The following is a 72,089-nucleotide window of genomic DNA, read 5'->3' on the forward strand; positions in this document are numbered from 1 at the left end:
CCCACCTCCTGGAGCAATGGAAATAAAAACAAAAATAAACAAATGGGACCTAATGAAACTTAAAAGCTTTTGCACAGCAAAGGAAACCTTAAACAAGACCAAAAGACAACCCTCAGAATGGGAGAAAGTATTTGCAAATGAACCAACCGACGAAGGATTAATCTCCAAAATTTACAAGCAGCTCAATACCAAAAAGCAAACATCCCAATCCAAAAATGTGCAGAAGACCTAAATAGACATTTCTCCAAAGAAGATATACAGATTGCCAACAAACACATGAAAGAATGCTCAACATCATTAATCATTAGATAAATGCAAATCAAAACTACAATGAGATGTTATCTCACACCAGTCAGAATGGCCATCATCAAAAAATCTACAAACAATAAATGCTGGAGAGGGTGTGGAGCAAAGGGAACACTCTTGCACTGCTGGTGGGAATGTGAATTTGTACAGCCACTATGGAGACCAGTATGGAGGTTCCTTAAAGAACTACAAATAGAACTACAATATGACCCAGCAATCCTGCTCCTGGGCATATACCCTGAGAAAACCATAATTCAAAAGAGTCATGTACCAAAATGTTCATTGCAGCTCTATTTACAATAGCCCAGAGATGGAAACAACCTAAGTGCCCATCATCGGATGAATGGATAAAGATGATGTGGCACATATATACAATGGAATATTACTCAGCCATAAAAAGAAACGAAAATGAGTTATTTGTAGTGAGGTGGATGGACCTAGAGTCTGTCATACAGAGTGAAGTAAGTCAGAAAGAGAAAGACAAATACCGTATGCTAACACATATATATGGAATCTAAGAAAAAAAATGTCATGAAGAACCTAGGGGTAAGATGGGAATAAAGACACAGACCTACTAGAGAATGGACTTGAAGATATGGGGAGGGGGAATGGTAAGCTGTGACAAAGTGGTAGTGTGGCATGGACATATATACACTACCAAACGTTAAATAGATAGCTAGTGGGAAGCAGCCGCCTAGCACAGGGAGATCAGCTCGGTGCTCTGTGACCACCTAGAAGGGTGGGATAGGGAGGGTGGGAGGGAGGGAGACGCAAGAGGGAAGAGATATGGGAACATATGTATATGTATAACTGATTCAGTTTGTTATAAAGCAGAAAGTAACACACCATTGTAAAGCAATTATACTCCAATAAAGGTGTTAAAAATAAATAAATAAATGTAATTTCTACCTGTGCTCTCAGGAATTGCAATAAAAAGACACAAAGTATGTATCTTTTCCACACTGTTCATCCTGTAAATTCAATATGTAGAGCATTAGTTTTCATAAGTTAGATTTGTATTTGAAAATAGTTGTTTCTATTTGAAGCACAATTTCTGTTAGACATGTTTGTCATTTCTAAAGGGTTTTGATGCCAAGATTTTTTTTTCACTTAATAGTAGATAAGATCTTGGCTCACTCAATCTCCATCCCGTCCTCTTTCTAGTGTATATTGCTACAGATTCTGTTGCAGCCAGTTTTCTGAATACAAATTGTTTTTTTCCAATTAAATGCATTCACACTATATTTAGAAGGCAGAAGTTGGGTGGAGGCCATTTTATTGTAGCTTTTTGTTGTCATCTGCTCAAAAGTAATGTTGTGAATATTTTAGTGTCCAATCTCTAGCTTTGTGGGGTCAAGAAGTTAGTTTCACTGCCAGGGGACAGATTCTGGATGTAGTTTCTAGAGATTCATACAAGAGTACATTCCTCCAGCTTTTCCAATAATTTTGATGACTTCTAATTGCCATGGTAAATTCCCTTCTGCACAACTGGCTGGAAAAACAAAATTTTGATGTCAGCTGGCTGCTTCTTGCTGCCTTTGGCAAAGTCCTGAAAGAAAGATGAACTCATAAAAAGTGGCTATTGTTATAAAGAGGCAGCCTTAGCAAGAGACAAGTCTGTGGCCCTAAACTTTTCTTGAGTACCACCTATAAGGTCTTCCCTGTAAAAAAGTGGGCATCAACCCATTGGCAAAATTCAGACAGTCTTCCCAGACAAGTCTATCATTTTCAAATAGCCTCAAGTTATCCTCCAACAAGAGGAGGGAGTAAAAATGGGTAAAGCACAAAAATGATGAAATAAAAATTAGAATTTTTCAGCACTAAAATACATGACTAGAAGAAGCACTTACAGAAGGGTGGAGTGTGGATCTCCAAAAACCTGCTCCTCTATAAAAGCAATGAGATTGTGCCAAACCTTGTCACAATCAACTTTCCCATAATTCTGGAAATTAGCCAAAGGCATGCAAAAATCTGAGGAGTGACCATGCAAGTAACACAGTCAAATCTCATTAAGAGCAGATTAGAATATGAATTTGATAAAAGTCTTCTGGAAGAACCATCAGCAAACATCAAACTTAATTGTAAAAGAGTGAATTCTTTTCCCTTAAAGTCAGGAACAAGACAAGCATGCTCATTCTTGCCACTTCTACTCAAAACTGTAATAGAGGTTCTAGCCAGGGCAAGCAAGCAAGAAAATAAAGTAAAATGTATCCAGATTGGAAAGGAAGAGGCAGAACTCTTCACAGATGACATGGTCTTGTATATAGAAAATGTTAAGGAATCCACATACAAAAAAAAATAATAAACTGTTCCGATTAATAAAAGGATTCCGAAAGGCTGTAGGACAAGACAAGAACTAGTTGTGTTTCTATACAGTAACAATGAACAATCCCAAAATGAAATGAATTGCAAAACACCATTTAAAGCAGCATAAAAATAATATAATGCTTTGGATTAAATTTAACAAAATAAATGCAAGGTATACACTTAAAACTACAAATGGGGCTGACTGTGAAAGAGATTGCTTGCTGTCCTTCTATCAATTTTCTTCATTTTCTGTAAGAGTAGAAATTTTAGCTGGGCACATGGTCATATGATGAAAATTCATCTTTCTCATCTTTATTTACAGCTAGATGTGGCCATGTGACTAAGTTCTGTCCAATGGGTCATGAATAATAGTGTTGTAAACAACCTCTAGATCATGCCATTAGAGCAAATGGTTTAGCCTCCCCTTTTTCTCCCTTCCTTCTTTTCTGCTAGCTGAAATAAGCATCTTATTATTTTGAAGATGCAAAGGCATCTTCAACCATACAGAGGAGGGCAACACCCTAAGTATGGTTCTTTTTTCATTATTATTTCTATCTATTCTTAATCTCTGTTTGGTAAGCCATAGTTGTCATACTTTACTTCTTTAGACATGGTTTCTTTTAGCTTTTTGAACAAATTTTAAATATCTGACTTAAAGTCTTTGGCTACTAAGGACATTATCTGGACCACCTCAGGGACAGTTTCTTTTAGGGCTGCTTCTTTTGGGGTATATGAGCCATGCTTTCTTGCTCTTTGCATGTCTCATAATGTTTGGTTGAAAACTGGACATTGTATACAGTATGTTATAGTAACTCTGGAATTAGAAAACTCCTGCACCTCTAGTTTGTTGTTATTGTTGTTGCTGCTGCTCCTTATTTGTTTAGCAACATTCCTAGGTTGACTATATGGATTCTGTATTCCCTACAGCATTGAGCATTGAGCTCTCTCCTCATATTTTTTAAAAATTGTATTGCTTTTATTTATAAGCTTGGCTTCCTTGGAGCCATCTCTAGTCAGTATAGTTAGTTGTCAGCCAGTAATAACCAGTCAGAATATTTTTTTAAATGTCCTGAACTAGCAGGTCTTCCATGCATTTATCAAAGAGATCTGTGTGTGAAAGTACACCTTGAAAGTTCAGGCAGTTTACAAGTCAGCATTAGCTTTCACTTCCTGCTTGTGCAGAGCCTCCAGGTCAGCCAGAGTTGAGTTGGTGGGTCTGTCTCAGCCCTTTCTTGGGCATGCACAAAACTGCACATATGAGCAGCTTCCTAGATTCCAAAAATACATTGGCTCTTCACCAAGTACCCTGCAGATGTGTAATTCTTTGGGTCTAAATTTTAAATTTTGAGCCGCAGCTGGATTATAAATTTTCAGACCCCAAAATTTGTTTGCCCCAACTGAAATCACAGGCTTATGCATCTGTGGTATTACCAATTCCATGTATTTGCTCTTGCTTTCAGCATGAGTATAGGTTTCTTTCTGCAAAACTGGGCTCTGAATATGATCAAATAGAAACAACACCATGGGTATGAAAGTTTTCCAGGGAACTAACAATCTGCTCAAAATACTGACTGTGCTCTGAGGAAGGGGCTTTTCACGGACCTCTAAAAGAGGTCATTCCTTCTTATTCCCTGCAAGGCTGCCGAATTTTCATGGCTACCACACCACTTAGTTGGGGATGGGGGTGTGTGAAGCCTCGAGTTAAAGTGCCACAGGCAGGCACTGATGTTGTTATAGCTTTTCAGTACTTTTTCTTGATTAATTGCTTTTCAGCTTATTCTATGCCTTTGGTTAATTTGCAGAGTTCTGAAATTGTCAGTTTTAACAGTTTTGTCAGTTACTTGTATTACTTTTGTGGTGGAGTGGGTTCACTGAGGTCCTCATTCCACCATTTCAGAAGCCAATTCTCAACACACTGAGGATGGAAGAGCCACCAGATGGAAGGAGCTTAGGTCCCCAACATCGTCAAGCTACTATACCGGCCCTTGACTTAAAAGATTATTTGAAAGAGAAATGTCTTTTTTTAAGCTAATGTATTTTAACTCCCTTATTAAATAGACTAGCCTGTGTCCTAACTAAACTATGTCCTATAAATAGTGCATGCACTGCAGCATCACTGACAAGCAAACTCTATAGAAATTTTGGTCTTTGTTTTCAGTTTAATGAATTTTCCATCAAACATCTTTTCCAAACAGCAAATCATATTTTTTCCTATATTTGTTTCCTAATAGCATATTAGGTTGTATTATTTTGGCACAGACATCCTTTGCATTGTAAGGATGTAGGGAAATTCTTTACTGGCCCTAAAATTATGATTCTAGAGCTTGTGCTCTTATCTGTTATAAAATCTTGTGGCTAAGATTTATTGAGTATATACTTTGTGTCAGGCACTATGCTAAGTCCTTTATATGTACTGTAGTCTCATTCATGACAGAAACCTTATCAGGTTGGTTACTCTAATTATCTCCATTTAACAGATGAGAAAGAAAACTGCTGCTTAGAGAGATCACTGCTAGGGATGTCTCTATAATATGAACCCTATGATGACTCTAGGGACAGATTTTCTTTGAATCTCATTTCCAGGAACACTGGTACTTGCCTTGAGAAAATGGTTTGTTTTTATCCAATAGTAACTGTAGTTTATGCAAGTGATCCTGTAGAACTCTTTTCATGGGCTGCTAAACTTGTGGAGAAAAATATATAAAGTGATTCAAATAGAGGTTAAAGCCTTTTTCCAGCTGATGTGCATCACCTTAAGACCAGATAACTCTGAACTGAAACAGAACTAGAAGGTTTATAGGGAAAGGAGGAGAGAGATACATTACTAGTATTTCCCAGGTTTCAGTTTTTAACTGCTACAAATGTGTAGTTGAAATGGTTGGGAATTTGTTCTACTTTTTCACAGCTCTTGCTCATATCTTTAGTGCAATCTCATTCCAATAGGTGTCAGAACAGTTTTTCAAGGGTTATTTTTGTATTTGTTGTTGTCATTTGTTGTTATTTTAGTAGTGGGGAGATGTAACAAAAAAGGTGAGGTAGGTTAAAAAAAAAGAGAAAAAAAGGTAAAGAAAGCAAAGGTTGAAGCAAGGAAAACTGGAGTCTATTGTACAGTTGTCCCTTGGTATCTGCTGGGGATTGGTTTCAGGACCTGCCTTGAATACCAAAATTCAAAGATGCTCAAGTCCCAGAGTCAGTCCGTATCCACGGTTCCATGTGCACGGATTCAACCAACTGCAGATCATGTAGTACCGTTGTATTTATTGAAAATAATACTGAGTATAAGTGGACCCACGCAATTCAAACCCACATTGTTCAAGGGTCAACTGTAATTATTTTTCAGTTTCTCCTCTTAGACAATATGAACTTCTTTCATCACTAGCCAAATCTTTTCAGAGATAAAATTACAAGGATGTACAAGGTTCAGGAATTGAGTCAAGAAGGCCCTCATCGTGGGTTAGAGGAGCAGTTTGTTCTTTCATCTTCTGTTCCTTAATTATAGCTTGGATCATCTATTTGGACAGTGATGCTGGTTCTGACAAGGCGTGTGCTATAGATTGAATGTCTGTGTACATCCCTCCCAAATCCATATGCTGAATCCTAACCCCTAATATGATGGTATTTGGAGTTGAGGCTTTTGGGGGTGACTAGGTCATGAAGGTAGAGCCCTCCTGAATGGGATTAGGGCCCTTATAAAAGAGACTCCAGGGACCTCTCTAACCTCTTCCATCAGGTAAAGATACAACAAGAAGACCATCTATGAATGAGGAAGCGAGGCTTCAACAGACACAGAATCTGCTGGCACTTTGATCTTAGACTTCCCAGCCTCAACAATTGTGAGAAATAAATGTTGTTGTTTAAGCCACCTGGTCTATCATATTTCATTATAGCAGCCCAAACAACTAAGACACCATGATTGAATGCATTTTCACTGAAGATATTTGTGTCTATATTAATGTGTTATTAGTATTTGCTTTGCTTTTCCTGAAAGGTCTTTGTCTGGTTTTGGTATCAGGGGAATAATACTGGCCCCATACAAAGAGTTTGAAAGTATTACCTCTTCTTCTATTTTTTGGAAAAATTTGTAAAGTTTGTTATTAATATTTGTTCTTTCAATATTTGGTAGGTTTACCAGTAAAGTCATTTCAGCACCATTCACTGTGGAAAGTTTTTAAATTATTAATTCAATCTCTTATTATAGGTATATTCTTATTTTCTATTTCCTCTTGAATTATTTTCAGTATTTTGACTTTTTCTAAAATGTTTCTATTTTATCTAAGTTGTCTTTCTAATTTGTTTTCATACATTGTTCATTATATTCACATATAATACTTTTTAATTTCTGTAAGGTCGGGAGTAATGTCCCATCTTTCACTGATTTCATAATTTGAGTTGTCTCTCTCTGTTTGGTCAGACTAGCTAAAAGCTTGTCAATTTTGTTGATTTCTTTCAAAGAACAAGCTTGATTTCACTGATTTTCTCTATTGCTTTTTCTATTCTCTATTCCATCTATTTCCATTAGAGTCATTATTATTTCATTCCAGCAGCTTGCTTCAGATTTAGTTTGCTCTTCTTTTTCTAGGTCCTTAAGGTGAAAATTAGGTTAATTATTTGACACATTTTTTCTTTCTTAATATATGTATTTATATGTCAATAGACACGTAGTTTGCTTCCATGACCTGGCTATTGTAAATAGAGCTGCAACGAACACTGGAGTACATGTCTCTTTTTGAATTATAGTTTTCTTTGGAAATATGCCTAGTAGTGGAATTGCTGGGTCATATGGTAGATCTATTTTTACTTTTTTAAGGAGTCTCCCTACTGTTCTCTATAGTGGCTATATCAATTTACATTCCCACCAACAGTGCAAGAGGGTTCCCTTTTCTCCACACCCTCTTCAGCATTTATTTTTTGTAGATTTTCTGATAATGGCCATTCTGACTGGTGTGAGGAGATACCTCATTGTAGTTTTGATTTGCATTTCTCTAATAATTGGTGATGTTGAGCATCTTTTCATGTGTTTGTTGGCCATCTATATGTCTTATTTGGAGAACTTTCCATTTAGGTCTTCCGTCCATTTTCTGAATGGGTTGTTTGCTTTTTGATATTGAGCTGCATGAGCTGCTTGTGTATTTTGGAGATTAATTCTTTGTCAGTTACTTCATTTGCAACTATTTTCTCCCATTCTGAGGGTTGTCTTTTCGTCTTGTTTATGGTTTCCTTTGTTGTGCAGAAGCTTTAAAGTTTAATTAAGTCCCATTTGTTGACTTTTGTTTTTATTCTCATTATTCTAGGAGTTGGGTCAAAAAAGATCTTGCTGCAATTTATGTCAAAGGGTGTTCTACCTATATTTTCCTCTAAGAGTTTTATAGTGTCTGGCCTTACATTTATGTCTTTAATCCATTTTGAGTTTATTTTTGTGTATGGTGTGAGGGAGTGTTCTAATTTCTTTTCGTTCTTTTACATCTGGCTGTCCAGTTTTCCCAGCACCACTTATTGAAGAGACTGACTTTGCTCCATTGTATATTCTGGCCTCCTTTGTCATAGATTAGTTGACCATATGTGCGTGGGTTTATCTCTGGGCCTTCTAACCTGTCGCATTTGTCTATGTTTCTGTTTTTGTGCCAGTACCATATTGTCTTGATTTCTGTAGCTTTGTAGTAGAGTCTGAAGTCAGGTAGCCTGATTCCTCCAGCTCTGTTTTTCCTTCTCGAGATTGCTTTCACTCTTCAGGGTCTTTTGTGTTTCCATACAAATTGTAAAATTTTTTGTTCTACTTCTGTGAAAAATTCCATTGGTAATTTGATAGGGATTGCACTGAATCTGTAGATTGCTTTGGGTAGTACAGTCATTTTCACAATATTGATTCTTCCAATCCAAGAACATTGTATATCTCACCATCTGTTTGTGTCATCTTTGATTTCTTTCTTCACTATCTTATAGTTTACTGTGTGCAGGTTTTTTGCCTCCTTAGGTAGGTTTATTCCTACGTATTTTATTCTTTTTGTTACAGTTGTAAATGGGATTGTTTCCTTAATTTCTCCTTCTCATCTTTTGTTGTTAATGTATAGGAATGCAAGAGATTTTTGTGTATTAATTTTGTATGCTGACACTTTACTAAATTCATTGATTAGCTCTAGTAGTTTTCTTGTGGCATCTTTAGGACTTTCTATGTATCATGGCATCTGCAAAGTGACAGTTTTCCTTTTTTTCTAATTTGGATTCTTTTTATTTCTTTTTCTTCTCTGATTGTCATGGGTAGGACTTCCAAAACTATGTTGAATAATAGTGGCAAGAGTAGACAATCTTGTCTTGTTCCTGATCTTAGAGGAAATGCTTTCAGTTTTTCACCATTGAGCATAATGTTTGCTGTGGGTTTGTCATATATGGCCTTTATTATGCTGAGGTAGGTTCCCTCTATGCCCACTTTCTGGAGAGTATTTACCATAAATGGGTGTTGAACTTTGTCAAAAGCTTTTCTGCATCTATTGAGATGATCATATGGTTTTTATTCTTCAGTTTGTTAACATGGTGTATCACACTGATTGATTTGTGTATACTGAAGAATCCTTACATCCCTGGATAAATCCCAGTTGGTCATGGTGTATGATCCTTTTAACGTGTTGTTGGATTTGATTTGCTAGTATCTTGTTGAGGATTTTTGCATCTATGTTCATCACTGATATTGGCCTGTAACTTTCTTTTTTTGCCATATCTTTGTCTGGTTTTGGTATCAGCGTGATGGCGGCCTCATAGAATGAGTTTGGGAGTGTTCTTCCCTCTGTTATATTTTGGAAGAGTTTGAGAAGGATAGATGTTAGCTCTTCTCTAAATGTTTGATAGAATTCGCCTGTGAAGCCATCTGGTCCTGGGCTTTCCTCTGTTGGAAGATTTTTAATCACAGTCTCAATTTCAGTGCTTGTGAATGGTCTGTTTATATTTTCTATTTCTTCCTGGTTCAGTCTCAGAAGGTTGTGCTTTTCTAAGAATTGGCCATTTCTTCTAGGTTGTCCATTTTATTGACATATAGTTGCTTGTAGTAGTTTCTTATGATGCTTTGTATTTCTCCAGTGCCAGTTGTCACTTCTCCTTTTTCATTTCTAATTTTATTGATTTGAGTCCTCTCCCTTTTTTCTTGATGATTCTTGCTAAAGGTTTGTGAATTTTATTTATCCTCTCAGAGAAACAGCTTTTAGTTGTATTGATCTTTGCTGTTATTTTTGTTTGTTTGTTTCTATTTCATTCATTTCTGCTCTGGTCATCATTATTTCCTTCCTTCTACTAGCTTAGGGTTTTGTTTGTTCTTATTTCTCTAGTTGCTTTAAGCATAGGGTTAGGTTGTTTATTTGAGATGCTTCTTGTTGCTTGCGTAGGATTGTATTGCTATAAACTTCCCTGTTTGAACTGCTTTTGCTGCATCCCACAGGTTTGGGGTCATCGTGGCTTTTTTGTAATTTGTTTCTAGGTATTTTATTTCCTCTTTGATTTCTTCAGTGATCTCTTGGTTATTTAGTAGCATATTGCTTAGCCTCCATGTGTTTGTATTTTTTCTTTTTTTTCTTTTTCCTGTAATTGATTTCTAATCTCATAGTGTTGTGGTTGGAAAAGATGCTTGATATGATTTCAATTTTCTTAAATTTACTGAGACTTGATTTGTGACCCAAGGTGTGATCTATCCTGAAGAATATTTTATGTGCACTTGAGAAGAAAGTGTATTCTGCTGCTTTCAGATGGAATGTCCTATAAATGTCAAAAAAAGTCTATCTGGTCTAATGTGTCATTTACGGTTTGTGTTTCCTTATTAATTTTCTCTCTGGATGATCTAGCCATTGGTGTAAGTGGGGTGTTAAGTCCCCCACTATTATTGTGTTACTGTCGAGTTCCCCTTTTATGGCTGTTAGCATTTGCCTTATGTATTGATGTGCTCCTATTTTGGGTGCATAAATATTTACAATTGCTATACCTTCTTCTTTGAGTGATCCCTTGATCATTATGTAGCATCCTTCCTTGTCTCTTGTCATTACTTTAAAGTCTATTTTGTCTGATATGAGTATTGCTACTCCAGCTTTCTTTTGATTTCTGTTTACATGGAATATCTTTTTCTATCCCCTCACTTTCAGTCTGTATGTGTCCTTATCTCTCAAGTGGGCCTCTTGTAGACAGCATATATATGGGTCTTATTTTTGTATCCATTCAGTCAGTCTATGTCTTTGGTTGGAGCATTTAATCCATTTACATTTAAGGTAGTTATCGATACATATGTTCCTGTTACCATTTTCTTAATTGTTTTGGGTTTGTTATTGTAAGTCTTTTCCTTCTCTTGTGTTTCCCACCTAGAGAAGTTCCTCTTGCATTTCTTGTAAAGCTGGTTTGGTGGTGCTGAATTCTCTTAGCTTTTGCTTGTCTGTAAAGCTTTTTATTTCTCCATCGAATCTGAATGAGATTCTGCTGGGTAGAGTAATCTTTGTTGTAGGTTTTTCCCTTTCATCACTTTAAATATGTCCTGCCACTCCCTTCTGGCCTGCAGAGTTTCTGCTGAAAAATCACCTGATAACTTTATGGGGATTCCCTTGTATGCTACTTGTTGCTTTTCCCTTGTTGCTTTTAATATTTTTTCTTTGTATTTAGTTTTTGTTATTTTGATTAATGCGTGTCTCAGCATGTTTCTCCTGGGTTTTTCCTGTATGGGACTCTCTGCACTTCCTGGACTTGATTATTTCCTTTCCCATGTTAGGGAAGCTTTCGACTATAATCTTTTCAAATATTTTCTCAGAACTTTTCGTTTCTCTTCTTCTTCTAGGACCCCTATAATTTGAATTTTGGTGCATTTAATGTTGTCCCATAGGTCTCTGAGACTGTCCTCATTTCTTTTCATTGTTTTTTCTTTATTCTGCTCCTTGGCAGTTATTTCCGCCATTCTGTCTTCCAGCTCACTTATCCGTTCTTCTGTCTTAGTTATTCTGCCATTGATTCCTTCTAGTATATTTCTCATTTTAGTTGTTGTGCAAAAATTTTTGCTATGTATGGGTTACATTTTCCTGTTTCATTACATGAATCATTTATTTTTTCTGTTATTGAAAACTGGAAATTTTAGATAAAATTATATATTTATCTAAAATATTTATCTAATTAGGTATTGTTTCAATTACAGATATGGACCTCCCCCTACTCTGGAATTGTTGTTGTTGATTTGCCATTTATTTATTTTTAGTGATTTTGCTGAACTAATTTTGTGAAGTCTATTTCCTCTAGTGTTCAGCCTCTGGTGTCCCTGCTCATGTTTTTTCCTTGGTTTTGTGTCTTTTAGCATGACTACATAAGGGTCAACCATGGGTCAGCATAAGCCACTTATTGGTCAAAGATTGTGTTTAAACCCCTTTGCCAATTAGATTTTTACCTTTTACCATTGGATGTGTGTTTGGCTGCTATTACTGTTCAAAGAGTTTACATTTTTGCCTCACATTCAGTCAAGGATTATTAGCTTGAATTTTCTCTTTCAAATTGCTCCTAAGAGAACAAAGCTTTGAGCATGCACACAATCTTCTAATTGCCATGGGTACCTGTGATTTTACTCTTAAGCCTGGCTTCCTAGGAATTGCCCCTATCAGAATAGATTATACAGCTGGTGTTTGGTCAGTGAGACTTGTACTCTTGGTTCATGGGTTTGTGTGAGGTCTGGGAAATGTTTTCAAGGCTTCTTTGTGTCATTTCTAATTGCTCTTGAGTGGGTGCAGCATAGTGTTTATGTACAGCCTTCCTGACCCCAGGCTTGGCTATGATCCCAGACAGGTCTTCTTGGCTTTCCTTTCCCTAATTCTCTCTGTAAACTGCTAATTGCTCTGCACGTCCTTGTTGCTACCAATATGATGGGGCTGTGAACGCTGTTTTAATTGCTTTGCAATGAGATCTTTATTTTTTTTGACAACACTGCTAGGCATGGAATTATCCATATTCTGTTCCAAATAAAGTTAGTCCCCTTAGGCAGAGCTAAAGAGCTTTTATCCTTATAACCTGCCTTTCTCCTTGCACAGCACCTCTGCACAGGAACTGGAGTGACAGACTGTCCCAGAGTGACACTCCTGTTCTATAAGTGGGCACTGAGGCAAAAGTAGCCTCTGTTCTTCTTGGCTTGCCCCTGCTGGCGTCAAGCCTCCACCCTATACACAGTTGTGAGTGAGACTGATCACACCTGTGTTCTCAGCCTTCTCCAACTGGAATAGATTTTCTACCCTATGACTAGGTGGAGGAACAGAACTCAGTCCTCTTGGCAAATCCTATCAGGAATAGACCTTCGGCAGAACAGGGCTGGAGGTGATAAAAAATGCAAGGGGCCTGCCCATCCTTGGGTGAAACCATAGCCCTAGGCTGGGAGCTGGAGGCAGAGGAAGCCTCGTCTTCTTGGGTACATCTGTCAGGAGTAGCTCCCCAGATTTGTTTCCATAAAATATAGCTGGGAGGAAAATAAGAAACAGGCTGTGGCTCAAGTTTAGCCACAGATTATCACTGTTATTACCTCAATTTAGTGTATTTTCTTTTTTTATCATCTTTATTGGAGTAAAATTGCTTTACAATGGTGTGTTAGTTTCTGCTTTATAACAAAGTGAATCAGCTATACATATACATATATCCCCATAGCTCTTCCCTCTTGCATCTCCCTCCCTCCCACCCTCCCTATCCCATCCCGCTAGGTGGCCACAAAGCACCGAGCTGATCTCCCTGTGCTATGCGGCTGCTTCCTACTAGCCAGAGACTTTAAATGATTGGGTTTTTAAAATAGTTTTCTCCAGTTAAATGGCTATTTTGTGGGGAAAGTCTGCCATGTAATAGGACAAGAGAAATATAGAATGGCTATAACTCTGCCTGGTGAGAGGAACTTACCATCTTGGGATAGACAGATTGATAATTTGGACCCGACAAAATAGTGATTGATCTTTAGAAACTTCATGTCCTTTTATAACCAAATTTTCCAATAAATAAAGTGAGTCCTCTTAATAAGAGGTTAGACCAGGTGAACATAAGATCAAGTTATCTACATATTGATTGATCGAGTTAAAAGAATGAGGAAATTACAAAGCTTTGAAAATATGGTTGAGAACCTTACAGAAATATGAGAGGGCTTCAGTGAAGACTTGAGACATCACAGTCCAAGTGTATTGTTGTTTATTCCATGTGAAAGCAAAAAGACAGTATGAATCAGAATAAGGGAATACTAAGGAAGGCTAAATAGAGCTCTACTACTGTGTTGAACTTGGACGTAGAGAAGCCAGTGTAGTATTTGGGTTAAGGACCACATAGAAACATATGCACATGATGTGATTTATATCCCTTAAGTCTTAAACATAGAATTATGCACATCCATTTGGACTTTTTACCTGGAGAATAGAGGTACTACATTGATCAGTACAAGGAATAAGTAAGCCCTTAGCTATGAAATCTGCAACAATCTGTTGTAGTTTCTTTAATGCTTAGGGTTTTAGGGGGTACTGAAGCAATTTAGGCAGAGGAATAATGGTGTCAATCTTGACATGTAAAACTTCTGTATTACTAATTTATCACATGTCTGTAGATGATGTGGAGAATATGGGGTACCGAAAAAAATAATCAGAAAGTTACAGTAATTCTAAGGGTAAGAGACTTGGGGACATCAGAGTGCAGGGTAATCAAAGGAAGCCACCATAAGATGGTTTACTGGGTCATCCAACTCCATAAAACCAAGAAAAAGTCTGTCTGGTATGCATCTAATAGTGGCTCCTCATTGAGCCAAAGGGCTCCATCCTAATAGGATGGTAGAGTTGGAAAGACCACAGAGAAAGACATGTTGAGAAGTTAAGGGACCCAAAGAGATGGGTAGAGAATGTACACAACTGGCAAGTCCTACCACTGAAATCTCTTTATTACTTCAAGGAAAGTTCAAAAGAAATTGGGAAGAATTATTGGTGGAGACTGTGGTTCCAATATCTATAAAAAAAATTAGGTCAGTGGCTGTGATGGTTGATTTTATGTGCCAACTTGTCTATTCCACTGAAACACTAGTTTAAATATTGTGGTGAAGTTTTTTTTTCAGATGAGATTAAGATTTAAATCAGTAGATTTTGAGAAAAGCAGATTAGCCCCCATAATGTAGATGGGCCTCATTCAATCACAAGAAGGCCTTAAGGGGAAAAAAGACTTACATCTCCCAAATAAGAGGGAATTGTACCATCAGACTACCTTCAGACTCAAATTTCAGGATCAACTCTTCTGTGGGTCTCCAGCCTGCTAACCTCCTTGCCAGCCTTCACAACTGCATGAGCTAATTTCTTTAACACACACACACACACACACACACACACACACACACACACACACACACACACACTATTGGTTCTGTGTCTCTGGAGGACTCTGACTAATACAGTGATCATTTACTAATAGGGTTGTTTCTCTTTGCTGAACCAAAGGCACTTAGAGACACTGAAAGATGCCTTCCTTGGAAGGGAGTCATTTTGTTCTGATTGAGCAGTTTGTTTGGCTGCCTGGGTCTTGGCCAAAGCAATACAATTTAGGTCCAGTGACATTTTTCCACCAATATGTGCAAGTGTCTTCATCTATCTATGTTGTATTTGAGGAAGGCCTTTGTTTCCCTCCAGTTGTTTGTAGTATCATAAGTTTGTGTATGTAGTATTCTCTTTGCTTATCAGATTATCCACAAAATGCTGGGGTAATTGTTATAATTAATGGATGGGCAAGGTCTGCCAGTCTTTCTTCTGTTTCTGAACAGCAGCTGATATTTCAGGCTTCGTACCATTAACAACAACAAAAATAACAAAAGGTAGAGATCTCTGTGGTGGTGTTAGGATTAATGCCCAGCCCGCAGCATTCCTGAAAGTGGGTGCTACTCGATCTCTATAGTTAGAGATGGATTCATCTCGCCCCTGTCAACAAGATTGGATTATTCCCCAGGAAATGCTGGGGGGTGGCAAACTTCAAGGATGCCATTTACAAGCTGTTCTCCTTTCACTAGGGCTACAGCATGTGCAGAGGGGGTGTTATTTCTATCAGAGTTAGATAAATTCTCATTTATAGTTATCCATATGGCCTTGTCAAAGCAGGCTCTGGCAACTCCTGGTCCTACTAAAAGGTGTGCTGAGATGTATAAGAGAGCCATTTCAGTCAACCTTTTAGTTGGTGGGAAATCCCAGATTTTGCCAAATAGTTGGGGATAAATCCTAACTACCTGTGGTTACTGTGAATTTTCATTTGTTTTGTGTCTTTAAGGCATTTTAGTGGGGGGTTTAGTCAGGGGACTAGAAGCACAGAGAAGAATAGGGATGAAAATAAGTAACAGAACAGATGGATTAGGAAGGACTTTACCAGCATTGTACCAAAGAGTGAAGCTATGCATGAAACATTGATGGAATTCGTTACATAAAAATAAGATTATCTATGCATCTATGCATGTGTAAACCACAAATAATTAAAAATCAAAATCCAAGAAAAGTATTTGAAATGTATATGCCTGAATGTGGGTAAAAGTCTTCACACCTAACTGTTAAAATCACTGAGCTAATTATTTTAAAAACATGAATACATGCTGATGAGAGTACAAAAACCAAAAATTCTCATAGAAAGTCAGTGACAATACAAATGGGTATTATGTTTCTTGCAATATGCATCAAGTGTGTCAAGTGTTCACATATTCCAATTCAGTAAATCTACCCCTGGAAATCAATTATAAACAGAGATGGTGAAAAAATATGTACATATAAAAATATTCTTTTCATTGTATGGAGGAATAATCTTTGAGGAATATATCAATGTGCTTTCCTCCTACACATCTCCTTGACTGAATTTCCCTACAAATTACTACAAATTCCCTGCAAATTATGTTTTCCACCAGAAAGCAGAAATGGGTAGTATAAGAACAGATATCAGCTGAAAGGAAGTTTAAAGAGAACTTTTTTACCACACTGAGTCTTGTGGCTTGAAAATCTTTACCTACTACACATTATAGTGAATACTGATGATAACACCAACAATAATATGATAGCTACAAGTGCCAAGCTAAGAACCTGTTGGTAATTGATGCTGGACACCACCCATGAAGCAGATGCTATTACCACCCTCATATAATGCCTGTGGAAATTGTGGCACACAGAGAAAGAGCTGTCAAGGATCTCGGGGTTCCTCAGAGGGTTCCTACATTCAGGTCCCAGATCTGTCAGACTCTAGGTTGCACACTGGTTTGCAGGATGCTTTCCAGCCCCCAATACAAGAATGAAATAAAATACTCACTGGGGAAGAGGGTAAAACAACACGCAAAACTTTTTTTAAAGTGTAATGTAGTTATTGCCCCCAATAAAGTGCTAAATGGAAGGAATTTAAAGCAATGTAGGAAACTGTTCATAGAGTATCATTCCAGTATTACAAAAAGATGTCATAATTACAAAGAAAAGCATAGGGAAGAAATCAGGCAGTTGTTCATTTAATCAACAAATACATATATTGAGAATACACTGCTAAGCACTGTTTTGTTAAAGTGCTGCAAATACTACGGTGAGCAAAAACAAAGCAAAAAATACAGCTCCTGTCCGTAGAAAGGTTACATCATGATACTTTGATACAGAGGTCACAAAGTATTTCTGCTTTCCATCTCACGCATTAAATTTTTCACTCTTTTAGACACAGGATTATTTTCAGAAGAAAAATGAATAAAAATGTTGTCTTTCTCAAATGATTTTTATGACTTGGGGAACATGCTAAAATTCTGAGTTTAAAAAGCGAGATATTAGGGGACCATCAAGATGGCAGAGGAGTGAGACGTGAAGATCACCTTCCTCCCCCACAAATACATCAGAAATACATCTACATGTGGAACAACTCCTACAGAACACCTACTGAATGCTGGCACAAGATCTCAGACTTGCCAAAAGGCAAGAAACTCCCCTCGTACCTGGGTAGGGAAAAAGAAAAAAGAAAAAAAAGAGACAAAAGAATAGGGATGGGACTTGCACCTCTAGGAGGGAGCTATGAAGGAGGAAAAGTTTCCACACACTAGGAAGCCCCTTCACTGGTGGAGATGGGGGCGGTGTCGGGGGGGAAACTTTGGAGCCATGGAGGAGAGCGCAGCAACAGGGGTGCAGAGGGCAAAGCAGAGAGATTCCCACACAGAGGATCGGTGCCGACCAGCACTCACCAGCCTGAGGGGCTTGTGGGTTCACCCGCCAGGATGGGCGGGGGCTGGGAGCTGAGGCTCGGGCTTCAGTCAGAGAGCAGGGAAAGGACTGGGGTTAGCTGCATGAAAACAGCCTGAAGGGGCTAGTGTGCCACAGCTAGCCAGGAGGGTATCTGGGAAAAACACTGGACCTGCCTAAGGGGCAAGAGACCATTGTTTCAGGGTGTTCAATGAGAGGGGATTGCTTCCCTGTCTGCCCACAGAAGCAGAGCACCACCTAAATGAGCTCCAGAGAGGGGCACAAGCCACTGCTATCAGCTTGGACACCAGAGATGGGCATGAAATGATAACGCTGCTACAGCAGCCACCAAGAATCCTGTGCTCAAGCACAGGTCATTAACCACACACCCCAGGAGCCTGTGCATCATGCCACGGCCAGGGTCCCAAGATCCAGGGACCACTTCCCTGGAAGAACTCACAGTGACCTCATGCTATTGCAACATCACACCAGCCTCTGCCACCACAGGCTCAACCCCAATTACAGTTATAAGACCATAACCCTCGCTCCCTCAGGCATGAGTGAGCCAGAGACCCTAATTAGCCACTGCTTTAACCCCATCCTGTCTGGGCGGGAACATAAGCTTGAGGGCAACCTACACGCAGAGGTGGGGTCAAAAACAAAGCTGAACCCCAGGACCTGGGCAAACAAAGAACAGAAAGGGAAATCTATCTGTGCAGCTTCAGGAACAGCAGATTAAATCCCCACAATCATCTTCAGGTGCGCTGCATCTCTGAAATACCTGAATAGACAATGAATCAACCCAAAGCTGAGGCAATGGACTTTGGGAGAAACTGTAGACTTGGGGTTTGCTGTCTGCGACTTACTTGTTTCTCATTTTTATGTTTATCGTAGTATAGTTTTTAGCACTTCTTATCATTGGTGGATTGGTTTGTTGCCTTGGTTGCTCTCTTCTTTTTTTATAACATTTTTATTTTAATTGTTTTATTTTATATTACTTTTAACTATTGTTCTTCCTATTTTTCTCCCTTTTCTTCTGATCTCTGTGGCTGACAGGGTCTTGGTGCTCCGGCCTACTGTCAGGCTTGAGCCTCTGAGGTGGGAGAGCTAAGCTCAGGACATTTGACCATCACAGACCTCCCAGCCTCACATATTATCAATTGACGAGAGCTCTCCCAGAGATCTCCATCTCAATGCTAATACCCAACTCCACCCAATGGCCAGCAAGCTGCAGTGCTGAATGCCCCATGTGAAACAACTAGGAAGACAGGAACACAACCCCACCCATTAGCAGAGAGGCTTGCTAAAATCATACTAAGTTAACATACACAACAAAACACAACACAAGATGCAGGCCTGCCCACCAGAAAGATAATATACAGCCCCAACCACCAGAACACAGGCACCAGTCCCCTCCACCAGGAAGCCTACACAAGCCACTGAAAAAATCTTACAGACCAGGGGCAGATACCAAAAACAACAGAAACTACAAACCTGCAGACTGAAAAGGAAACCCCAAAACATAGTAAGTTAAGAAAAATGGGAAGACAGAGAAATACGCAGCAGATGAAGGAGCAAGGCAAAAATCCACAGACCAAACAAATGAAGAGGAAATAAGCAGTCTACCAGAAAAACAATTCACAGTAATGATAGTAAAGATGATACAAAATTTTGGAAATAGAATGGAGAAGATACAAGAAATATTTAACAAGGACCTAGAAGAATTAAAGAGCAAACAAACAAAGATGAACAACACAATAAATGAAATTAAAAATTCTCTAGAAGGAATCAATAGCAGAATAACTGAGGCAGAGGAAAGGATAAGTGACCTGGAAGATAGAATAGTAGAAATAAATACCACAGAGCAGAATAAAGTAAAAACAAAGAAAAAAATTGAGGACAGTCCCAGAGACCTCTGGACAAAATTAAATGCACCAACAGTCGAATATACGGGTCCCAGAAGAAGAAGAGAAAAAGAAAGGGACTGAGAAAATATTTGAAGACATTATAGTTGAAAACTTCCCTAATATGGGAAAGGAAATAGTTAATCAAGTCCGGGAAGCACAGAGTGTCCCATACAGGACAAATCCAAGGAGAAACACGCCAAGACACATATTAATAAAACTATGAAAAATTAAATACAAAGAAAACATATTAAAAGCAGCAAGGGAAAAACAAGAAATAACACAGAAGGGAATCACCATAAGGTTAACAGCCGATCTTTCAGCAGAAACTCTGCAAGCCAGAAGGGAGTGGCAGGACATATTTAAAGTGATGAAGGAGAAAAAACTACAACCAAGATTACTCTACCCAGCAAGGATCGCATTCAGATTTAATGGAGAAATTAAAACCTATACAGACAAGCAAAAGCTGAGAGAGTTCAGCACCACCAAACCAGCTTTACAACAAATGCTAAAGGAACTCCTCTAGACAACAAACACAAGAGAAGGAAAAGACCTACAATAACGAACACAAAACAATTAAGAAAATGGTAATAGGAACATACATATTGATAATTAACTTAAATGTAAATGGACTAAATGCTCCCACCAAAACACATAGATTGCTGAATGGATAAAAAAAACAAGACCCATATATATGCTGTCTACAAGAGACCCACTTCAGACCTAGAGACACATATAGACTGAAACTAAGTGGATGGAAAAAGATATTCCATGCAAATGGAAACCAAAAGAAAGCTGGAATAGTAAATCTAATATCAGACAAAATATACTTTAAAATAAAGACTATTAGAAGAGACAAAGAATTACACTACATAATGATCAACGGATCGATCCAAGAAGAAGATATAACAATTGTAAATATTTCTGCACCCAACATAGGAGCACCTCAATACATAAGGCAAATACTAACAGCCATAAAAGGGGAAATCAACAGTAACACATTCATAGTAGGGAACTTTAACACCCCATTTTCACCAATGGACAGATCATGCAAAAGTAAAATAAATAAGGAAACACAAGCTTTAAATGATACATTAAACAAGATGGACTTAATTGATATTTATAGGACATTCCATCCAAAAACAACAGAATACACATTCTTCTCAAGTGCTCATGGAACATTCTCCAGGATAGATCATGTCCTGTGTCACAAATCAAGCCTTGGTAAATTTAAGAAAATTGAAATTGTATCAAGTATCTTTTCTGACCACAACGCCATGAGACTAGATATCAATTACAGGAAAAGTTCTGTAAAAAATACAAACACATGGAGGCTAAACAATACACTAGTTAATAACGAAGTGATCACTGAAGAAATCAAAGAGGAAATTTTTAAAAAACTTAGAAACAAATGACAATGGAGACACGACAATTCAAAACCTATGAGATGCAGAAAAGCAGTTCTAAGAGGGAAGCTTATAGCAATACAATCCTACCTTAAGAAACAGGTAACATCTCGAATAAACAACCTAACCTTGCACATAAAGCAGTTAGAGAAACAACAACCAAAAAAACCCAAAAGTTAGCAGAAGGAAAGAAATCATAAAAATCAGATCAGAAATAAATGAAAAAGAAATGAAGGAAACGATAGCAAAGATCAATAAAACTAAAAGCTGGTTCTTTGAGAAGACAAACAAAATTGATAATCCATTAGCCAGACTAATGAAGAAAAAAAGGGAGAAGACTCAAATCAATAGAATTAGAAATGAAAAAGGAGAAGTAACAACTGACACTGCAGAAATACAAAAGATCATGAGAGATTACAAGCAACTCTATGCCAATAAAATGGACAACCTGGAAGAAATGGACAAATTCTTAGAAATGCATAACCTGCCAAGACTGAATCAGGAAGAAATAGAAAATATGAACAGACCAATCACAAGCACTGAAATTGAAACTGTGAGTAAAAATATTCCAACAAACAAAAGCCCGGGACCAAATGGCTTCACAAGCGAATTCTATCAAACATTAAGAGAAGAGCTAACACCTATCCTTCTCAAACTCTTCCAAAATATAGCAGAGGGAGGAACACTGCCAAACTCATTCTATGAGGCCATCATCACTCTGATACCAAAAACAGACAAGGATGTCACAAAGAAAGAAAACTACAGGTCAATATCACTGATGAACATAGATCCAAAAATACTCAACAAAATACTAGCAAACAGAATCCAACAGCACATTAAAAGGATCATACACCATAATCAACTGGGGTTTATTCTAGGAATACAAGAATTCTTCCATATATGCAAATCAATAAATATGATAAACCATATTAAAAAATTGAATGAGAAAAACCATATGATCATCTCAATAGATGCACAGAAAGCTTTCAACAAAATTCAACACCCATTATGATAAAAAACCTGCAGAAAGTAGGCATAGAGGGAACTTTCCTCAACATAATAAAGGTCATATATGACAAACCCACAGCCAACATTGTCTTCAATGGTGAAAAACTGAAAGCATTTCCACTAAGATCAGGAACAAGAAGAGGTTCCCCACTGTCACCACTCTTATTCAACAAAGTTTTTGAAGTTTTCGCCACAGCAATCAGAGAAGAAAAGGAAATAAAAGGAATCCAAATCTGAAAAGAAGTAAAGCTGTCACTGTTTGCAGATGACATGATACTATATATAGACAATCCTAAACATGCTACCAGAAAATTACTAGAGCTAATCAATGAATTTCATAAAGTAGCAGGATACAAAATTAATGCACAGAAATCTCTGGCATTCCTATACACTAATGGTGAAAAATCTGAAAGTGAAATCAAGAAAACACTCCCATTTACCATTGCAACAAAAAGAATAAAATATCTAGGAATAAACCTACCTAAGGAGACAAAAGACCTGTATGTACAAAATTATAAGACACTGCTGAAAGAAATTAAAGATGATACAAATAGATGGAGAGATATACCATGTTCCTGGATTGGAAGACTCAACATTGTGAAAATGACTCTCTAACCAAAGCAATCTACAGATTCAATGCAATCCCTATCACTACCACTGGCATTTTTCACAGAACTAGAACAAAAAATTTCACAATTTGCATGAAAACACAAAAGACCCAGAACAGCCAAAGCAATCTTGAGAACAAGGGGCAGAGCTGGAGGAGTCAGGCTCCCTGACTTCGGACTGTGCTACGGGGCTACAGTGGTCAAGACGTGTGGCGCTGGCACAAAAACAGAAAGATAGATCAAGGGAACAGGATAGAAAGCCTGGAGATAAACCCACGCACATATGGACACCTTATCTTTGATAAAGGAGGCAGGAATGTACAGTGGAGAAAGGACAGCCTCTTCAATAAGTGGTGCTGGGAAAACTGGACAGGTACATGTAAAAGTATGAGATTAGATCACTCCCTAACACCATACACAAAAATAAGCTCAAAATGGATTAAAGACCTACATGTAAGGCTAGAAACTATCAAACTCTTAGAGGAGAACATAGGCAGAACACTCTATGACATAAATCACAGCAAGATCCTTTTTGACCCACCTCCCAGAGAAATGGAAATAAAAACAAAAACGAACAAATGGGACCTAATGAAACTTAAAACCTTTTGTCCAGCAAAGGAAACCATAAACAAGACAAAAACACAACCCTCAGAATGGGAGAAAATATTTGCAAATGAAGCAACTGACAAAGGATTAATCTCCAGAATTTACAAGAAGCTCACGCAGCTCAATAACAAAATAACAAACAACCCAATCTAAAAATGGAGAGGAGACCTAAACAGACATTTCTCCAAAGAAGATATACAGACTGCCAACAAACACATGAAAGAATGCTATACATCATTAATCATTAGAGAAATGCAAATCAAACCTACAATGAGATATCATCTCACACCAGGCAGAATGGCCATCATCAAAAAATCTACAAACAATAAATGCTGGAAAGGGTGTCAAGAAAAGGGAACACTCTTGCACTGCAGGTGGGAATGTGAATTGGTTCAGCCACTATGGAGAACAGTATGGAGGTTCCTTAAAAATGTACTGATAGAATTACCATACAACCCAGCAATCCCACTACTGGGCGTATACCCTGAGAAAACCATAATTCTCAAAGAGTCATGAACCAAAATATTCATTGGAGCTCTATTTACAATAGCCAGGACATGGAAGCAACCTAAGTGTCCATGAACAGATGAATGGATAAAGAAGATGTGGCACATATATACAATGGAATATTACTCAGCCATAAAACAAATGAAATTGAGTTATTTGTAATGAGATGGATGGACCTAGAGTCTGTCATACAGAGTGAAGTAAGTCAGAAAGAGAAAAACAAATACCATATGCTAACACACATATATGGAATCTAAGAAAAAAAAATGGTCATGAAGAACCTAGGGGAAAGATGGGAATAAAGACACAGACCTACTAGAGAATGGACTTCAGGATATGGGGAGGCAGAAGGGTAAGCTGTGAAAAAGTGAGAGAGTGACATGGACACATATACACTACTAAACATAAAATAGATAGGTAGTGGGAAGCAGCCACATAGCACAGGGAGATCAGCTCGGTGCTTTGTGACCACCTAGAGGGGTGCATAGGGAGGGTGGGAGGGAGGGAGATGCAAGAGGGAAGAGATATGGGAACATATGTATATGTATAACTGGTTCACTTTGTTATAAAGCAGAAACTAACACACCATTGTAAAGCAATTATACTAAAATAAAGATGTTTTAAAAAAAATTAAATACCAAGGAAAAATATTAAAAGCAACAAAGGAAAAATAACATACAAGGAATCCCCATAAGGTTAACAGCTGATCTTTCAGCAGAAAATCAGCAAGCCAGAAGGGAGTGGCAGGACACATTTAAAGTGATGAAAGGGAAAAACTTACAACCAAGATTACTCTACACAGCAAGGATCTCATTCAGATTCAACAGAGAAATCAAAACCTTTAGAGACAAGCAAAAGCTAAGAGAATTCAGCACCACCAAACCAACTTTACAACAAATGCTAAATGAACTTCTCTAGGCAGGAAACACAAGAGAAGGGAAAGGCCTACAATAACAAACCCAAAACAATTAAGAAAATGGTATTAGAAACATACATATCAACAATTACTTTAAATGTAAATGGATTAAATGCTTGAACCAAAAGACATAGACTGGCTGAATGGATACAAAAACAAGACCCATATATATGCTGTCTACAGGAGACCCACTTCAAACCTAGGGACACATACAGACTGAAAGTGAGGGGAATGAAAAAGATATTCCATGCAAATAGAAATCATAAGAAAACTGGAGTAGCAATTCACATAACAGACAAAATAGACTTTAAAATAAAAACTACTACAAGAGACACAGAAGGACACTACATAATGATCAAGGGATCAATCCAAGATGAAGATACAACAATTATACATATATATGCACTCAACACAGGAGTACCTCAATACATAAGGCAAATGCTAACAGCCATAAAAGTGGAAATCAACAGTAACACAAACATTGTAGGGGACTTTAACACCCCACTTCCACCAATGGACAGATCCAAAATGAAAATAAATAAGGAAACACAAGCTTTAAATTATACATTAAACAAGATGGACTTAATTGATATTCAGAGGACATTCCATCCAAAAACAACAGAATACACTTTCCTCTCAAGTGCTCATGGAACATTCCCCAGGATAGATCATATCGTGGGTCACAAATCAAGCTTTGGTAAATTTAAGATAATTGAAATTGTATCAAGTATCTTTTCTGACCACAACACCATGAGACTAGATATCAATTACAGGAAAAGATCTGTAAAAAATACAAACACATGGAGGCTAAACAATACACTACTTAAAAACGAAGTGATCACTGAAGAAATCAAAGAGGAAATCAAAAAATACCTAGAAACAAATGACAAGGGAGACACAACGAGCCAAAACCTATGGGATGCAGCAAAAACAGTTCTAAGAGGGAAGTTTATAGCAATACAATCCTACCTCAAGAAACACCTCAAATAAAAAACCTAACCTTACATAGAAACCAATTAGAGAAAGAAGAACTAAAAAAACCCAAAGTTAGCAGAGGGAAAGAAATCATAAAGATCAACTCAGAAATAAATGAAGAAGGAAACAATAGCAAAGATCAATAAAACTAAAACCTGCTTCTTTGAGAAGATAAACAAAATTGATAAACCATTAGCCAGATTCATCAAAAAAAAAAGGGAGAAGATTCAAATCAACGGAATTAGAAATGAAAAAGGAGAAGTAACAGCTGACACTGCAGAAATACAAAGGATCATGAGAGATTACTACTAGAAACTATATGCCAATAAAATGGACACCTGGAATAAATGGACCAATTCTTGGAAAAGCACAACCTTCCGAGACTGAACCAGGAAGAAATAGAAAATATAAACAGACCAATCACAAGCACTGAAATTGAAAGTGTGATTAAATATCTTCCAACAGAAAAAAGCCCAGGACCACATGGCTTCACAGGCGAAATCTACTAAACATTTAGAGAAGACCTAAAACCTACCTTCTCAAACTCTTCCAAAATACAGCAGAGGGAAGAGCACTCCCAACCTCATTCTAAGAGGCCTCCATCACCCTGATACCAAAACCAGACAAAGATGTCACAAAGAAAGAAAACTACAGGCCAATATCACTGATGAACATAGATGCAAAAATCCTCAACAAAATACTAGCAAACAGAATCCAACAGCACATTAAAAGGATCATACACCATGTTCAAGTGGGGTTTATCCAAGGAATGGAAGGATTCCACAATATATGCAATTCAATCAATGTGATATACCATATTAACCAACTGAAGGAGAAAAACCATATGATCATCTCAATAAATACAGAAAAAGCTTTCGACAAAATTCAACACCCATTTATGATTAAAAAAAACCCTGCAGAAAGTAGAAATAAAATGAACTTACTTTAACATAATAAAGGCCATATAGGACAAACCCGCAGTCAACATCGTTCTCAACGTTGATAAACTGAAACCATTTCCTCTAAGATCAGGAAAAAGACAAGGATGCCCACTCTCACCACTATTATTCAACATAGTTTTGGAAGTTTTAGCCACAGCAATCAGAGAAGAAAAGGAAATAAAAGGAACCCAAATTGGAGAAGAAGAAGTAAAGCTGTCACTGTTTGCAGATGACATGACACTATAAATAGAGAATCCTAAAGATGCTACAAGAAAACTACTAGAGCTAATCAATGAATTTGGTAAAGTAGCATTATACAAAATTAATGCACATAAATCTCTTGCATTCCTATACATTAATGATGAAAAATCTGAAACAGAAATTAAGGAAACACTCCCATTTACCATTGCAACAGAAAGAATAAAATACCTCGGAATAAACCTACCTATGGAGACAAAAGACCTGCATGCAGAAAACTATAAGACACTGATGAAAGAAATTAAAGATGATACAAACAGATGGAGAGATATACCATGTTCCTAGACTGGAAGAATCAACATTGTGAAAATGACTATACTACCCAAAGCAAACTACAGATTCACTGCAATCCCTATCAGAGTACCAGTGGCATTTTTCACAGAACTAAAACAAAATATTGCACAATTTGTATGGAAACACAAAAGATCCCAAACAGCCAAAGCAATCTTGAGAAAGAAAAATGGAGCTGGGGGAATCAGGCTCCTGGACTTCAAACTATACTACAAAGCTACAGTATACAAGACAGTATGGTACTGGCACAAAAACAGAAATATAGATCCATGGAACAGAATAGAAAGCCCATAGATAAACCCACACACATATGGTCTCCTTATCTTTGATAAAGGAGGCAAGAACATACAATGGAGAAAAGACATCCTCTTCAATAAGTGGTGCTGGGAAAACTGGACAGGTACATGTAAAAGAATGAAATTAGAACACTCCATAACACCATACACAAAAATAAACTCAAAATGGATTAAAGACCTAAATGTAAGGCCAGACACTCTAATACTCGTAGCGAAAAACATAGGAAGAACACACTCTTTTACATAAATCACAGGAAAATCCTTTTTGACTTACCTCCTAGAGAAATGGAAATAAAAACCAAAATAAACACATGGTACCTAATGAAACTTAAAAGCTTTTGTACAGCAAAGGAAACCATAAACAAGATGAAAAGACAACATTCAGAATGGGAGAAAATATTTGCAAATGTAGCTACTGACAAAGGATTAATCTTCAAAATATACAAGTAGATCGTGCAGCTCAGTATCAAAAAACAAACAACCCAATCCAAAAATGGGCAGAAGACCTAAATAGACATTTCTCCAAAGAAGATATACAGATTGCCAAAAAACACATGAAAGAATGCTCAACATCATTAATCATTAGAGAAATGCAAATCAAAACTACAATGAGGTATCACCTCACACCAGTCAGAAGGACCATCATCAAAAAATCTACAAACAATAAATGCTACAAACAATAAATGTGTGGAGAAAAGGGAACACTCTTGCACTGTTGGTGGGAATGTAAATTGAGACAGCCACTATGGAGAACAGTATGGAGGTTCCTTACAAAACTAAAAATAGAACTACCATATGACCCAGCAATCCCACTACTGGGCATATACCCTGAGAAAACCATAATTCAAAAAGAGTCATGTACCACAATGTTCACTGCAGCTCTATTTACAATAGCCAGGGCATGGAAGCAACCTAAGTGTCCATCAATAGATGAATGGATAGAGATGTGGCACATATATACAATGGAATATTACTCAGCCATAAAAAGAAACAAAATCGAGTTATTTATAGTGAGGTGGCTGGAACTTGAATCTGTCATACAGAGTGAAGTAAGTCAGAAAGAGAAAAACAAATACTGTATGCTAACACATATATATGGAACTAAAAAAAAAAAAAAAAGGTTCTGAAGAACCTAGGGTCAGGACAGGAATAAAGACCCAGACGTACAGAATGGACTTGAGGACACAGGGAAGGGGACGGGTAAGCTGGGACGAAGTGAGAGAGTGGTATGGACATATATACACTACCATATGTAAAATAGATAGTGGGAAGCAGCTACATAGCACAGGGAGATTAGCTCAGTGCTTTGTGACCACTAGAGGGGTAGGATAGTGATGGTGGGAGGCAGAGGCAGGAGGGAGGTGATATGGCGATATATGTATATGTATAACTGATTCACTTTGTTATAAAGCAGAAACTAACACACCACTGTAAAGCAATTATACTCCAATAAAAATGTTAAAAGAAAAAAGAAAAAACTACAGTGAGGTATCACCTCACACTGGTCAGAATGGCCATCATCAAAAGAATCTACAGGGCTTCCCTGGTGGTGCAGTGGTTGAGAGTCCGCCTGCTGATGCAGGGTACATGGGTTCGTGCCCCAGTCTGGGAAGATCCCACATGCCGCGGAACGGCTGGGCCCGTGAGCCATGGCCGCTGAGCCTGCGCGTCCGGAGCCTGTGCTCCGCAACGGGAGAGGCCACAACAGTGAGAGGCCCGCGTACCACAAAAAAAAAAAAAAAAAAATCTATAAACAATAAATGCTGGAGAGGGTGTGGAGAAAAGGGAACCCTCTTGCACTGTTGATGGGAATGTAAATTGATACAGCCACTATGGAGAACAGTATGGATGCTCCTCAAAAAACTAAAAATAGAACTACCATATGACCCAGCCATCCCACTACTGGGCATATACCCTGAGAAAACCATAATCCAAAAAGAGTCACGTACCACAGTTTTTACTGCAGCACTATTCACAATAGCCAGGACATGGAAGCAACCTAAGTGTCCATCGACAGATGAATGGATAAAGAAGATGTGGCATATATATACAATGGAATATTACTCACCCATAAAAAGAAACGAAACTGAGTTATTTGTAGTGATGTTGATGGACCTAGAGTCTGTCATACAGAGCGAAGTAAGTCAGAAAGAGAAAAACAAATAACATATGCTAACACATATATATAGAATCTAAAAAAAATACTTTTAATGGTTCTGATGAACCTGGGGGCTGGACAGAAATAAAGACACAGAGGTAGAGAATGGACTTTGAGGACACGGGGAGGGGGAAAGGTAAGCTGGAACTAAGTGAGAGATTAGCACTGACATATATACACTACCAAATGTAGAATAGATTACCTACTGTGAAGCAGCTACGTAACACAGGAAGATTAGCTTGGTGCTTTGTGACCACCTAGAGGGGTGGGATACGGAGGGTGAGGGAGATGCAAGAGGGAGGGGATATGGGGATATATGTATACATATAGCTGATTCACTTTGTTATATATACAGCAGCAACTAACACAACAATATAAAGCAATTATACTCCCATAAAGTTGTTAAAAAAATAAAAGGGAGATATTCAAGTCACGATGCAATAGGATCCTCATGTTTAAAGTTCACATTTACGAATGAAAAACCTCTAAGGAAACTTATCATGAAATATTATCAATGATTATCACCGGGTAATGGGATTGTGGATAAGACTACCTTTCTTTGTTACACTTTATCTGTATTCCAAATTTCTTATATTGAGGTCTAGTGACTTTAATAATGAGAGAATATATTTTATCATATGTAAAACCCAGGTCCATAAAACACAGGAAAACCCAGGGTAAACCCATAACAAGATCATTCAGAGAAACAGAAATACAAGTTGCTAAGGAACAAAGGCAGCTCCGTGGGTGAAAGGTCAATTTGAAAAGCAAAAGGGTTCTGTCCCTGGGCGGTGAGTTTTCAAAGGGGACCACACTAAGGGAGCAGATCCAGCCTTAGGACCGGCCTAGCCCGCGCAGACTCCAAAAGAGGCCGACTTTTTCGCGGAAAAGGCTCCTTGGGGTTTTTTAAAGCACGAAGGGAGGGGCCGGAGGCGGGCAAGGCTGCTGCACGGTGCAACACTGCCATCTAGGCTCTAATGAGATTAATTGCCACCAATCCCAGAGAAAAAAATTCATCTTTTCCGCTGGTTTTCCTCGCAGAGCCCTGGAGGTCGTGGATGCGGAAGCCAAGCGGGATGCCAGTGTTGACCACAAAAATGCAGGGAACCCGCCGAACTGTCAGCCCCACCGAAGCCTTCCCTAGTCCCGCCCCCAGAACCATAGCAACAGGGGCAGGAAGTCCCGGCGCCCAGGAAGGACGAAAGCCCATGGGGCGGGGCTGCGCTCCGATTGGCGGGTTCTGGGCCTGCGTGCGGGAGTCCATTGAGGTTAGTGCCACTCTCCCTGCCCGGGTCTCTTAGAAGTTCTTTCCTGGACCCTGCTGTAATCTGTTAGCTAAGGGACTGGACCGGTGACGTCCGGGTCCCGTCGCCCACTGCCCCAGCCCCCCACGTGCGGGATCTGTACCAATCCCCTGGACATCTGTGAACGCCCTCGTCCTGTGGCACACTGAACTGTGCTCTTCTCAGCCTTCACTCTTCTGATCCGTCCCGGCGACCTCAGTGCCCAAGAGACTCACTCGGTCACGCCGGAGCCTCTCCGTCCTCAGCGATGTTCTTCTCCTCCCCACCCGAGCATCCCCCTGCCCACGGTCACGCCCTGGGCATCAGGAAAAACCGCGGCCCTCATGGTGTCCATTTCTAGCATTCCTCCCTCTCATCACCCCCAACACAACGTCCTGTCCTCCAGCTCCCTCGCTGTAGTGTCTCTTCACCAACAGCCTTCAACCTTTTGGGGAGTCTCCAAGACTGGCCTCCAGTCCAGCGACACCCCCCCCCCCCCGACTTTCTCGCGGTCCACCAAGCCCCTCCGCACCCAGCTTACCCAGGGCTATAAATTCTCCCCCTCTAACATAACTCATATGCTTCGTTCTCCCTCCTGCCTACTCTCCTGGCAGTTCCACCAAAAGGACAAACTCTTTGCACCCTCCACACCTGTATCTTCTTTCTCCTCTACCTACAATAGACTTCCACAAGCACAAGCACCCACTCTTATGATATTCGATGATAACTGAGAATAGAAAAGCCATCAGACAGGAACTCTCACCAATTGCCAACACTGGATCTGTACTTGTATTCTCTGCTGCGCCTCTGGAGGAAGTGACCAGATCCCATCTGAGGCCAAGCCCTTCACCTGCATCCCATATCCTTCCTCCTTCTCCAGGAGTGGGCCTTTGCAATGATCATCCCTTTTTCCTGAATCGTCACGTTCCCCGTTTCTTCTGGATCATTCCATCATCTACAAAGTGGGCAGAAGGATGGCTGCAGTTTAGGAATTTAGCCTTCTGGAGCTGATCCTGGTTCCTGCTGTGGTGGTGAGACCCCTAGGGCCTTCATTCCCTGTAGCGGGAATGTGGAAATTGGCTGAGTCCAGAGCCAGGGGTTCTACAATGAAGGGAGTCTAACCTGTCTAAGGGCTTAGATGACCCTTCAGCTGAGGCTGTGGAGTGGACACCCTGCCCCGGGGTGCGATGGAAGATGAGACCCAGATTCAGAGGGGTCTGCAGATGCCAGCAGAGTGAGCTGAGGCTGAGTCAGCCAGGGAGCACCGGCTCCCCACCAAGAGGAGAGAGACAAAAATGCAAGTTTCACCAGCCCCACCCATGGGCGGTGCAGGTCAGCATCACCAACTGGACCCGGGAGAGGAGAGTCATCCTTCCCTCAGAAACCACCAAGGATACTGTGAGCAGTGTAAGAATTTCATAGACCCCCACCCCTTCCCACATCACCCAGGAGATTTGTAATCCATACCTATGCCTTCCCCACCTTGGAAAGGAGCAGGGAAGTGGGGTGGAAATCTGAGAGACTGAGCATTTCACCAAAACAGACAGTATTATTTTAAATGAACCATTCACATGATAACATCAGATTGCACTTACCAGATTAGATATAAATTCAGTGGGGTTTGTTTGTTTGTTTGTTTGTTTGCCACTCCAGAGAGTGGGCACTCATGATAAAGATCAGATCAGATCGGCCAAAGAGAATAAGTTAACCAAAGTCCCCGTGCCATCTGAGGAGTGCGAGTGAGTCTGTGATTTCAGCACACCATCCCCACCAACTCCTCCTCTGCCCACCATCTCATCGGTCCATATTTGAGGAGATTGGGGCATCCTTGCCTCATCCTCCCCTTTAACTGAGGACAACGTTTCACATCCCATGAAGAGATCCCCCCTCAAAAGGGAGCACAGAAGGAAGAACGTACCAGACAGACAGACACACAGAGTGGAGTAACAGATGAGAGTTGTCACTGAGGTGAGCAGGGTCTCCTCAAGGCCATCCTTGCCCTCCATAAGCGATGTCAGGCTCCATTCTCCTTTAACAAACAACACAGGCCCCATTTTCCAAGGCCTGAGGCATGGAGCTTGGCTTCAGAAAATGGTTGTAGCACTGTGTACTGCTGGAGAAAATCATGGAACCACACGTTAGAGCCACTGTGCTTTCATAGACTTCATTGTCTCCTGAGATCGCAGTGCTATACAGAATGCTTTTTTTGTGACTCCCGCACCTCTTTCAGTCCCTTCTGAAGGCTCCCAAGATTTCACCTCTCTCCCTAAATTCTCTACCATGCATCTATCTCTTCACTCTTAGCCAAAGCACACTCCCATTCTCAGGAGAGATCCAAGTATGCGGGGAGGGGGAGGGAGAAGTGCCTCAGTGCTAGACAGGAGTGTGGGATTCTGTTGTCTTGGCAACATTCTTCTGCTCATCCTCACTGATCACTCATCTCAGGCAACAGCCCAGCTGGAAGGGCCAGGACCAATGGGAAATTCTCTCCATCTTGCTCTCTTTCTGTGACCAGAGGCTGAGATAAAACACTGGTGTTGGTTACCAGGGAAACTGAAGCTTAATCCATCTGACTCAAGAGAAAAAGAAACCAACAAAAGAGTGGAAACTAAGGCACAGGATGTATTGTGGGAGGCCACGCACAAACATGGAATTGTGACTCTCAATAGATGCGCTTCTCCCAAGTGTCCTGTGCATGCACCGATGCATGCAAACATGTGTACTCACAAACACCCCTTACAACCCAGGGCACCACAGTGACTGTGGCATAAGGTACACAAGGGGGAGGCAATGAGGCGGGAATGGAGGCAGAAACCAGTCCATGAAAGGCTGGAAGGATGACTTTTAATTTTTAAATTATTACTTACCTGTTCTTTCAAGGCTTATTTTGACATTTGCATTTCATTTAGATCCATTTGTACAACTACTTATTTAGAACAAACTATGCTAAGTCACATTCACCTAAAAGAATGTGCAGCCCTATTTTTTTAAAAAAATAACCAGAATAGTACATCACTGACACTGTGATAATGTTATCTTATGAATCAGTTCTGGAGTTCAGCAGATGAACCCCATAATGGGAGGTCAGTTGAATAAGTTGCTTTTCATTTATAGCAACTTAAGAACAAAAAAGCACAGATCCTCTCTCCAGGGCTGAAAATTTACCTAGTGATCAACCAAGTGGAGAAATAGATGGAGGTACAGTGGTACAATACAGGAGGAGGCTTATCCTATATATGAAAATCGACCCACAAATTATACTTTTTCACAAAGCTTCAGATGTTACCCTTCCTGCTCTGTGATTTATATTGAGTTGAGAAGCACCACTCAAATGGACATGTAGAACTACATCATTTGTGAATGTTCTAGTGTTCTGATGTTGGTCAGTGGGGAGAAACCAAGTGATCCAGCAGCTAGAAAGATACATAAGAAGTATACTTCCATCTGAAAGCGTTTGTTTATGAGCTGGCAATAAATGTCACAGAATGCCAAAAGAGGCAAGCAGTCCCAGAGGAGAACACAGAGGACCAGAGTTCTGAAACAGGGAGAAGGTTCCTTAAGAGAGTCCCTTGCCCTGACTCACAAGATGATAATGAAGCTTTTTAATGGGGTGTGGACTGTAGTGCATGGCCTATTGAAGCTCTAGAAAGATATTTATTGGATGGATAGATGGATGAAGTCATGATTTCCCATGCATGGATGTGCAGATGGGTGGATGGATGGATGGGCTGAGACAAGTTTATGCAGTTTCTATGGGGGCCACTTTGCTATTACAAAAGACTTTGTGCAATTTGCACAATAAAAGGAAGCCCGAGATCTTTCAGAGCATGCTTCTCCTCCGCGACAACCATTCTAAGGACAAATAGAATCAGCAACTATTCACAGCGCTATCTTCTGTCAGTACAGGCAATGTTGTAGAGGCATCCATAACATGATATACATGCTGTAGAGCTAAGTGGTCTTACCTATGGGCTTTGAAATCAGACAAAACAGGGTATCACTATTTCTTATTTCAACACTTACATTTCATTTAGATCCATTTACAGCTACTTATTTAGAACAAACTCTATGCTATGTCACCTTCACCTGAAACTTTTCTTCTTTTCTTTTATTGTGGAAAAATATACATAACAAAATTTATCATTTTAAGCATATTAATTGAACAATTCAGTGACATTAGGTACACACACATTATTGTGCAACCATCACCACTATCCATCTCCAGAATTTTTCATCATCCCAAACTGTGAATGCTTTCTTTGTAATTTTATTTTTAACTTGGTTGCGCCATGTCTTTTTTTTAACTTCTTTATTAGTGTGTAATTGCTTTACAATGGTGTGTCAGTTTCAGATTTATAAAAAAGTGAATCAGTTATACATATACATATGTCCCCATATCTCTTCCCTCTTGCATCTCTCTCTCTCCCACCCCTCTAGGTGGTCACAAAGCACCGAGCTGATCTCCCTGTGCTATGCGGTGGCTTCCCACTAGCTATCTATGTTACGTTTGCTAGTGTATATATGTCCATGTCACTTTCTCACTTTGTCCGCAGCTTACCCTTCCAACTCCCAGTATCCTCAAGTCCATTCTCTAGTAGGTCTGCATCTTTATTCCCGTCTTGCCCTTAGGTCCTTCCGACCATTTTCCTTTTTTTTTTTTTTTTTTTAGTTCCATATATATGTGTTAGCATACGGTATTTGTTTTTCTCTTTCTGACTTACTTCACTCTGTATGACAGTCTCTAGGTCCATCCAGCTCACTACAAATAACTCACTTTCATTCATTTTCATGGCTGAGTAATATTCCATTGTATATATGTGCCACATCTTCTTTATCCAGTCCTCTGTTGATGGAAACTTAGGTTGCTTCCATGTCCTGGCTATTGTAAATAGACCTGCAATGAAGATTTTGGTACATGACGCCTTGAATTATGGTTTTCTCAGGGTATATGCCCAGTAGTGGGATTGCTGGGTCGTAAGGTACTTCTATTTTTAGTTTTTTAAGGACCTCCATACAGTTCTCCATAGTGGCTGTATCAATTTACATTCCCACTAACAGTGCAAGAGGGTACCCTTTTCTCCACACCCTCTCCTGCATTTATTGTTTCTAGATTTTTTGATGATGGCCATTCTGACAGATGTGAGATGATATCTCATGGTAGTTTTGATTTGCATTTTTCTAATGATTAATGATGTTGAGCATTCTTTCATGTGTTTGTCGGCAATCTGTATATCTTCTTTGGAGAAATGTCTATTTAGGTCTTCTGTCCATTTTTGGATTGGGTTGTTTGTTTTTTTGTTATTGAGCTGCATGAGCTGCTTATAAATTTTGGAGATTAATCCTTTGTCAGTTGCTTCATTTGCAAATATTTTCTCCCATTCTGAGGGTTGTCTTTTGGTCTTGTTTATGGTTTCCTTTGAAGTGCAAAAGTTTTAAGTTTCATTATGTCCCATTTGTTTATTTTGTTTTTATTTCCATTGCTCTAGGAGGTGGGTCAAAAAGAATCTTGCTGTGATTTATGTCATAGAGTGTTCTGCCTATGCTTTCCTCTAAGAGTTTGATGGTGTCTGGCCTTACATTTAGGTCTTTAATCCATGTTGAGGTTATTTTTGTGTATAGTGTTAAGGAGTGTTCTAATTTCATTCTTTTACAAGTAGCTTTCCAGTTTTCCCAGCACCACTTATTGAAGAGGCTGTCTTTTCTCCATTGTATACTCTTGCCCCCTTTAACAAAGATAAGGTGACCATATGTGCATGAGTTTATCTCTGGGCTTTCTATCCTGTTCCAATGACCTATACTTCTGTTTTTGTGAGAGTACCATACTGTCTTGATTACTGCAGCTTTGTAGTATAGTCTGAAATCAGGGAGCCTGATTCCTCCAGCTCCGTTTTTCTTTCTCAACATTGCTTTGGCTATTCGGGGTCTTTTGTGTTTCCATAGAAACTGTGAAAATTTTGGTTCTAGCTCTGTGAAAAATGCCACTGGTAGTTTGATAGGGATTGCATTGAATCTGTAGATTGCTTTGGGTAGTAGAGTCATTTCCACAATGTTCATTCTTCCAATCCAAGAACATGGTATATCTCTCAATCTATTTGTATCATCTTTAATTCCTTTCATCAGTGTCCTATAGTTTTATGCGTACAGGTCTTTTGTCTCCTTAGGTAGTTTTATTCCTAGATATTTTATTCTTTTTGTTGCAATGGTAAATGGGAGTGTTTTCTTGATTTCAATTTCAGATTTTTCGTCATTAGTATATAGGAATGCAAGAGACTTCCGTGCATTACTTTTGTATCCTGCTACTTTACCAAATTCATTGATTAGCTCTAGTAGTTTTCTGGTAGCATCTTTAAGATTCTCTATGTATAGTATCATGTCATCTGCAAACAGTGACAGCTTTACTTCTTCTTTTCCGATTTAGGTTCCTTTTATTTCTTTTTCTTCTCTGACTGCTGCGGCTAAAACTTCCAAAACTAGACTACTCGAGGGACTTCCGGGAAGATGGCGGAAGAGTAAGACGCGGAGATCACGTTCCTCCCCACAGATACACCAGAAATACATCTACGCGTGGAACAACTCCTACAGAGCATCTACTGAACGCTGGCAGAAGACCTCAGACCTCCCAAAAGGCAAGAAACCCCCCACGTACGTTCTTTTGGGTAGGGCAAAAGAAAAAACTAAACAGAGACAAAAGGATAGGGACGGGTCCTGCACCAGCGGGAGAGAGCTGTGAAGGAGGAAAAGTGTCCACACACTAGGAAGCCCCTTCGCGGGTGGAGACTTCGGGAGGCGGAGTGGGGGAGCTTGGGAGCCGTGGAGGAGAGCACAGCAACAGGGGTGCGGAGGGTAAAGCGGACAGATTCCAGCGCAGAGGATCGGGCCGACCGGAACTCGCCAGCCGAGAGGCTTGTCTGCTCGCCCGCCGGGGCGGGCGGGACTGGGAGCTGAGGCTCCGGCTTTTGTCGGAGCGCCGGGACAGGACTGAGGTTGGCGGCGTGAACACAGCCTGCAGGGCGTTAGTGCACCGCGGCTGGCCGGGAGAGAGTCCGGGGAGAAGTCTGGAACTGCCGAAGAGGCAAGAGACTTTTACGTCCCTCTTTGTTTCCTGGTGCACGAGGAGAGGGGATTAAGAACGCTGCTTGAGAGAGCTCCAGGGACGGGCGCGAGCCGCGGCTAAAAGTGCGGAGCCCAGAGACAGACATGAGACGCTAGGGCCGCTGCTGCCGCCACCGGGAGGCCTGTGTGCGAACACAGGTCACTAGCCACACGCCCTTCCGGGGAGCCTGTGCAGCCCGCCACTGCCAGGGTCCCGGGATCCAGGGACAACTCCCCCGGGAGAACGCACAGGCGCGCCTCAGGCTGCAACATCTCGCCGGCCTCTGCCGCTGCAGGCCCGCCCCACACTCCGTGCCCCTCCCTACCCCCGGGCCTGAGTGAGCCAGAGCCTCCGAATCAGCGGCTCCTTTAACCCCGTCCTGTCTGAGCAAAGAACAGACGCCCTCCAGCGACCTACACGCACAGGCGGGGCTAAATCCAAAGCTGAGCCCCTGGGAACTGTGAGAACAAAGAAGAGAAAGGGAAATCTCTCCCAGCAGCCTCAGAAGCAGCAGATTAAAGCTCCACAATCAATTTGATATACCCTGCATCTGTGGAATACCTGAATAGACAACGAATCATCCCAAATTAAGGAGCCCTGTGGATGAAAGGCTCTTGGTGCTGCAGCCAGGAGTCAGTGCTGTGCCTCTGAGGTGGGAGAGCCAACTTCAGGACACTGATCCACAAGAGACCTCCCAGCTTCACATAATATCAAACAGCAAAAATTTCCGAGAGATCTCCATCTCAATGCCAGCACCCAGCTTCACTCAACGACCAGCAAGCTACAGTGCTGGACATCCTATGCCAAACAACTAGCAAGACAGGAACACAACCCCACCCATTAGCAGAGAGGCGGCCCAAAATCATAATAAGTCTACAGACACCCCAAAACACACCACCAGACGTGGACCTGCCCACCAGAAAGAAAAGATCTAGCCTCATCCACCAGAACACAGGCACTAGTACCCTCCACCAGGAAGCCTACACAACCCACTGAACCAACCTTAGCCACTGGGGACAGACACAAAAAACAACAGGAACTACGAACCTTCAGCCTGCAAAAAAGGAGACCCCAAACACAGTAAGATAAGCAAAATGAAAAGACAGAAAAACACACCGCAGATGAAGGAGCAAGATAAAAACCCATCAGACCTAACAAATGAAGAGGAAATAGGCAGTCTACCAGAAAAAGAATTCAGAATAATGATAGTAAGGTTGATCCGAAATCTTGGAGATAGAATGGACAATAGAATGGACAAAATGCAAGAATCAGTTAACAAGGACCTAGAAGAACTAAAGATGAAACAAGCAATGATGAACAACACAATAAATGAAATTAAAAGTACTCTAGATGGGATCAATAGCAGAATAACTGAGGCAGAAAAACGGATAAGTGACCTGGAAGATAAAATAGTGGAAATAACTACTGCAGAGCAGAATAAAGAAAAAAGAATGAAAAGAACTGAGGACAGTCTCAGAGACCTCTGGGACAACATTAAACGTACCAACATTCGAATTATAGGGGTTCCAGAAGAAGAAGAGAAAAAGAAGGGGACTGAGAAAATATTTGAAGAGATTATAGTTGAAAACTTCCCTAATATGGGAAAGGAAATAGTTAATCAAGTCCAGGAAGCACAGAGAGTCCCATACAGGATAAATCCAAGGAGAAATACGCCAAGACACATATTAATCAAACTGTCAAAAATTAAATACAAAGAAAACATATTAAAAGCAGCAAGGGAAAAACAACAAATAACACACAAGGGAATCCCCATAAGGTTAACAGCTGATTTCTCAGCAGAAACTCTGCAAGCCAGAAGGGAGTGGCAGGACATATTGAAAGTGTTGAAGGAGAAAAACCTGCAACCAAGATTACTCAACCCAGCAAGGATCTCATTCAGATTTGATGGAGAAATTAAAACCTTTACAGACAAGCAAAAGCTGAGAGAGTTCAGCACCACCAAACCAGCTCTACAACAACTGCTAAAGGAACTTCTCTAGGCAAGAAACACAAAAGAAGGAAAAGACCTACAATAACAAACCCAAAACAATTAAGAAAATGGGAATGGGAACATACATATCGATAATTACCTTAAATGTAAATGGACTAAATGCTCCCACCAAAAGACACAGATTGGCTGAATGGATACAAAAACAAGACCCATATATTTGCTGTCTACAAGAGACCCACTTCAGACCTAGAGACACATAAAGACTGAAAGTAAGGGGATGGAAAAAGGTATTTCATGCAAATGGAAACCAAAAGAAAGCTGGAGTAGCAATTCTCATATCAGACAAAATAGACTTTAAAACAAAGACTATTAGAAGAGACAAAGAAGGACACTACATAATGATCAAGGGATCGATCCAAGAGGAAGATATAACAATTGTAAATATTTATGCACCCAACATAGGTGCACCTCAATACATAAGGCAAATACTGACAACCATAAAAGGGGAAATCGACAGTAACACATTCATAGTAGGGGACTTTAACACCCCACTTTCACCAATGGACAGATCATCCAAAATGAAAATAAATAAGGAAACACAAGCTTTAAAAGATACATTAAATGAGATGGAGTTAATTGATATTTATAGGACATTCCATCCAAAAACAACAGAATACACATTTTTCTCAAGTGCTCATGGAACATTCTCCAGGATAGATCATATCTTGGGTCACAAATCAAGCCTTGGTAAATTTAAGAAAATTGAAATTGTATCAAGTATCTTTTCCGACCACAACGCTATGAGACTCGATATCAATCACAGGAGAAGATCTGTAAAAAATACAAACACATGGAGGCTAAACAATACACTACTTAATAACGAAGTGATCACTGAAGAAATCAAAGGGGAAATCAAAAAATACCTAGAAACAAATGACAATGGAGACACGACGAGTCAAAATCTATGGGATGCAGCAAAAGCAGTTCTAAGAGGGAAGTTTATAGCAATACAATCTTACCTTAAGAAACAGGAAACATCTCGAATAAACAACCTAACCTTGCACCTCAAGCAATTAGAGAAAGAAGAACAAAAAAACCCCAAAGTTAGCAGGAGGAAAGAAATCATAAAAATCAGATCAGAAATAAATGAAAAAGAAATGAAGGAAACGATAGCAAAGATCAATAAAACTAAAAGCTGGTTCTTTGAAAGGATAAACAAAATTGATAAACCATTAGCCAGACACATGAAGAAAAAAAGGGAGAAGACTCAAATCAATAGAATTAGAAATGAGAAAGGAGAAGTAACAACTGACACTGCAGAAATACAAAAGATCATAAGAGATTACTACAAGCAACTCTATGCCAATAAAATGGACAACCTGGAAGAAATGGACAAATTCTTAGAAAGGCACAACCTGCCAAGACTGAATCAGGAAGAAATAGAAAATATGAACAGACCAATCACAAGCACTGAAATTGAAACTGTGATTAAAAATCTTCCAACAAACAAAAGCCCAGGACCAGATGGCTTCACAGGCGAATTCTATCAAACATTTAGAGAAGAGCTATCACCTATCCTTCTCAGACTCTTCCAAAATATAGCAGAGGGAGGAACACTCCCCAACTCATTCTACGAGGCCACCATCACCCTGATACCAAAACCAGACAAGGATGTCACAAAGAAAGAAAACTACAGGCCAATATCCCTGATGAACATAGATGCAAAGATCCTCAACAAAATACTAGCAAACAGAATCCAACAGCACATTAAACGGATCATACACCATGATCAAGTGGGGTTTATTCCAAGAATGCAAGGATTCTTCAATATACGCAAATCAATCAACGTGATACACCATATTAATAAATTGAAGGAGAAAAACCATATGATCATCTCAATAGATGCAGAGAAAGCTTTTGACAAAATTCAACACCCATTTATGATAAAAACCCTGCAGAAAGTAGGCATAGAGGGAACTTTCCTCAACATAATAAAGGCCATATATGACAAACCCACAGCCAACATCGTCCTCAATGGTGAAAAACTGAAAGCATTTCCACTAAGATCAGGAACAAGACAAGGTTGCCCACTCTCACCACGCTTATTCAACATAGTTTTGGAAGTTTTAGCCACAGCAATCAGAGAAGAAAAGGAAATAAAAGGAATCCAAATCGGAAAAGAAGAAGTAAAGCTGTCACTGTTTGCAGATGACATGATACTATACATACAGAATCCTAAAGATGCTACCAGAAAACTACTAGAGCTAATCAATGAATTTGGTAAAGTAGCAGGATACAAAATTAATGCACAGAAATCTCTGGCATTCCTATACACTAAGGATGAAAAATCTGAAAGTGAAATCAAGAAAACACTCCCATTTACCACTGCAACAAAAAGAATAAAATACCTAGGAATAAACCTACCTAAGGAGACAAAAGACCTGTATGCAGAAAATTATAAGACACTGATGAAAGAAATTAAAAATGATACAAATAGATGGAGAGATATACCATGTTCTTGGATTGGAAGAATCAACATTGTGAAAATGACTCTACTACCCAAAGCAATCTACAGATTCAATGCAATCCCTATGAAACTACCACTGGCATTTTTCACAGAACTAGAACAAAAAATCTCACAATTTGTATGGAAACACAAAAGACCCCGAATAGCCAAAGCAATCTTGAGAACGAAAAATGGAGCTGGAGGAATCAGGCTTCCTGACTTCAGACTATACTACAAAGCTTCAGTAATCAAGACAGTATGGTACTGGCACAAAAACAGAAATATAGATCAATGGAACAGGATAGAAAGCCCAGAGATAAACCCACGCACATATGGTCACCTTATCTTTGACAAAGGAGGCAGAAATGTACAGTGGAGAAAGGATAGCCTATTCAATAAGTGGTGCTGGGAAAACTGGACAGCTACATGTAAAAGTATGAGATTAGATCACTCCCTAACACCATACACAAAAATAAGCTCAAAATGGATTAAAGACCTAAATGTAAGGCCAGAAACTATCAAACTCTTAGAGGAAAACATAGGCAGAACACTCTATGACATAAATCACAGCAAGATCCTTTTTGACCCACCTCCTAGAGAAATGGAAATAAAAACAAAAGTAAACAAATGGGACCTAATGAAACTTAAAAGCTTTTGCGCAGCAAAGGAAACCATAAACAAGACCAAAAGACAACCCTCAGAATGGGAGAAAATATTTGCAAATGAAGCAACTGACAAAGGATTAATCTCCAAAATTTATAAGCAGCTCATGCAGCTTAATAACAAAAGAACAAACAACCCAATCCAAAAATGGGCAGAAGACCTAAATAGACATTTCTCCAAAGAAGATATACAGAGTGCCAACAAACACATGAAAGAATGCTCAACATCACTAATCATTAGAGAAATGCAAATGAAAACTACAATGAGATATCATCTCACACCAGTCAGAATGGCCATCATCAAAAAATCTAGAAACAATAAATGCTGGAGAGGGTGTGGAGAAAAGGGAACCCTCTTACACTGTTGGTGGGAATGTAAATTGATACAGCCACTGTGGAGAACAGTATGGAGGTTCCTTAAAAAGCTACAAATAGAACTACCATATGACCCAGCAATCCCACTACTGGGCATATACCCTGAGAAAACCATAATTCAAAAAGAGTCATGTACCAAACTGTTCATTGCAGCTCTATTTACAATAGCCCAGAGATGGAAACAACCTAAGTGTCCATCATCGGATGAATGGATAAAGAAGATGTGGCACATATATACAATGGAATATTACTCAGCCATAAAAAGAGACGAAATTGAGCTATTTGTAATGAGGTGGATAGACCTAGAGTCTGTCATACAGAGTGAAGTAAGTCAGAAAGAGAGAGACAAATACCGTATGCTAACACATATATATGGAATTTAAGAAAAAAAGATGTCATGAAAAACCTAGGGGTGAAACAGGAATAAAGACACAGACTTACTAGAGAATGGACTTGAGGCTATGGGGAGGGGGAAGGGTAAACGGTGACAAAGCAATAAAGAGGCATGGACATGTATACACTACCAAACGTAAGGTAGATAGCTAGTGGGAAGCAGCCGCATAGCACAGGGAGATCAGCTCGGTGCTTTGTGACCGCCTGGAGGGGTGGGATAGGGAGGGTGGGAGGGAGGGTGACGCAAGAGGGAAGAGATATGGGAACATATGTATATGTATAACTGATTCATTTTGTTGTGAAGCTGAAACTAACATACCATTGTAAAGCAATTATGCTCCAATAAAGATGTTTAAAAAAAAAAAAAAAAAAACTTCCAAAACTATGTTGAATAATAGTGGTGAGTGTGGACAACCTTGTCTTGTTCCTGATCATAGTGGAAATGGTTTCCATTTTTCACCATTGAGGACAATGTTGGCTGTGGGTTTGTCATATATGGCCTTTATTATGTTGAGGAAAGTTCCCTCGATGCCTACTTTCTGGAGGGTTTCTATCATAACTGGGTGTTGAATTTTGTCAAAAGTTTTCTCTGCATCTGTTGAGATGATCATATGGTTTTTCCCCTTCAATTTGTTAATATGGTGTATCACGTTGATTGATTTGCATATATTGAAGAATCCTTGCATTCCTGGAATAAACCCCACTTGATCATAGGGTATGATCCTTTTATTGTGCTGTTGGATTCTGTATTTAGTATTTTGTTGAGGATTTTTGCATCTATGTTCATCAGTGATATTGGCCTGTAGTTTTCTTTCTTTGTGACATCTTTGTCTGGTTTTGGTATCAGAGTGATGGTGGCCTTGTATCATGAGTTTGGGAGTGTTCCTCTCTCTGCTATATTTCAGAAGAGCTTGAGAAGGGTAGGTGTTAGTTCTTCTCTAAATGTTTGATAAAATTCGCCTGTGAAGACATCTGGTCCTGAGCTTTTCTTGGTTGGAAGATGTTTAATCACAGTCTCAATTTCAGTGCTTGTGATTGATCTGTTTATATTTTGTGTTTCTACCTGCTTCAGTGTTGGCAGGTTGTGCATTTCTAAGAATTTGTCCATTTCTTCCAAGTTGTCCATTTTATTGATATATAGTTATTGTAGTAATCTCTCATGATCCTTTGTATTTCTGCAGTGTCGGTTCTTACTTCTCCTTTTTCATTTCAAATTCTATTGATTTGAGGCTTCTCCCTTTTCTTCTTGATAAGTCTGGCTAATGGTTTACCAATTTTTTTATCTTCTCAAAGAACCAGCTTTCAGTTTTATTGATCTTTGCTATCGTTTCCTTCATTTCTTTTTCATTTATTTCTGATCTGATTTTTATGACTTCTTTCCTTCTGCTAATTCTGGGGTTTTTTTTTTCTTCTTCTTTCTCTAATTGCTTTAGGTATATGGTTAGGTTGTTTATTTGAGATGTTTCCTGTTTCTTAAGGTAGGCTTGTATAGCTATAAACTTCCCTCTTAGAACTGCTTTTGCTGCATCCCATACGTTTTGGGTCATTGTGTTTTCATTGTCATTTGTTGCTAGGTATTTTTTGATTTCCTCTTAGATTTCTTCAGTGATCTCTTGGTTATTAAGTAGTGTGTTGCTTAGCCTCCATGTGTTTGTATTTCTTACAGATATTTTCCTGGCATTGATATCTAGTCTCACAGCGTTGTAGTTGGAAAAGATGCTTGATACGATTTCAGTTTTCTTAAATTTACCAAGCCTTGATTTGTGACCCAAGATATGATCTATCCTGGAGAGTGTTCCATGAGCACTTGAGAAGAATGGGTATTCTGTTATTTTTAGATGCAATGTCCTATAAATATGATTTAAGTCTATCTTGTTTAATGTATCATTTAAAGCTCTGTTTCCTTATTTATTTTCATTTTCAATGATCCGTCCATTGGAGAAAGTGGGGTGTTAAAGTCCCCTAGTATGATTGTGTTACTGTCGATTTCCCCTTTTATGACTGTTAGTATTTGCCTTATGTATCGAGGTGCTCCTATGTTGGGTGCATAAATATTTACAATTCTTATATCTTCTTCTTGAATCAATCCCTTGATCATGATGTAGTGTCCTTCTTTGTCTCTTGTAAGAGTCTTTGTTTTAAAGTCTATTTTGTCTTATATGAGAATTGCTACTCCAGCTTTCTTTTGTTTCTATTTGCATGGAATAACTTTTTCCGTCCCCTCACTTTCAGTTTGTATTTGTCCCTAGGTCTGAAGTGGGTCTCTGGTAGACAGCATATATATGGGTCTTCTTTTCGTATCCATTCAGCCAGTCTATGTCTTTTGGTTGGAGCATTTAATCCATTTACATTTAAGGTATTATCGATATGTACGTTCCTATAACAATTGTCTTAATTGTTTTGGGTTTATTATTGTAGGTATTTTCCTGCTCTTGTGTTTCCTGCCTAGAGAACTTCCTTTAGCATTTGCTGTAAAGCTGGTTTGGTGGTGCTGAATTCTCTTAGCTTTTCCTTTTGTATAAAGCTTTAATTTCTCTGTTAAATCGGAATGAGATCCTTCCTCAGTAGAGTAATCTTAGTTTTAGGTTTTTCTCTTTCGTCACTTTATTTTTTTTTATTTTTTATTTTTTTTTTAATTTTTTTTTTACATCTTTATTGGAGTATAATTGCTTTACATTGGTGTTATTCTCTGCTTTATAAAAAAATGTATCAGTTATACATATACATATGTTCCCATATCTCTTCCCTCTTGCATCTCCCTCCCTCCCACCCTCCCTAACCCACCACTCTAGGTGGTCACAAAGCACCGAGCTGATCGCCCTGTGCTATGTGGCTACTCCCCACTAGCTATCTATTTTACGTTTCATAGTGTATATATGTCCATGCCACTCTCTCGCTTTCTTACAGCTTACGCTTCCCCCCTGCCCATATCCTCAAGTCCATTCTCCAGTAGGTCTGTGTCTTTATTCCTGTCTTACACCTAGGTTCCTCATGACACTTTTTTTCTTAAATTCCATATATATGTGTTAGCATACGGTATTTGTCTTTCTCTTTCTGACTTACCTCACTCTGTATGACAGACTCAGGATCCATCCACCTCATTACAAATAGCTCAATTTCATTTCTTTTTATGGCTCAGTAATATTCCATTGTATATATGTGCCACATCTCTTTATCCATTCATCTGATGATGGACACGTAGGTTGTTTCCATCTCCTGGCTATTGTAGATAGAGCTGCAATTAATATTTCGGTACATGACTCTTTTTGAATTATGGTTTTCTCAGGGTATATGCCCAGTAGTGGGAGTGCTAGGTCATATGGTAGTTCTATTTTTAGTTTTTTAAAGAACCTCCATACTGTTCTCCATAGTGGCTGTACAAATTCACATTCTACCAGCATGCAAGAGTATTCCCCTTTTTCCACACCCTCTCCAGCACTTATTGTTCCTAGATTTTTTGATGATGGCCATTCTGACTGGTGTGAGATGATATCTCATTGTAGTTTTGATTTGTATTTCTCTAATGATTAATGATGTTGAGCATTCTTTCATGTGTTTCTTAGAACTCTGTATATCTTCTTTGGAGAAATGACTATTTAAGTCTTCTGCTCAATTTTAGATTGGGTTGTTTGGTTTTTTTGTTATTTTGCTGCATGAGCTTCTTGTAAATTTTGGAGATTAATCCTTCGTCAGTTGCTTCATTTGCAAGTACTTTCTCCCATTCTGAAGGTTGTCTTTTGGTCTTGTTTATGGTTTCCTTTGCTGTGCAAAAGCTCTGAAGTTTCATTAGGTCTCACTTGTTTATTTTTGTTTTTATTTCCATTTCTCTATGAGGTGGGTCAAAAAGGATCTTGCTGTGATTTATGTCATAGAGTGTTCTGCCTATGTTTTCCTCTAAGAGTTTGATAGTGTCTGGCCTTACATTTAGGTCTTTAATCCATTTTGAGCTTATTTTAGTGTATGGCGTTAGGAAGTGATCTAATCTCATACTTTTACATGTACCTGTCCAGTTTTCCCAGCACCACTTATTGAAGAGGCTGTCCTTTCTTCACTGTACATTCCGTCCTCCTTTATGAAAGATAAGATGACCATATGTGTGTGGGTTTATCTCTGGGCTTTCTATGCTGTTCCCCTGATCTATATTTCTGTTTTTGTGCCAGTACCATACTGTCTTGATTACTGTAGCTTTGTAGTATAGCCTGAAGTCAGGGAGCCTGATTCCTCCAGCTCCGTTTTTCGTTCTCAAGATTGCTTTGGCTATTCGGGGTCTTTTGTGTTTCCATACAAATTTTGAAATTTTTTGTTCTAGTTCTGTGAAAAATGCCAGTGGTAGTTTGATAGGGATTGCATTGAATCTGTAGATTACTTTGGGTATTAGAGTCATTTTTACAATGTTGATTCTTCCAATCCAAGAACATGGTATATCTCTCCATCTATTTGTATCATCTTTAATTTCCTTCATCAGTGTCTTATAATTTTCTGCATACAGGTCTTTTGTCTCCTTAGGTAGGTTTATTCCTAGATATTTTATTTTTTTGTTGCAATGGTAAATGGGAGTGTTTTCTTGATTTCACTTTCAGATTATTCATCATTAGTGTATAGGAATGCCAGAGATTTCTGTGCATTAATTTTGTATCCTGCTACTTTACCAAATTCATTGATTAGCTCTAGTAGTTTTCTGGTAGCATCCTTAGGATTCTCTATGTATAGTATCATGTCATCTGCAAACAGTGACAGCTTTACTTCTTCTTTTCCGATTTGGATTCCTTTTATTTCCTTTTCTTCTCTGACTGCTGTGGCTAAAACTTCAAAAACTATGTTGAATAACAGTGGTGAGAATGGGCAACCTTTTCTTGTTCCTGATCTTAGTAGAAATGCTTTCAGTTTTTCACCACTGAGGACGATGTTGGCTGTGGGTTTGTCATATATGGCCTTTATTTTGTTGAGGGAAGTTCCCTCTATGCCTACATTCTGCAGGGTTTTTATCATAAATGGGTGTTGAATTTTGTCAAAAGCTTTGTCTGCATCTATTGAGATGATCATATGTATTTTCTCCTTCAATTTATTAATATGGTGTATCACGTTGATTGATTTGCGTATATGGAAGAATCCTTGCATTCCTGGAATAAACCCCACTTGATCATGGTGTATGATCCTCTTAATGTGCTGTTGGATTCTGCTTGCTAATATTTTGTTGAGGATATTTGCATCTATGTTCATCAGTGATACTGGCCTGTAGTTTTCTTTCTTTGTGACATCTTTGTCTGGTTTTGGTATCAGGGTGATGGTGGCCTCGTAGAATGAGTTTGGGAGTGTTCCTCCCTCTGCTATATTTTGGAAGAGTTTGAGAAGGATAGGTGTTAGCTCTTCTCTAAGTGTTTGATAGAATTCGCCTGTGAAGCCATCTGGTCCTGGGCTTTTGTTTGTTGGCAGAATTTTAATCACAGTTTCAATTTCAGTTCTTGTACTTGTCTGTTCATATATTCCATTTCTTCCTGATTCAGTCTTGGCAGGTTGTGCATTTCTAAGAATTTGTCCATTTCTTCCAGGTTGTCCATTTTATTGGCATAGAGTTGCTTGTAGTAATCTCTCATGATCTTTTGTATTTCTGCAGTGTCAGTTGTTACTTCTCCTTTTTCATTTCTAATTCTATTGATTTGAGTCTTCTCCCTTTTTTTCATGATGAGTCTGCCTAATGGTTTATCAATTTTGTTTATCTTCTCAAAGAACCAGCTTTTAGTTTTATTGATCTTTACTATCATTTCCTTCATTTCTTTTTCATTTATTTCTGATCCGATTTTTATGATTTTTTTCCTTCTGCTAACTTTGGGGATTTTTTGTTCTTCTTTCTCTAATTGCTTTAGGTGCAAGGTTAGGTTGTTTATTCGAGATGTTACCTGTTTCTTAAGGTAGGATTGTATTGCTATAAACTTCCCTCTTAGAACTGCTTTTCTTGCATCCCATAGGTTTTGAGTCGTCGTGTCTCCATTGTCATTTGTTTCTAGGTATTTTTTGATTTCCTCTTTGATTTCTTCAGTGATCTCTTGGTTATTAAGTAGTGTACAGTTTAGACTCCATTGTTTGTATATTTTACAGATTTTTTCCTGTAATTGATATCTAGTCTCATAGCATTGTGGTCAGAAAAGATACTTGATACAATTTCAATTTTCTTAAATTTACCAAGGCTTGATTTGTGACCCAAGATATGATCTATCCTGCAGAATGTTCCATGAGCACTTGAGAAAAATGTGTATTCTGTTGTTTTTGGATTGAGTGTCCTGTAAATATCAGTTAAGTCCATCTTGTTTAGTGTATCATTTAAAGCTTGTGTTTCCTTATTTATTTTCATTTTCGGTGATCTGTCCATTGGTGAAAGTGGGGTGTTAAAGTTCCCTACTATGAATGTGTTACTGTTGATTTCCCCTTTTATGCCTGTTAGTATTTGCCTTGTGTATTGAGGTGCTCCTATGTTGTATGCCGAAGTATTTACAATTGTTATATCTTCTTCTTGGATCGATCCCTTGATCATTATGTAGTGTCCTTCTTTGTCTCTTCCAGTAGTCTTTATTTTAAAGTCTATCTTGTCTGATATGAGAATTGCTCCTCCAGCTTTCTTTTGGTTTCCATTTGCATGGAATATCTTTTTCCATCCCCTTACTTTCAGTCTGTATGTGTCTCTAGGTCTGAAGTGGGTCTCTTGTAGACAGCATATATATGGGTCTTGTTTTTGTATCCATTCAGCCAATCTGTGTCTTTTGGTGGGAGCATTTAATCCATTTACATTTAAGGTAATTATTGATATATATGTTCCTATTCCCATTTTCTTAATTGTTTTGGATTTGTTGTTGTAGGTTTTTTCCTTCTCTTGTGTTTCTTGCCTAGAGAAGTTCCTTTAGCATTTTTTGTAAAGCTGGTTTGGTGGTTCTGAACTCTCTCAGCTTCTGCTTGTCTGTAAAGGTTTTAATTTCTCCATCCAATCTGCATGAGATTCTTGCTGGGTAGAGTAATCTTGGTTGTAGGTTTTCTCCTTCATCACTTTAAATATGTCCTACCACTCCCTTCTGCCTTGCAGCGTTTCTGCTGAAAGATCAGCTGTTAACCTTATGGGGATTCCCTTATGTGTTACTTGTTTTTCCCTTGCTACTTTTAATATTTGTTCTTTGTATTTAATTTATAATAGTTTGATTAATATGCGTCTTGGCTTATTTCTCCTTGGATTTATCCTGTATGGGACTCTCTGTGCTTCCCTGACTTGATTAACTATTACCTTTCCCATATTAGGGAAGTTTTCAACTATAATCTCTTCAAATGTTGTCTCAGTCCCCTTGTTTTTCTCTTCTTCTTCTGGGACCCCTATAATTTGAATGTTGGTGCGATTAATGTTGTCCCAGAGGTCTCTGAGACTGTCCTCAATTCTTTTCATTCTTTTTTTTCCTGCTCTGCAGTAGTTATTTCCACTGTTTTGTCTTCCCAGTCACTTATCCGTTCTTCTGCCTCAGTTTTTCTGCTGTTGAACCCTTCTAGATAACTTTTAATTTCATTTATTGTGTTGCTCATCTTTGTTTCTTTGCTCTTTAGTTCTTCTAGGTCCTTGTTAAACGTTTCTTGTATTTTCTCCCTTCTGTTTCCAAGATTTTGGATCATCTTTACTATCATTTTTCTTTTTCAAGTAGACTGCATATTTCCTATTCTTTTGTTAGGTCTGGTGGGTTTTTGCCTTGCTCCTTCATCTGCTGTGTGTTTCTCTGTCTTCTCATTTGCTTAACTTACTGTGTTTGGGGTCTTCTTTTCGCAGGCTGCAGGTTCGTAGTTTCCATTGCTTTTGGTGTCTGTCCCCAGTGGCTAAGGTTTGTTCAGTGGGTTGTGTAGGCTTCCTGTTGGAGGGGAATAGTGCTTATTTTCTGGTGGATGAGTCTGGATCTTGTCTTTCTGGTGGGCAGGTCCACATCTGTTTGTGTGTTTTGGGGTGTCTATGACCTTATGATTTTAGGCAGCCTCTGTGCTAATGGATGGGGTTGTGTTCCTGTCTTGCTAGTTGTTTGGCATAGGGTGTCCTGCACTGTAGCTTGCTGGTCGTTCAGTGGAGCTGGGTCTTGGTGTTGAGATGTAGACCTCTCGGAGATTTTTGCCATTTGATTTACATGGAGCTGGGAGGTCTCTTGTGTACCAGTGTCCTGAACTTGGCTCTCCCACCTCAGTGGCACAGCCCTGACACCTGGCTGGAACAACAACAGCCTGTCCTCCACATGGCTCAGAATACAAGGGAGAAAAGCAAAAAGAAAGAAATAAAGAAGAAGATAAAATAAAATAAACTTATTAAAATAAAAAAGAATTATTAAGAAAAATATATTTTAAGTAATAAAAAAAAAGAAAGACAGAACCCTAGGACAAATGGTAAAAGCAAAGCTATACAGACAAAATCACACACAGAAGCATACACATACACACTCACAAAAAGAGAAAAAGGGGGAAAAATATATATATCATTGCTCCCAAAATCCACCTCCTCAATTTGGGATGATTCATTGTCTATTCAGGTATTCCACAGTTGCAGGGTACATCAAGTTGATTGTGGAGATTTAATCCTCTGTTCCTGAGGCTGCTGTGATAATTTTCCCTTTCTCTTCTTTGTTTGCCAAGCTCCCAGAGTTCTGCTTTGGATTTGGACCTGCCTCTGCGTGTAGGTCGCCTGAGGGCCTCTGTTCTTCACTCAGACAGGACAGGGTTCAAGGAACAGCTGATTCGGGATCTGGCTCACTCAGGCCGGGGGGAGGGAGGGGTATGGATGCAGGGCGAGCCTGTGGTGGCAGAGGCCGGCGTCACATTGCACCAGACTGAGATGCACCGTGTGTTCTCCCGGGGAAGTTGTCCCTGGATCATGGAACCCTGGCAGTGGCGGGCTGCACAGGCTCCCCAGAAAGGGGTTGTGGAGAGTGACCTGTGCTCGCACACAGGCTTCTTGGTGGCAGCAGCACCAGCCTTAGCGTCTCATGCCCGTCTCTGGGGTCCGTGCTGATAGCCGCGGCTCGCGCCCATCTCTGGAGCTCCTTTAATCCCCTCTCCTCGTGCACCAGGAAACAGGAAAGAAAAAGTCTCTTGCCTCTTACGCAGGTCCAGACTTTTCCCTGGACTCCCTTATGGCTAGCCGTGTCGCACTAGCCCCCTTCAGTCTGTGCTCATGCAGCCAACCCCAGTCCTCTCCCTGCGCTCCTACTGAAGCCTGAGCCTCAGCTCCCAGCCCCACCCGCCCTGTCGTGTGAGCAGACAAGCTTCTCGGGCTGGTGACTGCAGGTCGGCACCAATCCTCTGTGCGGGAATCTCTCTGCTTTGCCCTCCACACCCCTGTTGCTGCGCTCTACTCCGTGGCGCCGAAGCTTCCCTCCCCGCCCACCCCATCTCCACCCGGGAAGGGGCTTCCTAGTGTGTGGAAACCTTTCCTCCTTTACAGGTCCCTCCCACTGGTGCAGGTCCCTTCCCTATTCTTTTGTCTCTGTTTATTCTTTTTTCTTTTGCCCTACCCAAGTACATAGGGAGTTTCTTGCCTTTTGGGAAGTCTGAGGTCTTCTGCCAGCGTTCAGTAGGTGTTCTGTAGGAGTTGTTCCACATGTACATGTATTTCTGATGTATTTGTGGGGAGGAAGGTGATCTCCATGTCTTGCTCTTCCGCCATCTTGAAGCTCCTCCCTACACCAGGTCTTATTGCGGCAGGCGGGCTCCTTTAGTTGCAGTTCACGGGCTCCTTAGTTGCAGCATGTGGGCTCCTTAGTTGCAGCTTGCCTGCTCCTTACTTGTGGCTCCAGGGCTCCTTATTTGCAACTTGCTGGCTCCTTAGTTGTGGCACGTGGGATCCTTATTTGTGGCATGCATGTGGGGTCTAGTTCCCTGGCCAGGGATCAAACTCAGACCCCCTGCATTGGGAGCGTGGAATCTTAACCACTGCACCACCAGGGAAGTCCCTGTAATTATTGATTATTGGTTTGGTGAGGAATTTTCAATAGAAACCTGGACATTTTGGATATTATGGTATGAGATTCCAGATTTTATTTAAATCTTGAACTTCAGTAGTTTGCTGCCTCATTACTGCCAGCTTGGTGTGGATGTTTAGATTTTCCATTTGGCTCTGAGGAGAGGTGCATGGACTAAATTGTTTTCCCTTTGTCGTGTGTGTATGTGTGTGTGCGTGGTGTTTGGCTGGAATATGACTGTTTATTGTCAGAAAGTTTTCTGTCAAGTGGTGTGATGAATTGGACAATTGGGATTGACATGTATACACTGATGTGTATAAAATTGATGACTAATAAGAACCTGCTGTATAAAAAAATAAATAAAATAAAATTTTTAAATTAAAAAAAAAAAACAGTTTCTGTCTTACTAAGCTGACTTTTTCCTTCTCCTTTGTCTTCCCCAGTACCCAGAACAGGATATATAAGCCAAAATGAAAACCTAAGGAACCCACCACCATGTTGATCATTGGCTTCTGAGAACCCTAATCAGCTTGCTACTTTCTTCTTAAACTTTCAGAATCCTCTTAGGTATATTTTATATGTAACTTCCAGCATTTTTATTTGTACTTAGTGAGAGGAATAGGAAAACGTACATTGACTTCGGGAAGTGGAAGTCTTTGTCCTGAAAAGTTTTTAAGCTTTTCAAAATGGGTGGGAGGGGGGGAGATACTAACTAGGAGGAGGTGAATCAAACTTTGTGGCAGCAATCCTATTTTCCTGGATAGTCAAATCAACACATCAGCCAGCAGTATGATTTCTTAAAGGAAATGTTCTCTTACATCTTCTCATACCTAGAAAAGCACTAAAATCATTAATGGAGACATCTGCTCCTCATGACTAGCAGCAACCTTCTACTGAGATGTGTGCTTGACTGCACGTACCCCCTTCATCAGATCATATATATACTGACCTTCCCCCGCACCGCTTTGGAGCAGTTCCTTAGAGCAATCTGTGAGGGTGTCTCCTGGCCTACAGTCCTCAGTAAGTCCCCAAATTCACACTGAATTCACAGTTCTTACATTGTGCTTTTTTTTCAGCCAATAGCCATTTCCAAAGGGAAAACTTATGCAGAAACAACAGATGGCTAAGAAAATTAGAGTGATTCACAAAATAACAGGGAAATATAGAGTGGAGAATCAAAGAGCTTGTTCCAGCAGGATGGAAATCTTTAGAAGGTTATTAAGAAAAGGGATGAATAAATTGGACATTGATGAGGTTAAAGGTCTTAATGTGACACTACCCGTGGTTGATTGGACAGATGGGAACCCCTGCTGGTCCCCCAACATTGAAGGGCTCTAAACAAATATGCTTTATTTACCCTACTTTGTAGGAACCTTAAAAACTGGAAGGCAAGTATGATAATGAGAAACCTGACCTCAAATCAGCTCAGACAGGGCTTCCCTGGTGGCGCAGTGGTTAAGAATCCGCCTGCCAATTCAGGGGACACAGGTTCAAGCCCTGGTCCGGGAAGATCCCACATTCAGTGGAGCAGCTGAGCCCGTGCACCATAACTACCGAGCCTGTGCACCTAGAGCCCGCCCGTGCTCCACAACAAGAGAAGCTACTGCAATGAGAAGCCCACGCACCGCAACAAAGAGTAGACCCCACTCGCCGCAACTAGAGGAAGCCCGTGCACAGCAACAAAGACCCAACACAGCCAAAAATAAAATTAATTAATTTTAAAAATATCAGCTCAGACAGTGGTCCCACAAATTAATCATGATTAGGATTAGTGAAAGAGTCAGGGACTGAAGACCCTATGTGCATGTGTGGGTAAGATAGATAAGTGGCTAAGATAGGACCCCATTGTTCTGTGATTCCAAACTCATTGCAGTTAGATTGAGAGGATATGTGGATGCAATGGTCGATGGGATTAAGTTGGCAGTTTGGATGAAAATTGGAATGTTTGAATAGACTTTATGTGAAGTCATGTCTTCTTTATCTGAATGTGTTATTGGAATGGTCTGAAAGGGGAACACTTTCACTACCTAATATTGTAAAAGAGAAGGCATGTTAAACTTATCCTTCAGCCAGTGTTAATTGGACATGCTAATTAGGAATCTATAGAATCATCCACATTTGTACAGTTTAACTTGAAACAGTATAAAATACCTGGTGGACAAAAAGAGATTACCACTTTAATTAATGGCATGTTAGAAACTGGAGAGCTGTACTGACAAATTCTCTGTAGTTTAGCCCCATGTGGACCACAGACAAGTTTATGGAAAAAGCTTGTGAGAGCCACACAGAGGCAACTACTGGTTTTTTAGACCAGAAAATTTCCAGATGCGGTGGTAAGATATAAGCAACTTGTGAAACAATTAGTAGCTTGCTATTGGACATTAATAGAAACTGCCCTTATAACTGACTGAAGGACATAAATAATCTTGAAACCTGAAATACCCACAATGTATTTGGTGATGTTGGAGAAACACTCCAATAAGGAAGGCAGTGTGCAGAAGAGATCCATAAATGGATCTGGTTGGAAATGGAAATGGTTTATACAGGAGCATGCTACCAGAGGAATGCAAGGAGGTACCCATAATATTCAAAAGCAGGTACCTTTTTTTCCTGAGAGCTGACTTTGGAACAACCTGAGGAGCTACCATATCCTATTTCACCTGGGCAATACCCTATGAACAGTTTTCTATTAACCAACAAAGAGCTGCTTGGTTTATGGATGGCAGTTCCAAAGTGAACAGACAGAATCCTATTTAGAAGCTTGCTGCATTACAACCGACTGAAGCAGATAAAACAAATCAGCTCAGTGGGTTGAATTGCATGCTGTTTTCCCCTATGCTTGGGTTTTACCAACTCATGAATGGTAGCTAATGGCTTGGTTACATGGTCAGGCAGATGGGCAAGAAAAACCGGACTATTGGGGAGGCCCAACTTGGAGGCAGCTGGCAGGTTCCCACGCGGGAGTTGTGAGGCGTGGCCAGGTGGAGGAGGTGCCTGGCAGGGCATGGGGCTCCCCGGCGGGTGGGAGAGACCGAGCGAGGCGCACCGGCTGAAAAAAAAAAGAAAAGAAAAAGAAAACTGGACTATTAAAGGGATGCCCATGTGAGGCACAGCAGTATGGAAATAACTATAGGAATTTAAGGGCTGAATTAAAGTATCAATAGTATAATGGCTTTTCTGAGTTCTGTGAGTCCATATAGAGAATTACTGAACCTGAGGATCATCTTAGGGACCCACAGACTGCAGTATGATTTGCCAGTGAAATGAACTGGGTCTGGAGATTTTTTTTTTTTTTGACAGTTTTTCAACTTCGAGTTCAACTTTTTAATTGATGAAGATCTATTCAGATTATGTATTTATTCTTGGGTGACCTTCACTAGTTTGGGTCTTTCAAGTAATTGTTCCATTTCATCTAAGTTGCCAAATGTATATTTGTAGAGTTATTCCTAGTAATCTCTTCTTGTCCTTTTAATTTCTGTGGGATCTGTACTCTTTCATTCCTGATATTGATAATTTAGGTTTGCTGGCTTGCTTTGCTTGCTTTTTTTCTTTCTTTTTTTTTTTCTTGTTTTCTTTCCCCTTTCTCCTTTTTTGTCAGTCTGACTAGAGGTCTATAAATTTTATTGATTTTATTGATTTTTTTCAAAGAACCAACTTTTGGCTTCATTGATTTTCACTATTTTCCCGTTATTCTTTTATAATACAAACCTTTTTTAACGTCTTTATTGGAGTATAATTGCTTTACAATGTTGTGTTAGTTTCTGCTGTATAACAGAGTGAATCAGCTATATTATAATACAGATATTTAATGCTATAAATTTATCTCTAAGCATTGATTTATCTGATTCCTGCCAAATTTTATATGCATAATTTTCATTTGGCTCAAAATATTTTATAATTTCTCTTGAGACTTGCTCTTTGATCCACGAAATATTTAGAAGTGTACTGTATAATTTCAAAGTGTTTGGAAGATTTCTCTTAATTTCTTAACTTTCTCTTATTGACCTCTGGTTGAATTACTTTAAAGTCAGAGAACATTCTTTGTATAATTTCAATTATCTTACATTTGTTAAGATTTGTTTTATGATCCAGAATATGGTCTATCTTGGTGAAACTCCCATAAGCACTTGAATAGAATGTGTATTCTGCTGTATTATGTGGAAGATTCCATACATGTCAACTTGATTCAGTTGGTAGGTGATGAAATAAAAATTCATATTCTAAGGCAAGTCAAGGAAAATTTAGACATAAAAACTTTTCTCTGCCCTTTGGCCTCCTCTCTCCCCTCTACTATGTGTTGTGTATCTCCATTATGCATCAACCAGACCTCCCCATTGGCAGAAATACCTGCTGAACCATATAGAGCAACATTCTCCTAGCAAAACAAGATAACTCCTTAGGAGATAACCTTCTTTCTTAATCTTGCAAGGGGACATGATTACCCATGACTCACTCGTTTTGTATGCTTAGATCTGGATTGGGTAAACTGTCAATAATATGTCATTTAACATACAACTTTCTGTCTCAAAAAACTTACATAACTGTGCTTTGACCTTTAATGGGCAGAACAGTTCTCATAGCTTTCTGAGAGGCTGTTCCTGGGTTATAATCCTCAATTTGGCTTGAACAAAATTTTTCATTTCTTTCTTAGATCAACTGATTATAATTTTTTTCATTGACAAAGGTGTGGTTCAGTTCTTCTATATCCTTAATGCTTTTCATTACACTAGTCCTAGATATTACTGAGAAAGTGTTAAAGTCTCCAACTTAATTGTAGATTTCTTCATTAATCCTTTCAGCTATGTCTGATTTTGCTTATGTATTTTTTAACATCTTTATTGGAGTATAATTGCTTTACAATGGTGTGTTAGTTTCTGCTGTATAACAAAGTGAATCAGCTATAAATATACATATATCCCCATATCTCCTCCCTCTTGCATCTCCCTCTCACCACCCCTCTAGGTGGTCACAAAGCACCGAGCTGATCTCCCTGTGCCATGTAGCTGCTTCTCACTATCTATCTATTTTATATATGGTAGTGTATATATGTCCATACCACTCTCTCACTTCATCCCAACTTACCCTTACCCTTCCCTGTGTCCTCAGGTTCATTCTCTACGTCTGGGTCTTTATTCCTGTCCTGCCCCTAGGTTCTTCAGAACATTTTTTTTTAGATTCCATATATTTGGGTGCTGTGCAAGATAGAGTTAACATACCAGGTCTGAGGCTTCTATGCTTAGAAAGGCCTGATTACAAATTGGGCCTTTGTCTGAGATCTGGTAACTTGTACTTATAGAAGATCCCCACCATTCTTTAACTAATAAAAGTGGTTTACTGAGCCTAAACTGTTTGTGCAAACAATTTATTTTATGCTAAGTAGCTGCATTTCTTCTGGGAGTTGGGATCTTGGTATATCGTGCTAGGCAGAGAGTGCCTACTTGACCAGCTCCCAGTAAAAACCATGGGCACTGAGTCTCTAATGAGCTTCCCTGTGTCAACTGAAAAAAAAAGCACAATGTGAGAGTTGTGAGTTAAGTTTTATTCAGGGACTTACTGAGGACTGTAGCCCAGGAGACAGCCTCTCAGCTCTGAGGAACAGTTCCAAAGAGGTAAGGGAGGAGCCTGGATATATGTGAATTTTTTTGCTAGGAAATACATGTAGTCAAACATTAAAAGATTACTGCTACTCAGAAAGAACAGACATCTTAGTTAATGATTTTTTTTAATTTTTTAAATTAATAAACTTTATTTTTTACAGCAAGTTTAGGTTCACAGGAAAATTGAACAGAAAGTACAGAGAGTTCCCCTAAACCCCTGTCCCCACGCATGCACAGCGCCTCCCCCATTAGCAACATCCTGCCCCAGAGGGGCACATTTGTAAATTGATGAATCTACCTTGATATATCATTATTACCCAAAGTCCACAGTTTACATTAGGGTTCACCTTTGGTATTGTACATTCTATGGGTTTTGACAAACATATAATGACATGTATCCACCATTGTAGTATCATGTGGAATAGTTTAGCTGCCCTAAAAGTCCTCTGGGCTCCAACTATTCATCCCTCCCTTCCACCTAACCTCTGGCAAACACTGATCTTGTTACTGTCTCGACAGTTTGCCTTTTCCAGAATGTCATACAGTTGGAATTATACAGTATGTAGCCTTTTCAGATTGGCTTCTTTCACTTTGTACTATGCATTTAAGGATGAAAGCCATGTCTTTTCATGGCTTGATAGTTCATTCCTTTTTAGCACTAAATAATATTTCATTATATATACCACAATTTATTTATCCATTCATCTTTATTAATGATTTTAATGCTTTTCTATGTATAGGAAGATGCAAAAATCTGGGATCATTGAAATCTTCCTTAGATACGCATCTTAACTATCTAGGGCCAGTATATCCAAAGCACAGAATCCTTCCTGTTTTTCTCCATCCTGAATTCCCCTCAGGGCACACTGTTGGTGGGCGACTGCAGTGGCTAATGACTTGATCCTTGTAGAACTGGAATGGTTGGCAACATTATTTTGTTTACACCTAGTAGACAACACTTCACAGTGTGTTGCCACAATTCTTTACTACAGTAATGTACTGTGTGACTCCCCTGGGTAGCTTGAGCTGATTTCGTCCAGACTTTGCTTCATACACTTTCCCTTTGGTGATTTTTATTTTTCACTGTAATAAATCTTAACCATGAATACAACTACATGCTGAGTCCTGAGTCCTAATGAATCATCAAAATTGGAGGTGGAGGGGGCATGGTCTTGGGGATTCCTGACACAGTAGTGGCAATGGTTACAATGTGACAATGATAGCAATGGTAGGATTATTTGCTAGAATGACCTTGACTCACTAAAACATGGCAAAAGCCTTGTTTGAGTAATAGAAGCATGAAAAGGTAGTGATGAACCTTTTGTACCTGGGTGACTATGGTTTTACCTATGATATAAAACAGCAGCTGAGCTGTTATCTGTTATGAAAAGTAAATATTCAATATAGAATTTTAAAATAATAGGTCCAACTCCAGGAAAGTTGACTCACTAGGTCCCTTGACTGCTTTTGCCATGCTGGATGATGGGAAGGAGGGATGGAGACAGGGGAGCACACAACCCGGTCAAGACTTTGATTTTCATTCTCTCCTCCAAGCAGGAGGAGAAATGGCCTACGTATTCCCAAAGGTGAGCTTTGGGTGGGCAGAAAATGTTAAAAGTTTTCATTGCTCTTCCCTCTAAGTGGAAGGGAAAACTAAATCAGTTCCCTGGACTGGAGCACAGCTTCCAAACCAGTGGAAAAAACCTTCAGCTTGGCTGCTGCACTGCTGCAGCACCCCAACATTTCAGCCAGGATCACGCTTTGCCACTGCAGTGTTAACCCTGTAAATGCTAAATCTACTGCTAGAGATTTGAATAAAATCACAATGAGACCCAAAAAATGGAATTTTTAAAATGGCTTTGTGTCTTGTGGCTATTACATCTGGATGTATGATAAAATTTATTTAAAATGTTAGAGGCTTGTAATTTCATAATTTCCTATCAAAGAAAAATGGAAAAAAACATGTTAATGGGTTACAATATCCTTACTTTTTGCCTCTGATGAGTGAATTGAAATTCAAACTCTTTGAACATTAAAAAAGAAAACAAGCCACCATAACTGATATTTTTTGTTTTTCTTATTATGGCCTCTGGGAAAAAGGAGAAGGAAATGTCCAGTTGAAGATACACTTTGAGCGGGGGGGTTAAGCAGTTTTTAGTTGCTAATAAGTTCTTGTAAAATCAGATGGCTGGCCCTTAAAGGCTGGTGATTTTTCAGCCTAATATGCATATTTTTGAGTGGTTCAATTTGGACTCTAAGACTGATGAGATAAATAGAGCTTAAGCTAGCCTTGCTCGTTACTTGGACTTGGAAGAGGGCTGTCTAGTCTTGCAGCTTCTCTCCTTTGCTGCTGGCAAAGAAAAGCCTCTGGCCTCTTTGGAACCGTATATTCACAGATCCTAATTGCCTTGACCTGACTCTAAGCTGAAACCTGATATTGCCTGCTCTGTGCTGTTTCAGCCTCAGCAGGAGCTGCGCTGAACTGAATGCAGGCACAGGGTCAGTGAACAGGACTGACTCTGGGACTGTTGCAGATTTAAGACACCCCTCTGTGAGTCCATAAACTAAGAAAACATCATGGATGCTGCCTATCTTGGTCACTTGCAGATGCCCAAAGAAAAGGGCTTGTTTTTCTGATGGAACTATCTAAAATTGAGCTGCTGATTGGCTCTATATTTCTGATGCAGAAGATAGTTGCATTCCTAATTTGGGATTCCTGCCAGAAGCTGCAAATTAGGAGAGGACACATCACAGGGAGTATGATGTCTCCATCCACTCCTGACAGAGCCTATTCTTGACCTTCTCTAAGTGATATCTCCCTGTTGTTGGCTTGTGTTAGAATTTCAAAATTAATTGAAATTTGCAAAAATGGCCTGATAGCCTGAGTCTACTCCCCTCACCCATCTCCTGCTTCACACACTTTAGGAAGGCAGTTTAATTACTCAATGCAGCTGCTCCCAGCAAGGGATTAATATTTCTTCCAGCCAGTTCATTAAATAAGTGATAGAGACAAAAGGGACAAGAGGTTATGTAAATTCATTTTTTCAATTTTTTTAACATGTAGAAATATCTTTATTTTCTTTAGATTCAAAAAACTTAAAGTTAGGGATATATTTTTATTTTATTTTTTCTTTCTTTTTTAAATTTTTATTTATATTGGAATATAGTTGATTAACAATGTTGTGTTAGTCTCAGGTGTACAGCAAAGTGATTCAGTTATACATATACATTGGGAGATTGGGATTGACATATACACACTGCTATATTTAAAATAATTAACCAATAAGGACCTACTGTATAGCACAGGGAACTCTGTTCAATATTCTGTAATAACCTAAATGGGAAAAAAATTTTTCTAAATTCAGGATTTTGTACTGACGAATCCCTAAACGGGATCTGTCTTTGTAGTTAAGTTAGAGAATTTTTTCTATGAAAATGCTTTTGTTTTTCTTGAATACAACCTTTCCAGACAAAAGATTTGGAGTAGAGCAAGGGATAATTTTTAAAATGTAAAGTTTTGGTTAGAGAATGGGCCACACCGATTGTATATCAGTGGAGAAAACACAAAACTTGGCACCTGGAGAGAGGTGGAGAGAGGGAGTGAGAACATTAATGATCTTGTGTGTCCAAACTGTTCCTCGAAATTTTCTCTGCTTCCTAAAGAAATACTCCCCAGGCAGCCATTCCAAGCTGCTGTGAGCACTTTGAATGCAAACTGTCTGCTGAGGCTCCAGTCACACCTGATGGAGCTCTGACTCTGGGACTGCAGGAGTGGCCCCATCCCCTGGACGTTTCATGCAGAGCACTTCCAGGTGTCACCCACCCTTGGAAAGAGGATGCGCTGGGGTCCTGGACAGACAGAACTGTTTGGAACGGGCTGCCTCCAGGCCTGAAACCAAGGCCTCAGATGGATTATTCAAACTGGACAGGGAGTCCTAGAGAGGCAGGTCCCTGGGTGGGAGGCCACAATGGGAGCTGTCCTGCCTGCCTGATGTATGTCCTGCTTGGGGCACCCTAACAATTGTGAACTCTTTGTTTCTAGGGATGTCATGTATGCCTCAGAATTACACTTCCTGTGTGTGAGCCCTGAATATCGCTACATGGCCTGAGCCTGGAAGACTTTCAGATCCACTTCCGCTTAGTGACCAGAGCATGCTGTGCCTGAATTGGTGCCTCAGGCCAGCTTTTTTTAAAAAAGTTAAAGCAGAAATTTAAAAGTAGAAAGTCACCTGGTTTTCTAACAGATCTTCATGATTAATGGGATTTTTTTTTACTGGCTAAATCCTGGACCCCTAAAGGGCATAGCTGACATCAGTACTGTAAGCTGGTCTCACCATGCTGCATGGGGTCCTACCGAAATGACACCTTGGCAACAAACTAAGGGGGTGGACTGCAGAGAAGACAACATAGTACGTCTAAAACTGCTATCCTTAGAAAGGTCTTCTTGCAAGTTGGCCCCTGGTTGGCAACTAAGAACTTGAATTTTTGGAGGACCCCTACCATTCCCTAACTGATAAGGATGGTTCACCATTGCTAAACTGTACAAATTATGTGGTTTATGCTAGATACCTCCTTTCCACTGTGAGTCTGAAATTTTGGTATGTACATGACCAGCCCCTAATAATTACCTTAGGCACTATAATGAGCTTTCCTGGTAGAAAACACTTTAACACATGTTGTCACAATTCACAGCTGGAGAAATGAATTCTGTGAATTCACTGGAAAGAGGATTCCTGGAAGCTTGTGCTGATCTCCTGTGGTCATTGCAATATGCACCTTTTCCCCTTGCTGATTTTGTTTTTTGTTCTTTCACTGTAATAAACCTTAGCAGTGAGTACAACTGTGTGCTGAGTTCTGTGAGTCCTAGCAAATCATCAAACCTGGGGTGGGTTTAGGGACCCCTGATACAGGGGAATACACATTAAGGATTATTATGTATTCTTTGTGAATTAACCTCTTTGTCAGTTGTAATGTCACTCTTTATCCCTGGAAATTTTCTTTGCTCTATAGTCTACTTTGTCAGGTATTAATACACTCACTTAAGTTTCCTTTTTATAGTGTTTGTCTGATGTATTTTTTCCATCCTTGTAATTTAATCTACCTATATCATTACATTTGAGGTGAATTTCTTATTCATATCATGTACTTGGTTCCTGTTTTCTTTTATATTTGTAAATCCATTCATGAAATGTTTCACTCTTAATTAGTGTGTTTAGACCAATTACATTTAATGTAATTACTGATATGATTTGATTTAGGTGCATCATTTTGTCATTTACTCTTTCTTCCTTCTGTTTTAATCTCTATCCTCCCATTTTCTTCCCTTTTTGGGATTATTTAAACAAGTTTTAATATTCCTTTTTAATTTCACTATTATTTTTATGACTATATAACTGTACAAACTTTTTTTAGTGACTTACCCTAGGAATTAAGATATACACACTTAACTCTTTACCAACTACTTAGAATCAGTATTTTACCACTTCACATAGAATGTATAAACCTAACCACCATATAGGTCCCTTTATTCTTGCCCTCTTTTTTTTTTTTTTTTTTTTTTTTTTTGCGGTGCGCGGGCCTCTCACTGTTGTGGCCTCTCCCGTTGCAGAGCACAGGCTCCGGACGCACAGGCTCAGAGGCCATGGCTCACAGGCCCAGCCGCTCCACGGCATGTGGGATCCTCCTGGACCGGGGCACGAACCCATGTCCCCTGCATCGGCAAGCGGACTCTCAACCACTGCGCCACCAGGGAAGCCCTATTCTTGCCCTCTTTATAGTATAGTTATCATATGTATTTCATCAACATATGTTGAAACCCCATCACAAACGTTTTAACTTTGCCCTCAACCTTCAAATTTGCTTTAGATAATTCAAAAGGAGAAGAATAGTCTATTATATTTAGCCAAATATATACTATTTCCGTTTCTCTTCTTTCATTCCTAATGTGGTAAGTTTCCTTCTGGTATCATTTCCTTTCTGTCTGAAGAATTTCTATTGCAAGTCTTTTAGTTCTGCTGGCAATGCATTCTCTTTTTTTTCCCTTTCATCTGCAAATGTCTTTTTTTCACCTTCATTTCTGAAGAATATTTTTGCTGGATGTAGAATTCTGGATTGACAATTATTTTCTTGCAGCACATTAAAAATTTTGAGACACTCCCTTCTGGCCTCCATGGTTTCTGATGAGAAATCCACAGTCATTTGAATCATTGTTCTCATATAGGTAATGCATCATTTTCCTCTGGTTGCTTTGGGGATTTTTCTCTGTCTTTACTTTTTGACAATTTGATCTTCATATGCCTGGGTATGGGTTCTTTTGGGTCTATTCTGTTTGGGGATTGCTAAGCTTCTTGAATCTGTAGGTTTATATCTTTTGCCAAATTTGGAAAGTTTCCAGCCATTGTTATTTCAAAAATTATTTTTCATCACTGCACTTGTTCTCCTCTCTTTCTGGAATTCTGATGACACAACTGTTAAATGTTCTGGTATTTTCCCATAGGTCCTTGACTTTCTGTTCATTTCTCTTGCAGTCTCATTTTCTTTCTGTTTTTCAGATGCAATAATTTCTTTTGATCTATCTTCAAGTTTACTGACTCTTTTCTTGCCTCCACTCTACTACTGAATCCACCCATTATGATTTTTAGTTTGGTGATCACATTTTTCACTTATAAAAATTTCCATTTGGTTCTTCTTTATATCTTCCAATATTTGTGGGAGCTGAGACTTCCTATTTTTATATTTGTTTTAAAAGGCTTCATGATTGCTTGTTGGAGCATGTTTTAAATTGCAGCTTTAACGACTTTGTCAGATAATCCCAACATCTCTGTCTTCTCAGCATTTTTGTCTGTTGGTTGTCTTCTCCCACGAGAATTGAGATGTTTCTGCTTCTTCATATTTCCAGTAATTTTTAATTGCATTCAGGACGTTTTGACTATTTGGTTATGAGACTCTTGGTCTGTGTAAGTCCTATGAAGGATGTTGATATTTCTGTATATTTCTGCTTAGGCTCAAGCAGCAAGTTCCAACATGCTTTCTGCATGCCCTGTTCTAATGGCAGCTGTTTTCAAAGTATTGCTCTGGTGTGCCATCTAGTGGCTTGTCTGGTACTGGTTGGTGGTCTATCGGTAGTTGTTCTCAGTATGCACTGCTTAGGGTTCAGCCTAGGAATTAGTAGCAAACTTTGGGGTTCAGTTTTCCATGCTTCTCTCTCTATTGATCTCATCAATATTTCTTGGTCCATGAAGCTCCCTTTGATGGTCCTCTGGCCAGAAATCTGGGGCTTTAGTTGCTCTGTGCCTGTGCCCATTGCCAAGTAGTGGGTAGACTGGAGGAAATAAAAATGGTAAAATGAACACCGTTTCATTGGCAGTTTTCATTCTGGTTTTTTTTCCAATTTTATTGCTACGATTTAATTTTTGGAGTCCTCAAATACATGCTCCGTGCAATCTGTCCAGATTTTATAGCTACATTATAAAATGATGAGAGAGGTGAGAGAGGAAGAGTTAAATATGCTTACTCCAAATTACTTGAAAAAGGAGCCTCCAATTCGAGTGCTTTTGAGAGCAGTATTCTGACTATTTCTTTTTTGGGAGATAGTACAAGGATTGAAACAACTCAAAAGAATTATTTTGTACAGTTTCTAGTTTAAAACTAATAAGCAAATATGTTAATCTTTCAGAATAATGATTTTCACTTTAAGAGAAAAGAGATAAAAATATAAAATAAAAGAAGGTAAGGAAAAATGTTTAATGTTATTTTGAATTTGAATTATCTGTATATATGTGTATATATACGTATATATTCCTTACCTCTGTCTGTCCACTGAAAAGATCTAGAAGAAAAGACACCTCAGTACTCAGTAGCAGTGACCAGACCTGCTTCTGAAATCATGGTTACTAAAGAAGCCAGAGCTCCTTGGTAAAATGGCTCATTCTTAGCTGGAGGCGGGAAAAGTACAAGATGAGCATGGAACACCATTGTCTTCAGAGAACAAGAAAGGGTCCAAAGACTAATGGGGTCAAGTAAAAGGGATACTGATTCTAATGAACATTTTAGTCATATTAGTTGTTTAATGTGCAGACTCCTCTCCTACTCATCTACTAATATCACCAGTGTGTGAACCTCAGGGAATGAGGTTAAGGCACAGATCTGAGGCATTTCTCTTCCACCCACCCAGGCTAACATCCATCAGGTTCATGATTACAATACTGGGTTTGGCCATCCAACCATTTAGAGTTTCCTTCAATTCCACAAGTGTTTACTTGCCTCCTACCATATGTCAGGTCCTCTGCTCTATCCTGAGGACAGAGTATGTTTCCAATATATCAGGAAAGTGGCTCTGGTGAGGGAGACAGATATGGAAACAAAACTTCAGTGCAGTAACAGCAATGAGTATAGCTGAATGTGTTCAGAAACTCTTAAAGGATCACACTATGAACATCTCCTACTAAATTTTCCCTGTCAATTAACAATATATCATAGAGAAAATTTCTGTGGTCAGTACAGTTGGATTCCCCTCATTCTGCATGCTCCCATCATGCACAGCTACACATGTAAACTGATAACACGCATGTTGCATCAGATTCAAATTCAAGAACAGTATTGCCTTCATGATGTGTTTTCCAAAACATTCAAGAATTTTTAGTGAGTTTCCAAACCAAACAAGACACAGGCTTCTCTCAATTTACAGGAAAGTATAGGCATAGATGGAACATACTGCAACATAATAAAGGCCATATATGACAAACCTACAGGTAACATCATACTCAACAATGAAAACCTGAAAGCATTTCCTCTAAGATCAGCAATGAGACAGGGATGTCCACTCTCGCCACTTGTATTCAACATAGTTTTCAAAGTCCTAGCCACGGCAATCAGAGAAGAAATAAAGGGAATCCAAACTGGAAAAGAAGAAGTAAAGCTGTCACTGTTTGCAGATGCCATGATACTATACTTAGAGAATCCTAAAGATGCTACCAGAAAGCTACTAGAACTAATCAATGAATTTGGTAAAGTTGCAGGATAAAAAATAAATACACAGAAATCTGTTGCATTTCTATACACTGACAATGAAAGAACAGAAAATTAAAGAAACCCCCATTTGCCATAGCATCAAAAAGAATAAAATACTTAGGAATAAACCTACCTAAGGAGTCAAAAGACCTATACTACAAAAGCTATAAGATGCCAATGAAAGAAACTGAAGATGACACAGAAAGATGGGAAAGATGTACCATGTTCTTGAACTGGAAGAATCAATATTGTCAAAATGACTATACTACCCAAGGCAATCTACAGATTCAATGTAATCCCTATCAAATTACCAATGGCATTTTTCACAGAACTAGAACAAAAAAAAATCTTAAAATTTGTATGAACACAAAAAAGACCCCGAATAGCCAAAGCAATCTTGAGAAAGAAAAACGGAGCTGGAGGAATCAGGCTCCCTGATTTAAGGCTATACTACAAAGCTAAAGTCATCAAAACAGTATGGTCCTGGCACAGAAACACAAATATAGATCAATGGAACAAGATAGAAATCCCAGAAATATATCCATGCACTTATGGTCAATTAATCTACAACAAAGGAGGCAAGACTATACAAGGAGATGACAATCTCTTCGATAAATTGTGCTAGGAAGACAGGACAGTTACATGTAAAAAAATGAAATTAGAACATTCTTTAACAGAATACACAAAAATAAACTCAAAATGGATTAAATGCCTAAATATAAGACTGGATACTATAAAACTCTTAGAGGAAAATATAGGCAGAACACTCTTTGACATAAATCGCAGCAATATATTTTTAGAACCGTCTCCTGGAGTAAAGTAAATAAAAACAAAAATAAACAAATGGGACCTAATTAAACTCAAAAGCTTTTGCACAGCAAAGGAAACCATAAACAAAACAAAAATGTAACCCACGGAATGGGAGAAAATATCTGCAAGTGATGTCACCAACAGGGGATTAATCTCCAAACTTTACAAACAGCTCATGCAGCTCAATATCAAAATACAAACAACCCAATCCAAAAATGGGCGGAAGACCTAAATAGACATTTTTCCAAAGAAGATATACAGATTGCCAAAAAACACATGAAAGAATGCTCAACATCATTAATCATTAGAGAAATGCAAATCAAAACTACAATGAGATATCACCTCAAACCAGTCAGAATGGTTATCATCAAAAAGTCTAGGAACAATAAATGCTGGAGATAGTGTGGAGAAAAGGGAACTCTCCTACACTGTTGGTGGGAATGTAAATTAGTACAGCCACCATGGAGAAGAGTATGGAGGTTCCTTAAGAAACTAGAAATACAGCTACCATATAATCCATCAATCCCACTCCTGGGCATATATCCAGAGAATAAGTATACATGCACCCCAATGTTCATTGCAGCACTGTATACAATAGCCAGGATATGGAAATAACTTAAATGTCCATCAAAAGATGAATGGATAAAGAAGATGTGGTACATATATACAGTGGAATACTAGCCATTAAAAAGAATGAAATCATGCCATTTGCAGCAACATGGATGGACCTGGAGATTGGCATACTAAGTGAAGTAAGTCAGACAGAGAGAAAAAAATATCACATGATATTGCTTATATACAGAATCTACAAATGATACAAATGAAATTATTACAGAACAGAAACAGACTCACAGACTTAGAGAATGAACTTATGGTTACCAGGGGAGAAGGGTGAGGGGAAGGACAGATTGGGAGTTTGGGATTCACATGTACACACTGCTATACTTATTTTTTTTATAGTTGATTTGCAATGTTGCATTAGTTTCTGCTGTACAGCAAAGTGTATCAGTTATACATATATACACTCTTTTTTAGATTCTTTTCCCATGTAGGTCATTACAGAGTATAAAGAAGAGTTGCCTGTGCTATACGGTACCTTATTAGTTATCTGTTTTACATATACTAGTGTGTATATGTGACACTGCTATACTTAAAATAGATAACCAGCAAAGACCTGCTGTATAGGACAGGGAACTCTGCTCCGTATTCTGTAATAACCTAAGTGGGAAAAGAAGTTGAAAAAGAATGGATACATATATATTTACGACTGAATCACTCTGCTATATACCTAAAACTAACACAACATTGTTAGTTGTGTATACTATATCAACTATACTCCAATATTTTTTTAAAAATTAATAAATAAATAAATTTCAGTGCCTTAAAGACAATGGGCTTATCTGGCTTTGTTCAGCAACCCATGGCAGATCACACTATGAGCATTTCCCACGTAATTTTTCCCATCCATTAACAGCATATCCTGAAGATCCATCTAGTCAGTACAGCTGGATTCCCCTCATTCCTGTAGGCGTGTACAACCTCAGCTACCAAGTGACACTGGTGTGTTGCATCAAGCTCAAGGCCAGTAAGAGAATTGCCTTCAGTATGTGTTCTCTAAAACACTCAAGGATTCTTTGTAAGTTTCCAGAGAAAGCAACATTCAGGCTTCCCTTAATTCACGGGTAAATTACAATCATGGAAAATCCACTTTATTTAACTCTCTGCTTAAAAGTGTTTGCCTCCCTGTAACCCTCAGCCCACAGATGCCGGTAGCTCCTCCCAATCATTTCAGCACCCAGACCTACCCTCTGAAACTTCCTGTCAGCTTCCACCTACTTACCAGGTGCACCATTGTGGTAGTAAACCACATAACATACTGGTTATCAACCACGAGAATAGGATTTTGTGAAGGTATCCCCAGACCTCTTATTCTCATCAAAAGGATAGGAATGATATGGTCCACGTCAGGGTTTGGTCTGGGGAAATAGCATGGCAGCATGGAGTAGGACACAGGACTCCCCAGGAAGGATTCCAGGCACCTTCCTCGTCTGTCTTGCTTTCTGTGACAAGATAATGGTTCAGGGACAGACGGGGTGTGAGGTAAGGCTTCGTTTCCAAGGTCAATCACGGCCGTGGGCATCAGTGTTTAGGATGGTTCTGTGGTCGTCGTGGCTCTTGGCTCCCGGGTCTGGGGTCCTTCTCAGAGAGAACGAGCCCTCTCCAGGCTGCGTTACCAGAGTCACGGGCCAGGCGAGGGCTTTAAGCTACTAGGGAAGGCTGTCTGCTTCGGCACGGCAGATCAGATCAGAGGAGGACAGCTGAGAGGAGAAGAGGGGAGAAGATCTCCTCAGGTCAGGGGCAGGTGTCTGATCAGTGAAGGGAAGACATTTTTCCTAAATTCTGGTTGCTCTGGGCTTGTGTGGCATGGAGGGAGTGAGGGTGCAAGAGAGAAGCAGAGGCTGACTGGAGGTGGGGAGAATAGATCATATAACCTCATATCGTCTGTGTCCCACGGCCCCCGAGAAAAGCCCAGGCCATGTGGCATCTCAAAGGTCATCTCCTCTCACCACCTCCATCCACTGGCCATGAAGAGAATGGATCTGAGATAAACTGAAGCCTCAGAGAGACAGGCCAGTGGGGTGGTGGTGTCTTCTCAGAAGATCCGCTGCCCTGCCCTTGGTTTGACTCTCACGCTGTGTCCTTTACGTTCTCTCTCCTGTGCTCTCAGGTTGGTCTTCCCAACTGTGTGTTTGTCCTGGGAAGAGTCAGTACATTGGAGACAGTCTCG

The sequence above is a fragment of the Orcinus orca genome, chromosome X, assembly GCF_937001465.1.
Source record: "Orcinus orca chromosome X, mOrcOrc1.1, whole genome shotgun sequence".
Lineage (NCBI taxonomy): Eukaryota > Metazoa > Chordata > Mammalia > Artiodactyla > Delphinidae > Orcinus > Orcinus orca.